Source organism: Chamaea fasciata, unplaced genomic scaffold (genome assembly GCF_029207755.1).
Source record: "Chamaea fasciata isolate MVZ Bird 193981 ecotype frontalis unplaced genomic scaffold, bChaFas1.0.hap1 SCAF_5, whole genome shotgun sequence".
NCBI classification, from domain to species: Eukaryota; Metazoa; Chordata; class Aves; order Passeriformes; family Sylviidae; genus Chamaea; species Chamaea fasciata.
Genome location: NW_027094090.1, coordinates 61,349,591 through 61,401,411, shown reverse-complemented (window position 1 = coordinate 61,401,411; position 51,821 = coordinate 61,349,591). Strand labels below are relative to the sequence as shown.

General features: G+C 43.5%; 2 protein-coding genes across 12 annotated transcripts; one reads left to right on the top strand and one right to left on the bottom strand.

Annotated features, from left to right (window-relative positions):
* Positions 1-296: 296 nt before the first annotated feature.
* On the bottom strand, positions 297-16,133 carry TCP11L2 (t-complex 11 like 2). 8 transcript variants are annotated; one of them, XM_066183968.1, is made up of 11 exons: positions 15,842-15,928; positions 14,565-15,034; positions 10,813-10,986; positions 9,394-9,529; positions 9,036-9,156; positions 8,129-8,349; positions 7,103-7,239; positions 5,910-6,097; positions 4,378-4,559; positions 3,453-3,625; positions 297-2,874 (listed from the first exon to the last, which is right to left on the bottom strand). In XM_066183968.1, the coding sequence occupies exons 3-11, from the start codon at positions 10,946-10,948 to the stop codon at positions 2,630-2,632; spliced, it is 1,539 nt and encodes a 512-aa protein (XP_066040065.1). In that variant the 5' UTR covers positions 10,949-10,986; positions 14,565-15,034; positions 15,842-15,928; the 3' UTR covers positions 297-2,629. The 8 variants fall into 8 exon arrangements, with proteins under 8 accessions (XP_066040065.1, XP_066040066.1, XP_066040063.1 ...); XM_066183969.1 differs by lacking the exons at positions 14,565-15,034; positions 15,842-15,928 and adding an exon at positions 16,027-16,133; XM_066183966.1 differs by lacking the exon at positions 14,565-15,034 and having other exon boundaries at positions 15,842-15,946.
* Positions 16,134-16,237: 104 nt separating this feature from the next.
* Positions 16,238-29,237, top strand: CKAP4 (cytoskeleton associated protein 4). 4 transcript variants are annotated; one of them, XM_066183962.1, is made up of 4 exons: positions 16,238-16,322; positions 16,705-18,392; positions 18,529-21,730; positions 26,172-29,237. In XM_066183962.1, the coding sequence occupies exons 3-4, from the start codon at positions 20,810-20,812 to the stop codon at positions 27,501-27,503; spliced, it is 2,253 nt and encodes a 750-aa protein (XP_066040059.1). In that variant the 5' UTR covers positions 16,238-16,322; positions 16,705-18,392; positions 18,529-20,809; the 3' UTR covers positions 27,504-29,237. The 4 variants fall into 4 exon arrangements, with proteins under 4 accessions (XP_066040059.1, XP_066040061.1, XP_066040060.1 ...); XM_066183964.1 differs by lacking the exon at positions 16,238-16,322 and having other exon boundaries at positions 16,665-16,871; positions 18,224-18,392; XM_066183963.1 differs by lacking the exon at positions 16,238-16,322 and having other exon boundaries at positions 16,665-16,884; positions 18,224-18,392.
* The last annotated feature ends 22,584 nt before the right edge of the window (positions 29,238-51,821 follow it).

Here is a 51,821-nt window from a genome sequence, read left to right as displayed (position 1 = left end):
CCGTCGGACACAGGGGGAAGCTTGGAGCAGCTTCTCACAGACGCCACCCCTGCAGTCCGCTCGCCCTCCAACTCTGCCATGCAAACCCAATACATCCTTCGTCCAAGTAGTCAGATTTAAGCAGGCACTGTGTGAGTATTATTTGTACAGCTGGGTTAAAGTCATTACTGCGCACTGGAGCTGCTCCCGAGAAGTAACAGAAAAACGGTCACAACAGAATATTAGTGGAGTCATCTTTGGCATTTAACAATCCGTTGCATTTAATAAAGTTTGTAAAAATGGCTTTTCACCACTGATGGTATCACAAACAAAATTTAATGCATACAAACCCTCAAATACTTGTTTTTTAACAAAGCTACTACAGAATGGCATCTTGTTTCACAAGGACAACTTTATAGAGTAGAGGCAAGTGCATTTCAGACTCAGTAGCACAAACAGCATGCAACACATGACATTAAACAGATGCAATGTCCATGTCTGAAACATTTAAACACATTAAACAATCACTTGAAACACAGGCCATGCTATAAAATGCCCTTTACAAGTCACCCTAATTACCAACCCTCCCAATAAATGCTTTCTTACTGGTGAAAACTAGTATGACAGTTTCCCCAGTTCATTAAAGAGCTATAGTTTGATATTTGCTTGTACAATCAAATGCATATAAAATATTAAAATAGTAAGTTCGTAATCATGTGAGCAATCACCTTCACATGTTCATAAAATCCTCTTTTGGCTGAAGCTCAAAATCATGTAGGTATTTCTAAAGTTGTAGCAAATCTTTACGATTCATTCCCCCTACCTGCTTTTGAAATGCATTCCTCTTAATGATTTTGAATTGCCTACCAAAATTTCATATTCATCTGAGCAAGCCTGGCTTAACTAGTGGCACAGTTATAGTCTAAGAGTTCCTTTCTCTCAGGTTTTCCAGGAAACAGTTCCCTTTAAAATATGTGTTCATCTTTATTTTGTGCAATGTTTTCACAAGGGATAGAACAGAAGTGCACTAGAGAAATTTCTCTAAAAAAGGCATTTGGAAGAAAGTAACATGTACATGTACCTTAACATGTACATGTGACCAAAGTCCTTGGACACTGAAGAACAACTGAATAGAAGTAATTTCCTTTGCTAGAAAGAGTACACATTCCTGTAGAAATGGACTACAAAACCACAGTGCTAATAAATGCCCAGTTTTTTCTAGACCTTTATGATAGACACAGTAATGTACATAATTTGTGTGATGCATGATACTTTTACAGGTTTTGTCTCTTCATAAAAAATAGATTGTAATATAAAATATTAAAAACAAGCTCTAACTTGTACCACGCTAGGGTTTTCTGTATATGACATCTTAAAAGAAGTATTATATGGTAATATATTAAAATATCATTTTCAAGTAAATTATTAAATTTCATAGACAAGAACATGTCTATAATATGTATTCCAGCACTATCTAATCCCAGTAATCTGATGCAAAATATAGCCTGTGTAAACTTAGGAATTTCACTTCCACATTTCTCAATTTCAATCCTATTCAATTCCTGTATGCAAGATTTCCAATGTCTTAAATGGGAACTAAGTATGGGAGCCCAGTCCAAAGAAATTTTAGGAAAACAGGAGCATTTCTCACACACTCCATAAAAAAGTGAATCTAATAATATTTTCAGAAATTACTAATTACTTGGGTTCTTGCTTTCAGGTCTAAGAGTATCTTGTGAGAAACTTACATTCTCTTGGATAAGGGGTAGTTCTTCTGTGCTACGCTGTAAGGTCAGTTTTAAGTGCTTTAGGGAATAAAGGTTAGAAAGACCTAACTTAAAAATACTTCATACCCATCCATTAGGCTCAAAGATCAATACATACATGTATTAAAAATCTGTCTGACCTCCACTGAATAAACAAAATGCTTATACACACTATATACAGAAATTTACTCCACCCCCCCAAAATCATGTTTCTTAGGTGTTTATTGTTAATCTCAATTAGAGTTGAGAAGTTCTGAATGATTCCTACTTGAAGTGGTGCATGCTGCTTCTGTAACTGCTATCCTGCAAACAGCTTGTAACACTTTCCTTAATGTAACAGAGGCAAAGTTCTGGGTCCAGTAATTGCAAGAGTACCTGAACTTGGCCGAGTACGAACCTGGGTTTGGTTACTCAAGCAGCTATGCTAACTTTCTTCTTCAAAGTATTTTCAGAAACATAATTGTTGTCTGAGATGTTACTCTACAAAAATACAGTGTAAGCAATAGGACATTTTATCTACAGTTGTTTTGTCATTTCCTAATATGCAGTGCTATGTATGTAAATATATTTGAGTTGAAAAATAACATTGTTTTGATGGTGGCAAAACAGTAAGTACATTGCCAGCTCTTTCCCACTGTGAGTCATAATAAATGTTTGCTATGGAAATTAATAATTCACTGGCCATTACAAGTGACAATCCATTAAACAAATATTTTTCTTTTAAAATATATATATGACCTTGACATTAATTTCTTTACAGTGAATTTCAGAAACTATCTGTATACATTTTACAAGACCTCTTCCCATCAACAGTCACTGGAGTAGGCTGTTCTTAGAGATGTGACTCCCCCACTGTCTTGGAAGATTAAAAAAAGGTACATTTTTTAATTGCTAGATGCTTCTGCTTCTGTTTTCTCCATTGCTGCCTCAGGAAAAAGCAGTTTTCTAAGTATGTTTGCATAGAATGGTCCATACACTTTTTTATTGAAGTTTACAATGCTTGCATACTGAGATCCCAGACACTCCATCTCTGCCTGAATCACAGAAAGGCCTCCTGGCATAGTAGGCATACACTTCTGAAAACTCGGAAGAGCAAGCAAGCTTCTCATGAAGAGCTGGATTCGTTTGTCTGAAATGGAATATAAAGTGTGCTCAGAATAAATGTAAACCAAGATGATGCCACAGTCACTTTGTAAGCACCCTGCACATCAGCACAGCAAAAAAATCCAACAATATAAGCAACAACTCTTTCCCAAGATTGTGTTGGGGTGGGAAACAATACTGTAAGCTTCTTAAATTTGGCTACTGCAAGGTGAACACAGCACAAACCCACTGCAACAAGTTACATTAACTAATATGAAATAGACTCAAAGGGAAAAAAACCAAACCCACTAGGTTTTAACCCAGAATGGACAGAAGACTAAATAACACTCATTTTTTTCTACATTCTTCTCCAAAATACTAGGCTGCCTAGGCTTGTCTCTACATGCATTTTTACAATTATTTCTAGCTGTGACTAACCACACTCTGCAGCATACCAAGAACACCATTTCTAAGCAAACGACATTTCCTTAGTCATAGTTGAGCCAGTATTTTACTGCAGTAAGAAAATGCTTTTGGAAGATAATTAGACAGTTGATTAAGCTTGTTGGAGTAAGTTTACAAACAGACACATACAATTTGACAATTGGGTAGTATCTTACTTACCAATCAAGGAACAGACAGGATTATTCTTCTCAACAATATGAGCGATTTGACCCATTAAATTACTCTGCATTTCTTCAGTAAGAGTGGGAACACCTCTTTCACTTAGAGACTTGTTCACTGTGCTGCAAATATGGATGCCAATAGCATTCAGAGCCTCCTTCAAGTCAAAACTTCTGCAAGAAACAGAAAAGCATTAAATTCTGCAGTTTCTGTAGCATAGGTTGTAAAGTGCCCTCACATATATCCCTTTTATTTTAAACCTGGTCTCTGCAATGAGAATTCTGAAAAGTTTTCATCTTTTGCTGCAGATTTATGTAAACCTACATACGCACGAAAATCTCTATGTGGAAGATAAAATAAGGATCTAGTTGTGATTCAAATGGGAAAGGTAATTTCAAGTGTGCAGCAGTGACAGCGTTCACGTCATCCTTGTGCCTAAGTGTTTTTCTGGGCCACGTGCATAGCATTTCCTGAGAAAAAACAGAGTGGAAAACTCTCCTAAAAGGCAGCCACATACATCAGATTTGCTTGTAATACAAGCAGACAAAGAAATAGGCAGCCAAGTAACTTGAACTACCAACAAGAAGTTTGACGCAACTCCCAAGAGGATTTAGTGAATGTATTGACACAGTCTCCCCAGTATTAGGAGTGTATGAATGAATTCTCCTACTAGGTTGCAAAATCTGTACATAAACATCAAGACTAAGATTTCATTAAAATCTACCTTTGAAAACACATCTAACATATAGTGGCCTTCTATCATAAAGGGAATATATGAATGATTAAAATTTGGTATCTTCCTATTAGTAACAAAGCACCAGCTATGCCACTAGAATTGTTTCCAATTGTTTCCTGTCAAAAAAAAAAAAAAAAAAAAAAAAAAAAAAAAAAAAGAAGTTAAAAAAGGAGTAAAAAAAGGCCTTACTTCTTGTTCATGCCTTCAAGAAGAGGAAGGGAGATCCTTTTCAGCTGGTCAGCAAAATCAGGCACATCTACAATTGCTGCACCCACCATGTTGTTTGTTATGAGAGAAACACAAGCTATGACTTTTAACTGATTGAGCTTTTCTCTCAGCTCCTGAAGACGAACTTCATCTGTTATTAGAGTCTAGAATTGAAACAATAATACTAATTTAGGAATATGGAGGGAGAGAGACAGGAAACGGAAGATCTAGGATGTAGTCATGAAGCACTACTAGTTTTAATCACAAATACACAAACCCAAAGGAAACAGCCACTCAAATACCCTAAATATGTAGTATAGCATGAAGTGGCATTATGTACAAGTACCAGAAGCAAACCTGTGATGGGAAGAAAAGTAATGAGGAAACTGAGGACATTGCACCTTATTCCTCATCACTGCTGACCAAACTGCAACCAACAATTCAGCCCACGACATGGAATGCTCTGAGGATCCAGAGGACATTGTAATGACCAAGTTACAGACAGAATAGTCTTCCGGATTTGGGTGTCTTGAAAAAATGCCAAGATTTGTAACTGATGGATAATAATGAACAACTGTGCTTGACAACCACCAAAGCAGGTTCTACAAGTGAAACATCACCTACTCCAGGCAAAAAGCCAGCTGATCATACCAGGAACATAAGTAATCCCCACAGCAAGACATAGCCGGAGTTAATTTTAGGTTACAAAGAGCTCATCCTGAGCAGCACTGGGGCATTAACATCCAACTGTAGTTGGTAGCAATTTCATAGTATGGCAAACTAGATCCACAAAAGGACATCTATATGTAGTTTTTAATCGAAACCATTCACAGAAAGGTAAGAAAATGTTTTCCCTTCTGTCCACTGGCTGAGAACACCAAGAGCATCCCTATGTATTTAGCAAATTCTCTGCCAGGCCACCCTACATGTAGCTAAGGCCCTCCCTGGCAACGCAAATTTTAGCCCCCACTGAAGGCAAATTTCACACTGGCTTTCTGGAAAGTTACAGAGGTCAGTAATCAGGAACTGGAGGGAAAAACTGACCACTGAGTCTTGAAGCAATAATTTACATGCACTGAGAAAGGGTAAATACCTACTTTGGCAGCCTTAGCTTTTTACTGATTCTGTTCCAAACAGTGATCCCACCAATTCCTGCTGCTGTTAGGAAAACAGGGTGCAACAGCCAGCTCTTTTAAAGACAGAGAAAGCCAAGTACTGTCAATACAAGGCCCAGCCTTTGACCACAGCCAAGACTGCTCTTAGGGTGGAGCTGGTGAGCTATGATTGGAAAGAGGGAGAACAACCTTTACCTTGTTCTTTTCTGGTTGTTGACTTGCCCATCTCAAATTTCAGAAACTGGACTAGAATATAATCTCCAAATTTCAAATTTACTGTGCAGGAATTTAAGGAGTGCAAGAGAATATTCACTTACTGTCATCAATAGCAGGATTATTATATCACACCAATGATTTCATATAGCTGGCAATCTGAGGACACCAAAATACGTTTCTTACCTCTGGAAATGTTTTGCAATAATCCCACTGTAACAGTTTCAAGTAGCCATTGTTTAGCACCAGTGTAGGACTAATAATTGGTTTTGAACTACTATCAGCACCAGGGGATGATGAAGACTCATCAGAAATAGATGACAATTCATCTTCTATCGATTCCTTTATCCATTCTGTTGTGAGATTCAGAGCACCTAAGTATTGCAAATAGCACAGATTTACTGCATGCCTTCATCAAAAGAAGCACTACCTCGAGAAAAAAACAGCTTCTGAAGAAGTAAAAAAATCAAACTTCTGAAGACTTAGAGTGGACAGCTGAGTCTTCACACACAGTAATTCTCTCACTCATTTTCTTCCACTGATGTTCTGGACACCTCTAAATTCTACATGGTTTGTGCAAACCCGGCCACAAATTGTTAAGACTTCAGACAAGATTTTTAGGTAATAGAAGTCTCAAAATTTGAGTTCACAAAGGATTGTTTTCCTTTTTCCGGAGAGGCCACTTATCAGACAGGGCATAAAACCAAAAAGTAGAGGCAAATGACAATTAAAACATTTGATTTGTTGTGGTACAGCTTTTCTCAGGCTGCATTATATGAACACTGCAGGCCCTATCAGTGGCTTAGAGCTCCCATTTTAGAAGCCACTGCTCCAGATGTTAGCAAGCTCACTATTTTTCTTGGAGGATGTATTTCTGAACACTGTTTAACCAAATTACACAAAGCGCGTAATAATGGTTTTAAGTTGACTTTGTATCATCTAAGAAATTTTGTTCAGAGCCTGACTTTTTATTAAAAAATTGATCTTACCCCTTCCAAGTTTCAGGCATACTAACTGGTTTTACATGTTTACTTCACAGTAACAACAGAACCGTTGTACACAGAAGAGAAAAGTCTCATCTTATGTAGAGCTTCTGCATCCAGACACCAAGAGTCACCTCTTGTTTGTTTTCCAGACACCAACCAGTTTGGCAAATATAAGTTTGTCTGAAAGTGCCCCAGATTAGAGACAAACTTGACAGCAAGTTAAGCCATCACCCAGTGATAGCTTGTCAAAAAATATTTCCATTACTTAGATACAGACAAGAAATTTAGGTTTTCCTCTAAGCTCCCTCTGGAACTTACAGAGTTTTCACAGCACATATTTAAACAGTCTTCTTTTCAAAGAAAGGTTTAAATTAAATATAGCACGGTACATACTTGGGGTTTCTTCAAGAATTTCCTGGAATTTTGTTCTTTCGTAATCCACCAAGTTATGCCAGAGGTATGGTCTAAGACTTTTAATTGTATAATTTGCCATATCCACTTTCATCAGGTCCAAAACATGGAATATTTGTCTGAAAAGAGGAATTTAAAATTTCAGAGTTTAATTTAGCCTATTGATTTTCACCAGGACACATGAAGCACATGTACATTATCACTTTAATTTCAATTCTGGGAGCAGTGAACTCCTTCACTGACATTTCAGAGTAAACAGATACGTTACCTATAATCTGGAATTCTTGAAGGAGTAGTATATATAAGGGTTGGTCTAAGTTAAAGAGAACAGGACTAATGTAGCATCACTAAATGCTACAGCCCTATAAGTTTTTCAAAAACTACATGGATCGGTATATTTCAGCCTAAATTAATAGCTTTTAACCTTTTGGTCACTGATTGCAGTATGAGAAACAATCCTGACCCAGTTGCTTTGATCCCTATATATACACAAGAGAACAACTACCACTTACTCTTAATATTTCAGTGTACCTAAGGACCACTGTTTTCGGCCCGGTAATGAAAATGTTTTACTCAAGTTCAAGCAGTAAGATCATAACTGAAGAGCTTTTAAATCTAAAGTTTGGCCTTCCACAAGAAGCAGGCAATTAACACTTCAGGAAGAAACCGTACAAGTGTGCTGTTTACATTCTGTAAGAATGAACAAGAGAGAAAAAAAGAGTTTCTGAAACAAAGATTATTGCAAGAGTTGTTGGCTTAGATGTTCAGAGCTGCCTGCTTTCATCTAGGTATCCTACCCATTTCATTACAAAGTAAGATACTCAATCTGGTCGGTGTGTCAGAGCTCTTGCCCTTTAATGCTTCAGGAAGTCTTCCTATAGTTTGAGAACAGGTGTTATGCAAACTGACCCAATTTTAGACTTCCTTTACCCAGCCCCCCACCTTCCACTGTCTACTACCCTTTCAGAGAGGAGTTCTTTTCTCCAAAAACCACATTCAAATACCAACCTCAGTAACTCTACAATATTGTCAGTTGCTTTTAACTGTTTTATGTCGTTGTCTCTTATTGGAGCGCATAACTTTCCCATAGTGTTGATGATATAGTTAGCTAGCCCAGGAATATCAACAGCATTGTGTTCTGCCTGCTGTCTTATAAGATCCGTATCTAGAACTTCACAAATTTGATTGTGAATCCTGTTTGCTCCAGGAGTCAGGAAGGAAAGAAGAATCTAAAGTAGAAGGGGAAAAAAGGAAAAGCTTATCAATAAAAACCAAGCCACTTAGGAAACACACTTGAGTGAAATTTTAGTATTCATGTCAGGTGTATATAGTTGACAGATTTTAAGACAGAACTTTATCAAAGGTAGTGGGGAAAAAAGTTTTGCAAAAATGCTCAAAGCCAACAAAGCAAAAAGCAAGTCAACAACTAGACTCCTTCAAAAGCTAGGAGGCTGCCCTGTAAAACAAACATTTACTAACTTAAAATTCTGAAAGACTTAGTATTGTGCCAGGATTTAAGGTTTGTATGCTCACCTGTACAATAATCAAACAATGAAGTCTAAGTGGGCAGGTGCAGTCATGTTTATATTCTTGTTCATGCCCTAAGCTCACAGTATGGTTCTGAAAACAGGCTAGTAGAGATGTGAAGCTTTGGGAAAAGAGATGACTTCCAACTGATCACTGTGCAGTGAAGGTTGAGTGAACATGCCACAGTTTGTTTGTGGCCATATTCCTGGTTAATATAAATATACTACAAATAGACATCTATTTTCAGCTCTGAATAATCATAGCTTCACATTATAAGAGGAAGAACTAGAAGGTGTCGGCTCAGCTAAGTTAGGGAGACCCTTCAGTGAACTAAACGGGTCCCTTAGAGCTAAGCTGACAAAACAATACAAAGAAAGAACAACATTACCTCCTTAATTTCCTCAAAGAGCTTGATAGCATGTTTGTATTCTGGAGGATCTTCATTCAGTTCTGATTCCAAATGATCCCAAAATGCCTTGTGTACAATTTGTTTCACTGTGCCTGCAAAGCTGTGCAGTAAATCAATTAGATATGGAAAAGACTCCCAACTAGTTTTTGTCCTTGTAACTATTTTAGATGAGACTGATCACTTGTGGGGAAACACACCTCCTTAGATATTATGCCCTGCAACCACATCTTTCTTGGGTGATGGATAATCAGCTCCCAAAACACAGTCTAGACTGCTCCATTCATTTCTCCGCTCCTTCCAGCACCAGCACTGCTTCTTGCAAAATTCAGGCTCTTACCTGTTTTGTGGGTAGTCTTCATGTTTTATGCAAAAATTTGCATTTACAGCAATTTCATGAGCTAGAGTCCAGTTTGACAGATTTCTTGTAGCTGCCATCAGTTCATCAAATGTGATAACCTTGGGAGGGCTTGCTGCTGGAACAAACAAGATCAATTCAAGCCAAATATCTGTAGCTGATAAGTACAACTGAATATACTAAAACCTAGAAATTTTACTGCCTGCTAATTGGACTTCAGTACTCTGGAAGAAGCAACCCAAGATTACCAAGTCTTTATATCTTCCTAAAACACTAACTCAGGAAACTCCCAGCTTATCAGGGGTGTGTGTGTCTGTGGGGAAGTACCACACAAGCCTCAAAACATTTTGAGGAGCATTTTCATATTTCTGCATCTGAACAAAGATATCTTTTTTCCTTTAAAATGGGATCTTGCGTTCCACAGATTTCCTACTAGCTGTTCTGCCAAAGCCACCCAACCCAAAAGCACAGGCAGTAAGAGACACTGGATGTCCTCTATAATTCTGAGCACATGATGGCTATCTTGCCTGTTGAAAAGGTTTGGAAGTTACTGACTTGAAAAGGTTTGGAAGTTACTGACTTGCAAACCCACCCACTTAAGATCAGCAGATCTTTTATCTGCTGTGGAATATAAGTCATACCCAATTTTTTAGGAGTTGGCAGCAATGACAAAACAAACTCTATATTGGAAAACAAGACCAAATTCCTAAAGTTTCTAAATCTTGAAATTCTGTACCTTAATTTAGCATTTGGAAGACTGGTAACAAAGAAGGACAAAGAGCCAGCTGCCTACGGCAGCTCCACTAACAAGGTTGTTTTAATGTAAGACTTCATTTACATAGATGTAAGAAGTAAGCATGGTCTGCAAATGCTTACAGACACACATGAACCACATCGTAACCAAGGTTTTATTTACCATTACTCAAATTATCTTCCTTGTGCAAATGTGCATTTTATATTTGATTCTAGTATTTATGAAAGAAAAATGCGAATTCAAGATTAATTACATGTAACTTGATACGGTATTACAAATACGTAAGTTACAGAATTAATTTTTAAGTGCAGGGATCAAACAGAAGAAACCTACCCTTTGTACAAAGGCATATCTGGTTGAGTGGCAGGCTGCTACCAATGTCAAGGTTAGGAAGACCATGGTGACACACTTTTCTTACACTTTTTGAAGGGAAAGAGTGCACAGGGAGAACCCCATGGATACAGCTGCTGCTGGTGTTCCACACACAGGAGATGTACTGCTTCGCAGCAGAGAGAAAGCCATGCCTCTCTCTTAATACTCCTAAACAGATTCAGAATCCCAGGTTCTACCCATGACAGCAAAGAGAAACAAGGAAAGTTAGCCTTATTGGTCCATGCACAATGCAGGTAAGGCTGAAACAGGCTTACATGCTGGGGAGCCGGGTTTGCTCGAAGAATCACTGTTAAAGCTCTGCCTGGAATATTCTGAATCACTGGAAGAAGCTGTGCTTTCCGAGAGGCGTGAAGACTCTGAGTCACTGTTCTGGTCATCATTGAGAGGCATTCTGATTCCCTTTACCTTGTTTACACAGTAAACAAGACCTGGAAAAACAAACACAATTTCCATAAAACCAACACTTACTTTTGTTTGTTTCTCAAAGTTAGCTACTGATCATTTTACTGTGAATGAAGATCAAGTAGTTGCCTTTCCTAAATGGGGAAAGCAAAGGAAAGGATCTGATTTGACATGCAGAATCATAGAGTTATCAACAAATTAACCTGTTCTGTAAGAAAGCTTTGTACCTTCAGCTGTTTTATACCCTATATATATGTTTATATATATGTTTTATATTAATGATTATACTGGAAACGATCCCTAAACTGATTATATTTTAAGAAATGAAAGACTACCCACAGGAACCCCTGAAACTGCTTGTTGCAAGACTTTTGGTAGTTTTCAAGGTCCACGAAGGCATCTCATGATGTTACCAGCCCACACCTGACTTCACAAAGAAGTGGTGTTTAGCAATGAGTTTCCTCCCACAAACAGGCTGCACCGAGGGTAAGGACTGTGAAGCAAACACAGAAGTTGCAGAGGGAGAACAGACAAGTAAATTCAGAATGTTACATTTCTGACAGGGTGCAGCTGAAAGTCTGGCCTGGTGCTTTAGGAGGGTCTGTGCTCAGAATCAGATCAACAATGGCACAGACTCAAACCCCACTCCTCCTGGCGGTGAAGGTGGATGGGTTTTCTGGTTTAAGCCGAATGGCAACTCTGAGCCTCTAACATTCCATTTAGCACAGACAACAACCTCCACTGGGAAGTACTGTGCTCCACAGTGTTTCTTACTATGTAAAGAAACTGCCTCCCAGGCAGATAATCCGCAATTGCAGAAAATGTGGACAGCTGCACAGTGTGATACAGATGATTAACAACTGCATGACAGGAAGCGAAAAATATGTTCATAATAATACTAAAATGAGAAGCTGGAAGTCAGCTGTAATTACTACCAAAGGAATTTGGCCCAGATACCAAAAGTAGCTGTCCATCTCTGACTATGGCCATGAAGCATTCTGTAGTGGACTTTATGACGAGACATAACCAGCAATGGTTTCCATCAGCAAATTTAACTAATATATAACTTCATTTATTATTAAACCACATCAACTTCAGTAGGCAGGGAATACCACACTTTGCAACTGCTGAGCTTGGAAAAAAAACACTTTTGGCAATAAAACAATAATCTTTGTCTGTACTTATATGAATCAACATTTTGTGGGGTCCTGGGTAAAAGGACCTCCTAGATAAAAGGTAGTGAAAATGACGATTTCTTTATGCTGGCACCTAGATACAGCTTGGGTACCAACTCAACTTGAATAGGCCTTTATAACTTGATGAGCTACTACACTGATGAGTGCTCCCCTGTTAATTGAGATGATTAACATTTCTTAAGTGTATGTTTACTCTTCCTCCTCTCCCAAGAGGAAAGAGGATGCACTTGAGCACCTTATTTATGTCATACTTTATGCTGGGTTTTTTTGTGAAAAGAATTGGTCCCATTAGCAAGAACACAGCTACCAGTTTATCACTATACTGGAGGAGCCACTAAGAGACACTTGACTAGAACATAGAGGGCATGCATTCAGAACTTGCAGCATCACCTGTGATCCTAAGCATCATAACTCTTATTAGAACAGCAATTTTATAATTTCTAACAAGCAATATTTAAAACAATATTGGCTAAACTAGACAGAGTTGCAAGAGAACCTAAAAATCCCAAAACGCAGAGATATTTCAGTTTGGAAATTGTATTTAAGTTACCATTACAAATGGGCCACTAATAAACGCTAGAGAAGAAACAAACTATTTCTTCAATTAAAGTCTGTGTTACAGATCTCAAAGTTAGTGCTGACCAGAAACTAGTTGTGACAAAACTAGTTATAGAACATACTTAAGGTTCCTCATGTTGAACTGCTCACTCAAATACAGTAACACCGTACAGAGCCTGCAAAGTTTTTATTACCCTCCAACTATTTTTTTTGCTCAATACAAGAATACTGTATTTCCAGGCTTTAATCCTGTGTAACACTCCTTTATTTCCATGCAAATAACTAAACTCCAGAAGATTAATGTTGAAAGATTTGATTAACGTCGTTCGCAGCATAGTGGCTCCAAGTATTGCAAATCCCTCGCGAGTATGAGCACTTCACGGCGTGTCCACTGCTTCAGTTCAGGTGTTAAGGACATGGAAGAAGGTAAATGATCATTAAAACCCCAAAAGCTCTCACACAATTTACACGTCACCACTTCATGAACTTCCTCTTACCTCGAGGTATGACAATGTTACTAAATATTCAGCTATGCAAGGTGCTGCTGAGAGAAGCACTAAACCAGCCATGAAGGTGAGCCAGCACTGCCATTTTCCACCCCATTCTGATTTCCAAGATGATCAAGTAGTTAAGGTAGAATTAGAACTCGATATCTACATTAAGTCCATAAGTACCAGCCCCAGCAAAGGATCTTTTAGCAACAAATAGCTGCATTTCAAAGAGGCCCAATGGTATTTTGATGTACCAAGACCATACCTGCTCCTACAATACATGCACACATACAGACAGCAGAGCTGTCAGTAGAGTGCTTCAGAAGGCTCAGTTTAAGAAGTTTCAACACTGCAACAGGAGATGACACAAAAAACCACTGCAATCTTTTGCCACACTAAATACATTTCCTGGTAGAATGCTTCAAACACAATGGGAAGCAAGAATGGGTGTACTCTGCAGATTCAGAACACTATTGCTAAATTCTAAGTTTAAAAGATAAACACATCAAACTAAACATATGTGAATATACAAGCAGAACCTGCAGGGGCCATCTAAAACACTTAGGCAAAAATAGTCATTGAGCTTATGAAAGGTAAGTGCAAACCAAAAATGGCACTTAATTAGTTACAACAGACAACTGAGCCACTTGGTCTTTGCTTTATAGCATACACTGGAAGAGCTGATTTTCCACACATATTTGTACACAGCACAGAAGTTCTCATTAATAACTAATGGCCAAGCTCATTTAGAACTTTAGGTTTAAATTAGTATAATGGTCACATAAAAATACTTCAAAAAGCCCTTCAGCCTTGCAAGACCTCTTTGTAACTCACCATCTTGGAAAAACAATACCATCGTGTTATTTATTTGTGCATTAATTATTACATATTAGCCTGTTGTTTTAATACACATATTAATATCCCACTTGTTCTATTAAAGGATCAGCCAGAGGTTACAACCTGCTTTACACTGCTGCATTAAAGACTACCCACATTTACACTTATATTACATTGGACACCATCACAGTGGGTATCATCACACCATTCGCTTTCTTTCAATCAGTACCATACTGTAGGGCTTTTTAAGAATAAACTCTTTCAGAGACCAAGCTAAAAGTATCTTCTACATGTACCAACCCCAAGATTCTAGCTAATTTAACAATGAAGAAAGGAATTCTAACATTTCTGCTATTTAAATTGGTGAGGATTGGTCTTTTTAGTTAAAAAAAATGAATACAAAACTGTAGATGCTTAAAGGCGTCTTGATTTTAACTGGTTACTGCATCACCTGACTTGATTCTTAATTTAGAACTTATCAAGACTGCAAGATAAGGTTAGTTTTAGAAAACACAAACACACTTTTGTTCCTGAAGGTTTGCTTTAGAAGTTATTTTATGAAGCACCCGGGGGGAGGAGGAAGGAAGACAGTTTCACAGTTTGTTGGATTTTTTTCTTCAGATACCATCTTCAAGGAAAGGTTTTCCACAGCCCTGCTTTGTTCAAAGGAAGTGTGCATGGACACAGAGACTTAGGAGTGCTCTGTCCAGTTTTACCACTGTGAAGGTCTCGACTTTGTTTATTCTGCCGGGCACACATTCTTACTATCTTCAAGCTGGCACCGACTGAATCTCATTTGGCCTCGAGTTTCCCTTTCAGTTACTCCACCTCTGTCAGCACTCACGACACGAGAACAGAAAAGAGCCTTTGTTAAGAAGTTACTTGCATTTCCTCCCGCCTCATTTTCCACAGCTTACAGCCGACATTTCTTCTCTTTAGCTTTCTAGTTCCACAGCTCTTCCCTTATGAAGTGACACTTCTGTTCGTGAAAGCTTAAAAAACGGTACCGGCGAGAGTGAGATGCGGCCGAACGCCCCGAGCGCTGCCCGCGGGTTGCCCTCCGCCCGGACGGGTCGGGGACGGGACGAGGGGCCGCGGCCCCCGAGGGGAGCCCGGGACGCCCTGCCCGCTCCCCTCCCCGCGGGGGGAGCGACACCGCGGGGAGCCGGCGGCTCCTCCTCTTCCTCCATCTGTTTCGCTGCCTGTCTCCTCCCCCGGCCCCATGTTTTTAACAGTTAGCAAAGGCAGGAGTTTGGCACTCGTTGACCAAAACAAACAGCGTTTCCAAGGACAGGTCCGGAGGGAGGGAGGGAGTCCGGGAGAGAAGCAAGGAGGGAAGGCTCCCGGTCAGCCCCAGAGAAGGCGAGCCCGGGCACGCTCCCCTAAGCGGCCGGGCCCCCATGCTCCAGGGAGACCTCGGGGTGCCCCTGCCCTGCTGACCGGGGCTGCACGGGGGACCCTGCGGCTGCGCCCGTCGGGGCGGATCGTCCCGGCGGGCACTAAGGAATGGCGAAAGCCCAGGACACACGGGGCAAGGGGAGAACTACGGACCCAGCGCAGGAACTGCGAAACCCACCTGCTGCAGCGGGTGCCCCACCGGGGCAGCAGAGCGACGGGCCAGTCCACCACCTCCCTGCCACCCACACCGCACAGGAGGGTGGCAGCCCCCGAGCCAGCGCAGACCCGGACTCGCCCCGCGGCTCATCGCCCAGCGTGCCCGGACACCCCGCCGCGTGTCAGCTCCGCCGACCGGCCGGAGCAGCCCTGCCCTGCCCCGCTGTCCCCAGCCGCTCACTCACCGCTGCCCCTCGCCGTCCTGCGCGGCGCTCACCGGGGCCGCACACAACCCCCCCGCAGATTTAAAGACCCAGCCCGGACTATTAGTGTCTTCCTCGGGCACGTCCATCTCTGACGGTGGAAGGGGGGAGGTACGTCATCTTTTCCTGCCTGCCAGCGGAGAGTTATCCGAGCCGCTTGGACCAACCTCCGCTTATGCCCGTAGAAACTGCTCGTATCTCCTCATTCGACCTGCGACCGGGCACTAAGCGTGGAGAAATATGAATCGAGACGGGAATGTGTTTTGGTGGACTCCCCCGCGCTGGCAATGGGCCGTGCCGGCGTGCGGGGGGTAGGCCGGGGGACGGGCCGGGTGGTGTTTACGGAAGGGCCCCGTCCGCGCCCCGCCCCCGGGCCGCCTCAGGGACGGGAGCACCGACCCCGCCGAGGCCGAGTGCTGGGGAGCGGCTGTGCTCTGCAGGGGTCGCGGCAGCTTCTCCGGCCGTATGTGCCTGCCTGTCTTTGTGCACTGCCCTGCAAAGGGAGCTTTAACTATGTTCCTGCCCTGGTTTCCTTACTCTGTCGATGGCGGGGGAGGGGGTAGTGAGGCGCCCCTCCACGCGCCATCTTGGCCCCCACTGCTATCCCTGCCACCGCAGCTTCAGGGGAGCCACTGGGGACCGTGCCGAGTATAGTCACCCGTCGCCCTCATGGCTGTGGTGTCCGGAGGCCTGCTGAGCGCCCACTGAGGAACGCAGCACGGGGCAGTGCAGCACTATCATTATACATGCTTTGCTTATTGCTGCATTGACCTCATGCACTGACAGCTTCGCGCACCCATTGGGCCAGCAGTACCTGTCAGGGTCATCACCTCTTCCTGTCACAGGAGCTACGTGCCACTACTGCCTCACCCACCAGGAAGCGCGGAGGGCAAAGCGCCGGCAGTCGTCTCTGAGGCAAAGAGCTCACTAATGCCAGCCTCGCCGATCGTGAAGACAGATCTCCCCTTCCTGCAGATAACCTTTAGCACACGTGGTGAACTACACAGAACAGGTGTTGTATTCAGGTAGACCAAAGCCCACTGTAGGTCCCTTTAACCTCTCCTATAAAATCAAGTGCTTGAAGCAGGGAACGGAATTTGGCCCAGGTGCCCAGCTGGAGAGAGAGCGCTTGCTTGCGGTGATGCAGAACACCTGTCAGCCCGGCCTTCAGAGACATTCAATGGGATTAAGTCCAACAGCCTAATCCAATAGCTTCTATAAAGAAGATGATGTTTTAAATAACTGTATTTGCACTACTTTACCTCACTTTGTGTATGTCACATGACAATGCCAAGTCTGAAAGAGGCTCAGAAGGGCTTGGAGAAGACTGTGATGGTATATCGATAGGCTGCTTTGTACAGACCTGCTATGACTTCCAAGGACATAATTTATTATTTTTTACATCCATTTTTGCTTAGACACCATGTGAAATGTGGGAAAAACATGAGCTTTTGCTGTGATGGCTCCTGACACTTTAATTAATTAACCAGCTACAACTGCACGAGGAGTACTTGCAAAAACACCGGGGCCAAGTGATTCAGGGTCCATTTTGTGTCTCTGTGGACTGGCAATTGTGGAAACCTGTGCTGCTCAGCGGCCTAGCTTGCACAGGGAGGGAAAGGGCTCAGCCTCACCAAGTGAAGTAGCTTCTAAATACTGATATGAAAGATAACTTCAAGGGGAAAAGTATGTCAGGAATACCACCTAAATTATGGAGAAAGAAATGGGATTCCAGTAAGGGACGGCTTTAAAGCATTTTTTTTTTCAGCTATAGCAGTGTCCTTCTCTCACAAGCACACCAGCTGTTTTGGAGCCATTCTTAAGTGCATATCTTGCTCTATCTATCTATCTATCTAGCTATTGTATCAGAGACGTATGTATAGCTGAGGCACCAAGGACATGCTTTGAGATTCTGGTCCAAAAGCTAAGAATGAGTTAGGCACTGCAGTACTCAGCACTTCACCTTCTTTTTGGTTACAATTCTTTCCTGATCCAGAGGCAATGAAGCAATAGGTTGCTCTATGGATCTTGAAGTAGATTACCTGCTGGAGAGATTTTCTCCACAGAGAAATGCCACTTATTTCTCATTTTCTGGTGTCCCCAATGTCAGCCAGAAAAATAATTGTACAGCCTTTAAATTTGTTCTGCTCAATTAACAAGATCAATGTCCTTGTGTCTTATATAGCAGATGCAGGTATGTCTGGATTTGGCTGGGATAGAGTTAATTTTCTTCCTAGTAGCTGGCAAGTGGTGTTTTGAATTTGTTTTGAAAACAGTGTTGATAACACAGAAATGCTTTAGTTAGCGGTGAGCTGTGCTTACACTGAGTCAAGGCCTTTTCTGCCTCTCACCCTACCTCGGCAGCCAAGAGGAAGGTGCACAAGAAGTTGGGAGAGGACAGCAGCCAGGACAGCTGACCCCACTGACCTGAGGGACATTCCAAACCATATGGCATCATGGTCAGCAATAAAACTGCAGGAAGCTTGGTGCAAGGGCACAGCTTGGGGACTGGCTGGCCATCAGTCAGTTGCTGGTGAGAAACTGTTTTCATTTGCATCACTTGTCTTTTTTGGCTTTTATTTACCTCTTTGTAATTTTAATGTTTTATTACAATTTAATATTATTTTATTTTTTTTCAATTATTAAACTGTTTTTTTCTCAACCCACAGGTTTTCTCACTTTTACGCTTCTGATTCTCTCCCTCATTCCACTGGGGACATGTAGGGTGAGAGAGAACAACTGTGGTGCTTGTTTCCTGGATGGAGCCAAACCACAACAAAGGTACACATTTGGAATTTTGACTAGTGTCTCAAGTCGACTTTAACTCTTGACCTTTCACTACAGAAGCGCTGTTAATTGAAATGAAGGACTAGTTTGTGCTCACTCCTTGCAGCAAGTTGGCTTGCAACCTTCCTTACTGTTACCAGTAAAACTGGCAAAGACAGTAATGCCTACAACTAATGCTCTGCTTTATCCAGCAAACAGCAAGGCAGCTACTGAATGGATAAGATGTGCAGGTGCATTTGGCCCTGTGGGTCAGAAATGTCCCAGTATGTGGCTAACTCATGGTTAGTGTGGGAGGAGAGGGAAAGGGCAGGGTATGCTATAGTTTATGCCAGGGCCCATGACAACTAAGTTGAGAACATAACTTAAAGTAACAAGACATTTTTCCCTAATCCTAATAACTGAGCCAGGCAGACTGGTGTTAGTGCCAACAGATGGACGTTAAGACTCTGGGTTGACTGACATCATCAGGCCCAGATTTGATAATAGGCTCAAGGTCAAAACGGAAAGACTACAAGGCAGGTATAAGGATGCTTTCTCAGCTTGTTCTTCTGTGGAGTTTCCTCTGTTCCAAGGAGAAATAAGTCTTGTGAGAGGCAAACAGGGTTGGTGCTTCTCCCAGCTGAAGCATTTGTCTTGAAATTCACACAAAGACAACGCAGAATATTGACACTTCTGAGAGAAAATGGTGCATCAGTAGCTTCCCCAACCACACCGGTCTGCAGTGCCTAGCAACTTTACCACCCCAGCAAACTCCTAATGCACACTCCCCTCAGCACTAGCAATTGGTTTTTCTGTACAAAGGAAACAGAATTTGACCCACAGTGTCAAATACAACAAAAAGCTATTTGTAGAATGGTACTCTTGGTCAAAAATAGCTTGAATTGGTTCCATGGTGAGAAAAATCTTTAGGTAGTACATTGCTAGCATTTTCTTGTCACTACCAAGCAACAGAGGGAGAAATAGTGACAGTTACCTATGCTGCCTTACTCCCTGAAACAGATTTACATCCCTTGATACTTAACATTGATGATCCTCTTGATTATTCTGTCTGGTGAAGTCCATATGGCTCACTTCTTACAGTAAACTCTAAAATAAATGGCTTCAGAGTTAAAATCCTGGGTCTTAGGGTACTGCTACAAATCCTAGCCTTTCTAGGCTCTTCTTAAATAGAAATCTGATATCCCCTCCTCATAAAGTGTGAGAAAACGATGGCTGTGGTTAGATGTTCCCGGTGGAAGCTGCTCTTGTAGCTTTCCAGGGTGCTTTGTTTGCTGCTGAAGATTTCTACTCTCATTGTTTTGAGGAAGACAGATTTTTATGAAGGTTCCTTACTTGCTTTAGTGCAAGCCCCCTCAGACCTCTGGGATATATTTAAGATAACCTCCTGACCCCATGCAAGCTTTCTGTTACTTTTTAGGGTCAGGGCAATAAGTTCTGTTGCAGTGCCCACGACCTGCCGTTATTCCAACATCCTGTGCATTTGACAGAACTGTGCTAACAAGCTGCCTGAAACAATTCACTATAAATTCTCCTCTTATCACCCATTCTAGTAGTTACTAGAACATCATGTATAGACTGAACAGTTCAGTTCATCCTAAGCCTTCACAGAGGTGGAACTGTCTTTGACAAGCTAACATCAGGGGCTGTGATCCTTCTGACTTTACAATTCCCTGTTTCTACATAATATTCAATATAAAATTTATTTTTATGTATATATATATATATGTGTGAAGGAAGAATATACTGTAATCAAAGGAAAGACCAAGAAAAGAAAACGTCTTCAAAGACAAAACTTGATTTCTTGCTGTAATCAGATAGAGAAATAGGTACATTCAGTGCCTCAAGCTCCAGCTGGAGCCCGCGGCATAGGGGAAGGCCTGCTCAGCCTCTTCTGTCCTGTCCTGTGCTGGGACTCAACTCCGTGGGGAAGATGATGGCATCGGGCTCGTGTCGGCGTGGGGAGGAAGAGAAGCATGCTTGGAGCGGAAAGGTTCTGCGGGCAGACTCAGTGCTGAGCTCCCGGTCTCTCCGTCTCGGACAAAGCCATCCGTGACCTGAGAGAGGCTTGCCTGGGGCCTGGAGCGCTCCTGCCAGCCAGGGCAGCAGCTGTTGGGTCCCCAGGGACCAGCCCGAAGCCAAGTCTCTGCCCCGCAGGCACTAGAAATGGGTTGGGGAGAGGGGTTGCGGATGGAGAAAATTACTTTCTCTCCACGCCTTTCTCTCAGTCATTCCGGAGCTTGCTGCAATTATTCCAGCCAAAATCACAACCAAGTAAAACAGAAGTTGCGTGAGGCAGAATCCAGCCGCGTTCTACCACCAAAACTACGCGCGGGGCCAAAAACTGGTAGAAGGACCGGTCTGCGTTGGGGGACGCCCGGCGCCGGAGGCTGCGAGGCTGGAGAGGGCTCCCCGCTCCGAGACCCCCCCCCCTCCAGTCCGGCTAGGGAGCGGGTTTGTCATCGCGGGGCTGGGCCGGGACTTCCTCTCCGCCCCGCCCGCCGCTTCCCGGTCCCCCTGGTCCCCTGGGGATGGGGATGGGCCCTGTGCGCCACGTCTGCCCCCCGGCAGGGACGCGGCCCATGCCCGTGTGCGTGGCGGCTCCCCGGGGCGGGGGCCGGGGCGGGGCGGGGAGCGTGGCGCGGCCCGGGCCGGCGCCTCCGCCTTCCCTCCATCCTCCCTCCCTCTCTTTCTCGCCCGCTCCTGCTGCTCCCGCGCTGCGTACGACGGCGGCGGCGTCCCGCCATGTCGGCCGCCAAGCACCGGGGCACTAAGGGGGGCAGCCCGCCCGCCGCCAACGAGAAGGGCGCGCAGCCCGGCGGCGGCGAGGAGCCGGCGGCGAAGAAGCCGGCGGCGGCGGGGCACGGCCGGGGCGGCAGGGCCGGTGGGGGGGGCCGCTCCGGCGCCGGCCCCCGCCGCGGCTGGGCGATGCTGCTGGGCGCCGCGGTGGTGCTGGGCGCCGCGCTGCCCGCCGGCTGGTACATGCTGCAACTGCAGGAGGAGGTCGGGCGGAGCGCCCGGGAGGTGGAGGCCTCCGGCCGGCAGCGGCAGGAGCTGGCCGCCACCCTGGACACCGTGGTGCAGAAGGTAGCGCGGCGCCGGGCACCGCCGGGGGCGGGCGGGCTGGGAACCGTCGGGGCGCTCGGTGCGGGGCGGGGGCAGCAGCCGCCCGTGCAGGGGGCGGACGCGGGGGTTCGCCCCTTTAATAAGGAGCTGTGCAGCTGTCGGATGGCCTGGCTTGGGGGAAAGCGAACGTGTCCCGTCGCCTTCCCCTCATCATCCGTGCTCCGTCCAAGAGGCTTTCATGGCATTAGAGGAGCAGACGGAGTCAGGGCCGCCGTGTTCCCCGTGCCTGCAAACGTGGCCCCAGAGCAGCGAGAAATCCCTGCCAGGCGGCGTAGAGCTGGGCGGGACGGGGCGGGACGGGACCCCGCGGCGGTGGCCGCAGCCCCCAGCTCGCTTTTCCAGGGCCTGTGCCTGAAGCCATTTTCTGGAATGCAGCCCGCACGCTGCGTTACGTGTTGGCAGCAGTGCGGACCTGTCGTTCCGAAGGAGCCTGCTGCCCGTAATTCTGTATCTTCGAGGCCCGCAAATCGCTTAACGTAGCTTAACGAGCTGCTGTCGAGTGGGCAGGTGCGGGGACACGGGGTGGCAGCGCTGTCAGAATGGGGCAGGATCCTGCCTCAGCGTCCCCACACTCTAGAAAACAAAACCCGTGTGAGCTTCAGCGAACAACAGAGCCTGTGCCAGAAACACTGCTGCAGTACCCTGCCTCCCACGTTTCTGCCGCAGTCTCTGGCCAAGGAAGTGATACTCGCAGTGTCCAAGGCAGTCCAGGACCATGGAAAAGCCGTGAAGTTGCTGGCACAGGATGTGGCTCAAGTGAAGTGAAATAAATGCTCATTTCCCTCACTTTTTTCACTCAGGCCCTTATCAGCCTTCCAGCTATAGTTTCACAAATAGCACTGTCCACTTGGATACGTCCTAGGGTGCCTAAAACCTTTAAAAATGGCATCTGTGATTGCATCTCATCAGCATACAATTGAACTAGTTTTCCGGGAGTAGGTTAATTGATTGGAAGACAGTATGTAAAGTTATGACTGAGTCAGATCAAAGAAAAGGAAATTCTTGTCTCAGCTTGACTGCTTTCTGCATGGCAGACCATTCAGATTCCCTGTATTCTCCGCGAGCTTGGGCATGGGCTGGCAATGGGGGGACAGGCACTGACAGAGATCTTCTGGCTGTTCAGGGGTGCTTTCAGAAACACAGTTCCTGCACATGTGGAGATTATATCAGCAATCTTGGTGTTTCCTGTCCCCCATACACCAAGAAGGAAAAGGAAAATTCATGTCAGCGGGGGAGAAGAGTTGTAAACTTCAGGGCTATAGGGCTGTGTCTGAAGCTGATTTTAAATCCTGGGTAGTTTACTCACTGATGACAGGAGAGTGATTTGAACTAATATGGGTTATTGCTTTTTACTGGTTTTTAAGCCATTTTTGTAGACTGTAAGAAGGAAGAAATTGCAATGGCAAGATCTAAAACTACAATACATGAGTGTAGAACTCAGATGTACAGGCAATGTATAAGCCCTTCTAATCAGAGGAATGAGGACAATTTGCTACCTTCCATCTCCAGTCATTGCAGAAAATCATAAATATGTGTTACATATTGTAGGAGAGGAGTATATAACAGAAGTTTATAACTAGCTGGTTTCAAAGACAACTGAAACTTACTTGCCTGTGTATAGCAGATGGCTGTTAAAGGTGGGGGAAAAGATCACAGGGTTTCGATGTAACCCTTGGAAGTTTCGGTTGCTGTGGTTTGGTGACCCAGTAATGTACTTAAGGGAGAGCAGAGCAGGCTGTATCTCATTGCTTTACAAAGGTGTAGAATCCTGCGTTGTACTTGCAGAGTGCCATCAGCAGAAGCTGCTGTGTTGCTTTGCCCTTAGTCTGACTGCAGAGATCTTCTGTCAGGAGTAAGCATTATATAAACTCACCTGCTTTACACATCGAGGAGAAAGGAAATGATGTGGAAGTTTAGTCTTTAACACAGCACCATTCTCAGAGAGGCCAAGGTCATTTGGTGTTTAAACACAGGACAGTATGATGAGTTAAGAGAAAACAGTAGTCATTGGCTGAAGATACATTTTTAAGTACTATTTGTGATGTTAAATTTTTCAAGGGCTATGGTTTCAAATCTTAAACCAGCCATGTATGCCAAAAAAAGCAAACTCACATGAAGGTTCACACACAGGCCAACTGCTTTGATGCCATGAGTTTTTCCCCCTCTTGTGCAAAGATATTGCTTTGAGTCCTGGTGGCTCTTTGGTTAGGACAAATCAGATTAGAAGCTGGTGTAATTTGAAGACCCCAGTCCATTTTAATATATCAGAGCTCTCGGATCTTCAAGTGGCTGGCCCAGATGGGGAAACGCTTCAGCTTACACCATGAGCATTGCCTGAATGCAGTGGAAGAGCAGGTATTAGGTACTTCCACTGTGTGAGGTGGTATCCATCTCTGTCAGTCATGTGGTCACAGAGACTCAGCCCTCTGGAGAGTTCTGGCTATTTGTGATTTCTTAGGCTAAAAAGATAGCTACTTGCAAATATGAATTTGGTGGTTGATTTGAAATATGTCACTGTAATAGGAGGGGGAGGAGAAGTTTCCTGTGTTATCCTGTTAGATTTCTGACCTCCATTTACTGTGATACAGAAAAAGCTCTCTGGTCTCTGTGGAAATGAGCAGAATGAATGACAGCTAAGATGTAATGAAAATGAGGTTGGTAAGTCAGTCTAATGAAGGGTGCTCAGCTGCAATGTGTATGGCAGAATTACCTTCTCCTTCTCCATCCCTTCCCCTTAGCTCATTTCTAATTTCCTATGGGAGCACTGCAGAATACAAGTGTAGGGAATGTAAAGGCATTAGAAACCTTTTTGCTGAAGAGGGAGAAAAGAAGTCATCTTAATGGGTTTTCTTCAAACTGCAGGGATCTTTCAAAGCAAGGGCAAGTCTCATGGCCAAACTCTACAATCCTTGCACAGTGCAGACTTTCATGAAAACTAAGGAGGATTTGGCCAGGGATTTGCAAAAATACATAGAAAGAATTTAATTTCTAATTGGGATGGCTGTTAGGTCTTTTGAAAATAGTGTCTAGGTTCAGAGTCAGTCAGGGAACTGCTGGAGCCTGCTTCAGTGGAAAAGAAAAAAAAAAAGAGCAGCTCTGTGTATTTCTTTCTGAAACCATATAAAATATACTTCTATTTATAGAATGAAACCACCCCTCCAGCTGTGTATCTAATCAAGTAAACATGGCAGCCCATGTGGCATGGCTGATTAATATACCCCTCAGACACAGGGAGTGGTGTGAGGCAATGCAACGTGCATTACTCAGCATTTGCCATCCTGCCAAAGCCTTGAGGTATTCTCTGTGTGATGGATTCTTCTTGCACCCAGTGGGAGTTCTGACATTGCTTTACTAAGTTTAAGAAAGTATGACCCACACATGCCCAAAAAGATTTCTCCACAGTCTTGAGACTGATGATCTGCTTTGCCTCAAAATTAAGTAATGCATGCTTCCCTGGCCCGGATCTTACCTTTGAATGTGAGAGTAAATTAACATGGCAGCCCCTCACCCCTTGACCTTTTCCCTCTGGCTGCTGCTAAAACTAGTTGTAAAGACAGTTTTTGTAACTGGGAAGTTTAATAGCATACCTGATGCAGTGGTAGGAACTTTCTGTTAACCTGAGCTAGATGCAAGGCAGGCCCCTGGCAGCTGCTGTGCTTTTTTTCTCTGTGTGTACATACATGGGCCCTGCTCACTGAGTGTGTGTGTGTATGCAGGAGTGGGGAAAACAAGCTGCTAACTATTTAGAACATTAAAGACTTCCTAATTATTTTCTAATCTTAAAAAATAGTTAATGAAAGAAAAAATCTCTTGTGTTTCCATTGGTATCTAGGAGTGGCAAAATGTCATGATTACTACTTCCATTCCTTGGCCCATCCCAGCTCCCTTCTCCCTCTAATTTTTTCCTGTCACTCTTTCTTGTCTACTGTGAAACTTGTTTTTCATGATCAGGAATTGGTCTATGGTGTTCTTGCCTGATAAAATCGAATCCCAGCTTTTCTGTATTCAGAAGCTGATGCCAGATATTCTTTTGGTTTGCCCCCCCTGCCTCTTCTAAAGACTTGTCATCTTTAGAACCAGGAATCCTATAGGAGAGGGATGGTTCAGGGGTCTGCATGCAGACTGTGGAGACCTGGGTTCCTTTTTCACTGCCACAGATTTCCTGGATCATGAATGGCAGGTCAGTGAGGCCAAGGACCCTTAACAGAAGGTGTATGTGCTGTAGAGCTGTAAGGCTCAGCTGGGGTTTCTGTGCCTCCCATATCTGATTGCCACTGGGTCACTTCAGGTAAGGGACATGAAGGATTGCAAGGTATTAATTTTGTCTGCTAACAAGGGCTATAAGGATCTTGGACAAAAAGAGTGAAATTACTGGTATTAACCGTGTGTATTTCTGACCTAGGTACGTTCTCTTCAAACCACATTTGGAGAATTTGAGTCCATGATGAAGATTGTTCAGCAGAAGCAGGAGGTGAGCGAGAAGGCTGTTAAACAAGGGGAGAGTGAAATAAACCGGATCAGTGAAGTGCTTCAGAAGCTGCAAAATGAAATTCTGAAAGACTTGTCTGATGGCATTCACATGGTGAAGGATGCAAGGGAACGAGACTTCACATCTCTGGAAAACACAGTGGAAGAGAGACTAACAGAGCTGACCAAGTCTATAAATGATAACATTGCTGTATTCACTGAAGTCCAGCAAAGGAGCCAAGATGAAATCAACAACATGAAAGCAAAAGTTGGTTCACTAGAACAGGCAGATGTGTATAAACATGAAATTAAGGTGCTAAAAGATGCTTTTGATGAAATGCAAGCATCCATGAAAATGAAAGAAAAGGACATAGAGACCTTGAAGAGTACAATAGACTCCATGGAGTCTGATGTGTACACTGAAGTGAAAGAGTTAGTCAACCTCAAACAAGAACATGAGAAGTTCAAAGAGGCTGCGGACACTGAACACCTTTCATTAAAAGCTTTACAAGAGAAAGTTCTGAGAGCTGAGGATTCTATTATGCAGCTCCCTAGTGACATTAAAAGACTCGATGAAGATTTACTGCAAGTTAAGGCCAACCTCAACAAATGGGAAGATAATGAGCTCTTCAGAAGAGCATTAGAAACTTCTGGGAAGAACAGTGAAGGACTGGAGACTCGATTGAGGCACATAGAAGACAGCCTAGAGTCTCTAGTGTCTGTTGCTGCTCAAAACAGTGAAAAGTTGGAATCTTTCCTTTCTAAGGAGGCAGAGTATGAGAATAAGCTCAATACCCTAGAAGAAAGCATTACCACTCTTCAGGGACTCACAAATACAGATGTAACTTCTGTCACAGATGCTCTGAAAAATCTTGGTGAAGCACAGACTTCACTGTACAATGACGTGGAAAACTTAAGGAGAAGCATCAGTGACTTGCCATCCTCTGGTGCTCTCCAAGATATCCAGAAGCAAATTAGTACTTTGTTGGATAAAGGCAATCTTCAGGCAGGTCAAGCACATTCTCAGGGCTACCTTGAAAAATTTTCTTCTATGGAAGGCTCTGTAGATGAACTGAGATCTTCTGTTAGCCAGGTTGATTCCGATTTGAAAATGATAAGAACTGCAGTGGATAGTTTAGTTGCCTATTCAGTGAAAATTGAAAATAACGAGAACAACTTGGAGTCTGTGAAGAGCTCAATAGATGACCTGAGGAATGATCTGGAAAGGTTGTTTGTGAAAGTAGAAAAAATACATGAAAAAGTTTAGACAGTGGTGCTCCTTGGGCAAATAATGGGTTAAGGAGAATAGCTTTTGTATGCCCCGTTTTTTACTCTTTTTAAAAGCAATTTGATACCTCCAAAGAGAAAAAGAATACTTTAATAATAGAGACAGTTCTGCTTATTTCCTTTATTTCTTTTTATGTAGTGTTTTTGGAGTTCTTTTGTTGTTTGGTTTTTTCTTTCCCCTGAATTTTGTTTTAAGAAAACACGAGTTTAATTGGGGGTTGAGTTTCTTAAGGGCTCATGTTCTCTATGAAGTTGTACCACTGTTAAGTGTAGTGGTGTAACTAAGGCACTACATCCTTGTTAGCATGGGCACATATTTAATGGCATGAAGGTGTTTCACACTGACACTAGATACCCCACACAGCAGGAGGGCTACAGCTGTTTTGGTACCCAAAGCATACTGCTGCACTCACTGAGGATTTTACTGGTATGTTTTGGTTTAAGAAATAAAACTACACGCTATCTTAAACTGTTTACTGTGGTGAACTTAAGAGTGGAGCAGGTGTGGTGCACTTCACCTGTTTCTGCAGTTTGGGACTCAGACATGTGGTCAGTTTACCAAAGGTCAGCTGAGCTGTAGTGTATTTCTGTGAGACCTTAATCTGTACCAAGGAACTAACAAGGTCTGAGGTAAGTGGCACTGCCTGGGGCTAAGGCCTAAGAGAGTCATTCTTTGTGATTGCAGGCTTCTTTGCCAGCATCTTCAGCTGCTGGTGCAGAAGATCAGTGCTTAGAAGGGACATCTGAAGGATGGGATTAATTTCAAGAGGGTACAATAATATTTTTGTCACATTTTTAGACTGTTTACGTGATTAGCCTGTGTCTTTCTTGGAAAGCTCTAATTTGGTCTTTGATAAGGGATTTTTCTGTAAAAATCATCACAAATTTGAGGAAAGAGAAGGACCAAAATTGTACCTGTTGTGTTCCATATATAACAAGCATGCCAACAACAGCAATAATACACTCCAAAACACACAAGAGGGAAAATCACCATGAAATTAGCAGAATTGCTTCTATGGCGTATACATTTCCAAGTTTTCACAAAGCTGACAGTGACCTGAACTCTTGTTACATATTCAGGACTTGGTGCCTGATCCTTGTCACTATTTTTGTCACCAGGTGTCTGGCTGGGGCATTGGTAGCAAAGGATCCTTCTAGGAGGCCTGCTCTAGGAGAGTGAGGAAAAAGTGTCATAATTGTGTCGATGGTCTTTTAAAAACCACTTTCTCGTGGAACTTCTTTGGTTTTCTGTCTTTTTGGAAAGGATTTCTAATGTCCCTACTTTTCAAGTTTACTTTTGAACTTTATCCAAATAATTGGTAAAGAAGTCTGCACACGGATAACTTGGAAATAGGCCATGGGCATCATGCCCACCTCAGCCTGGACCAGACAGATCCTCGACTGTGTTAGATGAAAAATTCCTAGAAATAGCATCTCCCAGAAATGGGAACAACACAGGTCAAAAGGAGTTCTCCTAGGTAAATAGGATACTGAACCTTATCCAGTGTTGTTCCCACTGTAAATGGGAAAGAATTGCTGTCAGAGAAAGAGGGAGCCATGGCATTAAGGTAACTGTTGTCACTGTTGGAACTGCACTGTTCTTTGTTGACTTCTCAAGTTCTTGAACAATGTTGTTTAGGTTACTGTGAAATGAACTGTATGGCTTATTTGCAGTATTTTTAATACATAATAAACATTTGGAATATTCTTTGCACCTTTTTTTTGATTGCTGCTTGCTTATTGTTGTGTTTCCCAGAGTGCTTCCAGTGGGGTACAGGGAAGGGCTTGGGGGAGCGTCAGATGTGCTGCAGCCCTGTACTTGTTCTCAGCTTCCATGGGGAAATGTCGAGGCACTTTTGCCTACTGTGGGTACAAGCCAACTCTTGGAAGCAGGGTTTGAGTCACATCAAGGTGTTGCTGTCGACCAGCAGACTCAGGAGCCTGAGAAGGTGATCATAAAGTGTGAAATACCTGATCTGTGCCACGAATGAGTTCTGTGCCAGATGCTGCCAGCAAGGCCTCTGTAAGACTTCTCAATGCCCAAAGCTTGTAGGACAGAAATAATGTGCAGAAAGAACCCGTGTGATATTTCCACAGTGGCTGCTCCTTTTGCTTAGTTTGGAATGCTGGATTGTAAGGCCCATCAACTGATTCTATTCTCATGGTGGATATCTGCCTTTCAAAAGTTTGGGAAAGGGTGATTTCAGGAGTATAGGCATCATCATATCCCGACAATTCTTGAGGCCAAAGTCACAGAAATAGGTAATAACTCTTTAATTAAACTATGTGTGCTTGATAAAGCAGCTGAGCACCCAAGCTCTTCTATCTGAAGATACTTGAGGTGACCTGGCTGGCAGCATGCAGTGATGTCATAGTAGCAGCATGATGTCGGAATTTAGGCTGTTAAAGCCAGCAGTGCAGCTAGGCTGTGTTTGCTCTCAAGGATTAAACAAAGAATTACTAATTATACTTCTAGTAACTGAATTTTTATGGCAAGCTATTGAAATTATTTATTTCCCTAAATGAGAATAATAATTCTCTCTAAATAATCACATGTCTGGAGGCAGGCACAGAGACAAGGATCCCTTGGCAGGCTGGTGGCTCAGCTTTTATGTCTGGTTTGACATTTTCATCCAATATAAACATTTTCTAATTTCCTCATAAATGCTCACAGACCACATACAGACCTAATGCTGCTCTTTACTGTCATTCTTCAACTTTGTAATAAAGCAGTGGAGAAGGTCTTAAGGAAGACAGACTGTGTTGCCAGTGTTCCTTTATACTACTGGGAGTTCATCAGTAACATGCTGTTACAGTAACAAATTCCAACATAAATTGTCTTCCCTGATTGATGGGGTATTGATCAGGCCTGTTCATTAACCCTTGCCTTCATTTTCAGCTCTCATAAATGGGGTAACCATTACACTGTGAACTTGATCACTCTTGAAAGGGCTTGCCCAAATAGCTACGCTGGCAAATGTGATGGAGATGAATCTTGGGTTGCTGCAGGGACTTCTCCCAGCAGAAATCCAGCAACTGCCTTGAGCTAAATTACTGAGAAGGACATCTAATGTGTGTGTTGGAAGTTTCATTAAAGCATGGATTAGTGATTTAGTGTTTTTACTACCTTTTTTGACATAGCTCAGCTGGTACTGTTAATAAAGCTGCAGAGGCGAAATGACAACGGGAGGAAAAGTCTGTCTGAGATGTACGAACACCCCTGCAGCCAAAAAACGTCCAGCGTGGACCTTCCGCTTGGCTGGGCACTGCCGAGGGTTCTCTGTCCCCTTTGGAGCAGCGCAGGAAAGGAGTGGCTGGGGCTGGAGCGACTCTCCAAGCAAACAGTGGCGATGATCGGAGGCGGGATGTTGCAGAAGAGACGGAACAAACGGGGCTGTTTAGCCGTTGCCAAGCGGAGGGGAAGGAAGGAAGGAGGGAAGGGGAAGGAGGAACGAAGGGAACAGCGAGCCCTCTCCGCTGCCCGCGGCTGAGGGCGCGGGCCGGCCGGTGGCGCCGGGCGCCCCCCGGTGGCGGCGGCGCGGTAGCGGCGCGGGCCGGGCTCTGCACCCGCCCGCCCGTCCGTCCGTCCGTCCGCCCGCCCGTCCGTCCGCCCGTCCGTCCGTCCGTCCGGGCCGTTGGAATTCCCTCCGGGGGCAGGGGCCGGAACGTATCCGGCCTGGCTCATCCAGCCGGCAAAGGAGAGGCGCCAGGTGCCCCCCGCCTCCCCTCCCCAGGTCCCGCCGCGGCACCGGCCCGTGTGCCCTGTTTAATGCTCTCCTGCACTACCATCGCCCCGAAAAATCCTTCATCCACTGCGGGGCTGATTCTAGAAGCAACTGCCACTCATTCTGCCCGGTTTTACCATTTTGCTCATAACTGGTCCCTGGCCCATTTGTCGTGCCATCACCTGCTTGGTTTATACATGTTTAGGGAGGGGAAAGCTGTGGCTCTTTCGGGTTTGGTATCAGCTTTGTGTGATGCTTAGCACTTTGACATGTTAATCCCTGTTGGCCCTCTACATGACGGCTACCCTGGCCTTCCTGCATGCATTTTAGTCTTTGTCATCCTCCACCAGCCAAGAGCAGATATTCACCAATGTCAGACATGCTGGCTCGGAATATTTACACTCAGGACTTCTTGAACGCCTATTTGTAAATTTTGGCATGAAGTCAAACAACAAACAAAGTGATTCCTTTGCCAAGAACCCACTTAGTCTAAAACTGACCAGGGATGCCCAAAGGGCAATTCTGTCTTGGACACCCAAACAAAAAGTGTATTTTGTCTTTTCTCACATAGGAAAACCACTCGAGTCTCTAGTATACAATCCACTGCAAGCTCCCAATATAATGTAATTTCTACAGAGTCAGTGCTTGCTCATGTACTTGGAAAGTGAAAGAACTTGGAAATCTCTTTATGTGAGCAGAGCTCGATAATTCCTGCATTTATAATGCAAATACTAAACCTCAGAGCTATTCAGAGTTAATACAGCATCACAGTTGTAGCCTGCTAGACCTCAGACAAAGAGAACCCTGAACTCTGCCTTTTTTTTTTTTTTTTTTTTTTTTTTTTTTTTTTTTTTTTTCTTATGGAGCAGGTGTTCCCTTGGCTGCCACAGTTCTGCAAATAGTACATCTCAAAATCTTTTCCAAGATGATGCTACTAGATGCTGTGCTTAGCATCAAGGGGACAAATCTTTTCTCAAGTGATTCCTATTTCGCCGTGAGAGGAATAAAAGTCAAAGTAGCAACTTCTCATTTTACTGCATATCCTGTTTAGAAAAAAAAAATAGTTTTGAGGAAACACTTACTACACAATTAACTCCTGTGCCTCACCCTGGTGTTCACTGGCAATTCTAGAAGAAGAAGCTAGTTCAAATAAGGGCGGCTTTGTTCCACTCAGAAAGACTTTGGTTTGGCACTCTCAAGATGTAAATATGTCAAATTCCAGTGGATAATCCTTTCCTGTCAATACTGCTTAGGTTGGGGTTGGGATAGAATCCTAGAGTTATGAGTAAGGATGGAAAACATAACAAGTGGAGAAAGAATCAGGGTTACCTTGAAAGTTTTGAATTTTTTTATTGCTCTGACTTTCAAAGTTCTGACAATTTTTTTCTTTTTCCCTCGTTTCTCCCTTTTCCCAAAACTTCTTAACTGTATAGTAGGGGAATACAGAATATTATGCTTAGATTTTAATTTATTTACAGTAAAAATCTGAAGTCACAAGCAAAACCATGCCTTAAGATGAGAGCCACTGAAGAGCTACTTGTTTAGAGAAAGTACTGCAAGAGATGTGATCTAAACATTGGAATTGATATCCTTGTCAGTGGCAGGTAAAACAAGCTTTGCAGTTCCCAGAGTGTGTTTGAATAGTTCACACTTTGGTGCCACTCAGGCCAAAAAAACCTTACTGACAAGTAGTTCTCTGCCCTGGAAACTCAAAATGCTTTTGCAAGGGATTGAGGTCCAACCTGCAAGGTGGTGTGCCTGTGAGCCAGAGACATGGGAAGGGCAGCAGACTAACTCTAGTCTGCCCAGCCTGAAAAGCTTTTCTTGGACAACCTCCGCCAAGTGTGCAAAGTCTGTAAATTGAAACAGTCTGGTCAAAAGAAATTTTCCACCCAGATGGGAAACTTATACAGGAGTGACAAGGGTCCTGATCCAGATCCCACTCGTCAGTAGCTATATTTCCCTTTTCTTTCCTGGTAGAAAACTAGGCCAAAGCACTTCACCCAAAGCCACATAGAAAATGTGTAATATATCCAGCAATGATTTCCAACACCTCAAGTTCAAAAAAATCCTCTCCTTTCCCATGAGTGCATCACAGTTGCTTAGCAGAATACCTAATAGCTAACAAATCTTCCCATCCTGAGCAAAGCTCTCCTTTTTCAAGATCCCTTCTCAGGGTCTGGACACAGCAGCATAAGAACATTATCAGAGGAGGTAGTACTGGCTTATATGGTTTATGGATTAAACAAATATGGTTTGTGGTGTTGGGAAAACAGGCTGGGCCCCAGGGCATGTTTATTAGCTATTTCTGTTCAAAAGATTAACAATGTAGATAGCCCAAGGGTCAACATTAGGCTCTTCACTGAGGGACAGCCTTCTCCATGCTGGTGTTTCCAGCTGCCTCGTGTTTCAGACAGGGCAGCTACATGTTCAGCTGATGCCTTCAGAGATGCCATCACAGCCCTCAGAGCTAGAAACAAAAGGGACATTGATTGATCTGAATGTGTGCCCTGAGTGAATGAAGCTGTTGTTATTCCTACATCATGCATATAACACCAGTGCCCAGAGGTTCAAACAGGTGCTGGATGAGAAGATTTATTTAGGCACCTGTCCACTGGAGTGCCCTGGGCACCAAACCACTCTCCCAAGGGCATATTTTTTAGGATTAAATGTGGGCTTCAAGCACCCCATTCTGATAATTTTTGCCTGATTCTCATAGCCATTTCTAACATCATACATTCATGTCTGAAGGTAGTATTGGTCTTAGCACATCCGATGAGGGTTCCACATTCTCCAGGTGGTTTTTCCATTCTGTCTAATGTGATTAGCATTTAAAAATGAGATATGCAAGAAAAAGAGCAGCTTTTCCATTCAGAAAGGAGATATTTGTATTGCTAGTAATAGCCCTACTAAGTTTTTGTGACCTTGAGATTGATGGATAGATAATGAAGGTTTGCCAGAGTCTGGATCCTTACATATAATTAACTGAGGTGCTAATAACTTCTTAGAGCCATGCAAAATACCTCTGTAGTTGAATGCATTCAGTGACCAAACTGCATTACAGCATCCCCAAAGAATGTCACAGCCTCTCAGTGACTGCAGTCTGGGGACACTACTGGGAAGAGCCCTGTACCCCCTAACCTAAGTCACTGTGCTTTTAAAGCCACAGCAGCTGTAGAGATGATCTGCAAGTACTTTTAGCAGAGAATTATGTGTCCCATATGACATCTTTGGGACCTGCCCCTTGCAGCACACGTGCTGACTCTCTTGCTTATCGTGGCTCATGAGCCAGGTATGCCCCAAACCTCAAACAGCTGGAGTAAAGGCTGAATCTATCCAAGAGCCCTACTACTTTGTCCTTTGTTCAGATCCTGATTTGCTTTCACTTGCCTTACAAAGCTCTTCAGTTTCCTTAGGTTTAGTGTTTCACATTCAGTAGAACTGGTATAATTTACTACTTTACCTATAAAATTAATTCAGTAACAAAGCTTCTGTTTCAAATGGTTGCAAAGAGCTAAATCCCTGTTTGTGAAAGTATTTGAACTATAAAAAGGAGCACATCTATTAAAAAAGAGTTTTTGGAGTGCTGTTTATTGTTGCTTTCAATTTTTTCATGTCACCTTAACAAAAAGTTGTTCTCCTGAAGAGCAATGAAATAAATCTAAGTTCTTACAGACCTCACAGCACAACCCATGTTCAGGACTAGATGTGCTTTCTTGCACTGGCAAAAGAGAATTGAGAAAAGATGTACTGTTGTGAGTGAAGTTCAGTTGTTTGCATTTTTGCCTGAACTATTTAGAGGCAGTCCTGATTTAAACATTTCCTACACAAAATCTGGAGATAAATTTGTATTGGGGTGACGGCTGGGTCTAGAGATCAGCACTTGTTTCCAGCAAAAAGGAGTCAAGAGCACAACATGGAAATGTCCATCACCAGGTGACTCCTGCTCACCTCAGTACTGCTGCCTGCAAAAGAGAAGAGAGTTTCAGAGGGTGCAGCTACACTGTACCTTGAGGGTGAGCCCAAACTTCCTTTACACCTAAAGCATCTGGGCAAAAGCCTGTGCTTTGGGACTGGGGTTAACTACAGATTTGGGCAGAGGGTCCCAGAGGAGCTTCTTTCTTTCCCTCTCTCCCGGTCTGCATTCCAGAAAGCAGTAGCAGGGAATTACTACGGGTTTATACAGGCAAAGAGAGAGAGGCTTGAGGGCTCAGGCTAGCAGCTAAGTCTCCCAGCAGCAAGTCAAAACTCCTAGCCAAAGTGCTGACTCCCAATTCAAAGTGCTAAGGTCCCTCTGAAGTTCGTACTGAGTAAAGGTAAACACATTCTGAAGTGCTTTGTTAATACCAGAGGGACAGGCTTGACACAGGGACCAGGTTTGAGAGAGGAGTTCTTCACTACAAATGAAAAAATCTAGTCACTGGGTGATTTATTAGTCTCTCTTCAATGATACTTTTGTTTTAAGAGGGCTTCAGTTACCCTCTGCTGACTGGAATTTTTCATTTATGTTGGAGAAGTATTGCTCCTTGACTTGAAAAATTACTTCCAGTGAGCAATAAATGCTGTGGGCCTCATCCTGTGGCTTTGGGCATGACAGCTCACCACCAGTCACTTTGCCACGGGATCCTTGCCATTCTTTCTCTGTTTTCTTTTTTCTTGCCTTATGCTTTACAGATGTTTGTAATTAACTTTTTTTTAAAAATTTTTAATTTATTTTTTTTTAAGTTGCCTTGTTACATCTCCCTCTGTTCAGGCTGTCAGCTATGGGTTTCCCTGTATTTAAATCCCAGACATTCCTCATCAACGTGCTTGCTGAAATGCTTTTACCGCTGGAAGAAATCCTTTTCTCACATTGTTTCCAGTACATGTGGTAGAGTGAGTCCTTGCAGTTAAAGAAAATTCCCTCCAGGGAAACATCCTAAGTGCAGTGAAAGGCTCAAGGCCACCAATTAACCTGCTTTCAAAAATAACAGCAACATTTTAGGTGTAGCTGAAATTCTTGTACATTTTGATCTTATTTGCACATTTCTGACGATGAAAACTCTGTCTGGCTGTATTTTTGAGTCTCCTTTTTGAGTTATCAAGGAAAAGGTTGGGTGATTTGGCAGATCTCTGATGTAGGTTCTATCAGTAAGTTTATTTCAAATGTTTTCTTTAATGAGTCCTGGACTTGCGGAGAATTTTAATATTTCTCTGCCTTATAATAACCATTGGTAGGGATCTGTGGGGTCTGCTTGTTCTTGTCCAGCCTCCTCCTGCTCCTTTCAATAGGAGCATTTGCCAAAAACAAATGCTGTGTTTCAAGGCAGTTCAACTCCACTTACTCTTTTCAAAGTCAAAATGAAGCCATTTTAAAGTAGAGTTTTTACTTATCAAAGCAACTCTTGTATACTTACAAACAAGAAAACAGCACATTGTTACGATGCTGTTATTGTGTCAGAATGTTAAATGTCTGTGAGTAAGCAGCTGTGTAGGACACCTTCCCAGGGCACTCGAGTACAGCAGAGTGCAGAGCTTCATCGCTGCCTGCTCACCATCCTGCACTGCCTTTGCAGGCAAAGGAAAACTGTGGCACCCTTAGGACAAGGTATATTGCTGAAGCCACTAATTCTGAAGCTTGTTTTCTTGAGATAAGAGCCCCCTCTCATCACTCTGACAGTGTAAATGGACTTTAAAGGTAAAACAATTCCACAATAAGTCAAGAACTATTGCTCAAGATGTTGGGTAGAACAGCTCTAGCAGTGCCTGTCTTTGAGCTAGACATGCTGAATCAGCTACCTCTTGCTTCCCAAATGCCATAGTGTTCTCAAAGTGGGGCTGAATTTCCCCTTTCCTGCCCTAGCAACACACAGGGAAGCCAGCTTGTCGATCAAGCTTTCTGTATAAAAATCTACAAGTTACATCCAAGCCCCCCCGTTACATTTCTAGCTGATTTGCCTGCACAGATTTGGACAGATGTTCAACACTTTGATAATATCTTCTGACAATGCCTAAAATTCTCCTAATTTTTCCTTATATTCCCTTATGTTCTTATATAGGATAACGAGAGTTGTGCCAATAGATCCTTCCACAGCATCCAGCTCAGCTACTGCAATAGCAATGAGCAGTACTCACTCCTGTGCGAGTAATTCTGTCTCTTGCTTCACGCAAGATTTAGGCTTCAGCTTTCTGCTGAGCCTTCTTCAAAGGCGGCCAGGAAGAGCAAGGTTGCCAAACCTCACTGCAAACCTTAATGAGATTCAGTCACCCAATTCCTCACAGCAGCTGTGAAATCCCACTCTCAGCTCTGCATCTTGTTCTTTCCATAATTTTCACACTCCCATGCTGCAGCTTGGCTAGTCAGTCCCAAGGCAGCACCTTGTCTTTGGGTGTCTTAAAGGGCTGCAATTTAGGTTGATGTGCCCAAAGGAAACACAGGAAGCACATCAGATTAAAGAAGGAAATCAAGAGAAAATCAGATAACAACACTCATCCTCATTACCTTGAAAGAAATGAGACACAGAGAACAGAAGGAAATGAGATGGAGAGAACAGAAGGAGCAGCCACCAACTAAATAGGTCAGGTTGCCAGCATGAGGCTATTTAGACAGAGGTAGCAGGAATGGTGATCAGATATGCAAAGCTTTTGAGATGTAGATTTAAATTCCCCTGGTCAATGGCTCCAGATGTTCTCTAGTGTAGCGGGGCAGCATTTTTTTCCGCAATAATCCCCCGCTTTCTCCTCCAGGTTTCACTGAACATAAACTTTTCATGAGTGCCCTTAACATGAATCACAGAAGTCTTCAAACTAACACCTGTTGCATCCATTTTTATAAGCTGTGAAACTGATCAGTTCTACAGGGGATTCAAGAATAAAACATATTTAGTAACCACAAAGGTTTTCTATTAACTTTATATTTCTTTTCCTTTCTGAACTTGGGACTATATAGCCTATATGTGTCACCTGCTTGACCTTGACAGGAACCTATATGTGTTCCTATTTGACTTAAACTTCTCTTTGTTTTGGTCCTTTAAACTCGATGCTGGATTCTGCTCATGTTTGTGCCCTTGTAGATCCAAAATAACTCCCTGGGCACTAATGGTGCAATTCCAGGTTCTCTCTAGGGTAAGTGAGAATAGGAGCTGGCCTTTGTCAATTCAAATTTACCCTTGATACAACTTCATTGAGGGTGAAGGAGCTGCCATGAGGGTATTTTGGCCTCACTGCTCCATGACACAGAGTGTTTCCTGCAGGCAGCAAACGCAGTGCTGTCCAGCCAAATGTGGTGAGTGCAGCAGGTCACATACCTCTCCTAAAGCTCTGGAGCTAAACTGGGTCAGTGGAGGCAATGACAGTCCACACCAGCTACAGAGGGGCCTGTGTTGTTTACGTGAAGCAAGAAAAACATGTGTGAACGCATCCATCCGGACCTGTAACTGGAACTGACAGAGGCGAAGGGAGTTCCCCGCTCCACTCTCTCATCAGAGATCCTCGATAATAACCCCTGACAGAGAAAGCCTCTTCCTGGGCAGCTGCGGATTTAATTTTGGTCTTTGTCCAGCCCAAGCAGCTCAGATCTAAAGGAGTGGATTTGCTATACAATAGGAGTGGGATGCACCGAAGCGTGAGGAGGAGGCGGGACACCAGGTGTCTATGAATGAGCTAACCAGGAGCCTGAAATGCCTCCGTAGCCCTCCCCTGCCCTTTGTTCTGCCCTTGCACTGTAACATGGGGCAGCACAATGAATCAGTATTAGCCCCGGCGCAGCTGCGAGAGGTCAGGCCCTGCACTTTTGTACTGGCATCTTTAATTTAGGCTCCTCAGGGACTCGTTTTTTAAACTGAGGAGAGGGCTAATGCTCGAGCTATCAGGGGAAATTACATCAGTTGGTGAGAGGACAGGCTTTTAGGAAAGGCAGCTTGTACTTTAACCTCTCCTACCACACCCTCGGTGTGATGCTTAGGTAGCCTTTTCTGCCCTGGTCTCTTTTAAGTAGCCTGTATAAAGTCAACAGTGCAGATCTGTTCACCTGTTCTGACATTGATCTTCAGGAATGCAAAAGCTAAAAAACTTAAGAAAAGGGAATTGCTTTTGGTGCACTTAGTGCAAAGTTAAGTCCAGAGACACAAAGCCTGAGAGCAAAAGAGGCAGGGATAGATGTGTACTTTTGCCAACGGCATCATATGGACAGTTCAGATTATCTTCATTCTGGTCTACACTCCTGATTGCTAAATATTAAGCCCTTTACTTTGACTCTGGTGCTCTACAGTGCTGCCTGCTATCTGCACTTTATTATTCGGTACCTAGTTTTATTGACATGGCCCATGTTATTAACTGCAAGCTGTTTTTCCAGGGAAAATCAGGTTATCTAGCCAACTCACAAGGAAGAGAGGGGGTGCCTCATGTGTGTGAAACCCCTCTGTCTCCAGTCTTCGGGCAATTAACAAGCCTGAATTAATGAACTTCTGGGGAGGCAGCTCTTCCTGTCTGGAATGGTGGTGGTTGTGACAATGCCAGGAGGGAAATGCTGGTGAAGGCAACATGACAATGTTGCATCAGGAATGGGACATGCACTGGGGAAAACCATTCACTCTTAGGAGTAGGTTCTGGATGTGGGCACTGAACACCTGGTTGCCTTCTGTTTGAGACTATGCAAATCTGAATTGCATGCAAAATATCAGAGGAACAGCACCTGCAGCAAAATTACAGTAGGTTAGAAAGGAAATAGGCTATGAAAGTTGTCATCTACCATCGGTGCTGAAAAGCAAAACTAAAAATTTTCACCACTTACATAAATTAGTATTATTCCTACCAAAGTGGAACTACACTGGCATAAAAACAAAGAAAAGTGAGGTCTCATAAAGAACAACAGTCCCTGGATTAAATCCATTACTGGTGTAAACAAATGCATTCCACAGACCTCAAAGGATCATGCCTGCTTGTACACACGGTGAATTTGGTTCATTTTTCCCAGAGGCCTTTTTCCATTTTAAGTGTAGTGTGCATGCAGATGGCCAGAGCTACAATGGAGTGTCCAGCTGTGTACTAAAACTGTCAGCTTGACTTCAGCTTGAACATAGTGCTGTGCTCTGCTGTGATTATATTTTTAAACTTATACGGGAACAGTATTTCAACTCCTTGTGAACTTTGACTTTTAGATCTTCAAGCATCAAGATAAACATAAAAGGGTTTTTAATATTGATGGCTGGTGTTGACAGGATCCCTACTATAGCTGTTAAAGCAATGTGTGCTTGCATATGTACATACAGACTGGTATGTAGATATTATTCGTTTTATATATTCAAATATGGATGCTGCTGTTTGGTATATCATGGACACACATGCACAAATGCAAAGAGTTATTAATGATTATAATAATCCCTCGGAAGTTAGACTCTGGCATGTGTTTTGCCTCAATTTATCTATCTTCCCTCAGCATCAATCTGCCCTTCTTCTCAGGAGTGCTGCTCCTGAACACTAGCAGCTATGCATAATCACCTCCTCTGAAAAGAGCTCACTCTGAGTTCTCACAAGCCTGCTTATGATGGGTCCTGGTCTGTTGGTGCTTCTCTTCAAATAAAAATATTCCCATTATTTGTCTGTGGTATTGTACTGGAGGATGAGTCCAATAACCATACCACTGGCAGCTGCTGTTTTTGAAATGGAGCTGTGCAAAGCTTCACCTCAGGTCCCTTCCTTCTTTGCCTGTCATGCTAAGAAATGTATTTTTGAAAACATCCCTGTCATTAAGAATGCTGAGTCCTTCTGCTGCTTTTCCAAACAGTGGCGCCTCAGGCATCTTTGGCTGTGTTGCAAGTTTGCAGGCAGGCAAACAGAATGGTCACTGAGCACCTGTTTTTTTAATTACAGAAGCATTAGCTGGTACAGAAGAAGGTGGCCTTTATTCCTCCTGGGGCTCTTTTCACTTGGGCAGCCCCCGTGAAGGGCAGGGATACCTTTGGTCCCTGCCATTCCTGGAGGTAGAAGGGAGCTAATGCTGCTGTGGCCCCGCAAAAGGTCAGTGATGAACACAAGCCTCAGTGTCCTGCTTTTTGGCCAGAAAATGAGTGGGAATCATTGGCTGAGACCTAATGATACCCACAACCGATGAACACAGCAATTCAATTAAAGGAGGACATGATGACTGAGAGGAGAATTACACCACGTGCCTTTCTAAGGCTAATCACCACAGACACAAAGGTTTTGCTCCTGCATTCAAACCAGCTGAAATCTGTTCTACACAGATGCAGCCTGATCATCTGGTCCCAGGAGCAGTACTTTTAGTCTTTCCATGAGTCAGATTTGGGGGTTCAAAAAAAACCCTGTGACCAGGACAGTGCCAGTGGCTTAGGCTCCTCTTGCAGATGCTTCTTTGCTCCTGAGGACCGTGTTGGGAGCCAGGTTTTACAAGGGACATCCCAGGCAATCCCTTTGCCTTCAAGGATTGAGAGATGGGGTAGTGGGGGTGAGCCTGTGCAACCAAGCTGTTACAGGCCTCTCACCATCACAAGAAGACTCAAGGCAAAGGAACTCTCCTTGAGTGGCAACCCTGAAGGTGGAGCAGCAACAACTTATGACATATGAAAAAGTTTCACTGATCACTTATCACTGGCAAAGGGCAATTTTACACCAGGAGTCTTTCATGGCACCATGAATCAGCCCCCATATTTACTTGTGATCATACACCCTTCATTGTTGTTCAAATCAGATTTATAAATTCACAGGGTGTTTTTTTTTGGTTGTTTGGGGTTTTTTTTGGTTTTGGGTTTGTTTTTTTTTCAGGAGAAGAAAAGTAAATTCTGCTAAAACAGGCATTACACGATCTTGCCTACCACTGATTCCTGAAACGTTTTCCAGTGAAAAAATCTCTAAAAGAAAGACCTGTCTCTCACTCTGTGCCTGTAGTACTCCTAATACATCCTGGTCCTGGTTTTCACAGCCCAAGACATCTGCTCACCCACACAAAAAACAGATAAGCATTAAGGTTTTGTCAGTCTTCTCCTGACAACTTTGAGTGCAATACACCTAATACTGTCTTCACCCACACTCTGGCCAGCTTCAATGGTGCCAATCCCAATTTACACCCAGGTTTACAGACAGAAAATCGTATTTACCACTTACAAGACTGCAAAGTAGTTGGAAAATGATGCTGAGGCACTGCTGAGGCTGGTTTTGCAGACAGATTTTTTTTCCAGCGATGCTCAACCACTTGGTGGTGCTACAGAAAGGGTCTGCTTCGCTTTCTAAAGCAAAACAGGTTTCTTTTCTTTCATCAGCAGTAACCAGAGATCACATGAGATAAAGCTGAGGCAAGAAGTGCCTCTCTTCCCCTCTCTCATTTGAGTATCGTCATTGCAATGGTCAGGTTGAAATCTTAGAAATCTAGCTATTGTATTTCTCCAGAGAATGTGTGTGTAAAGTTACAACCTCAGCCAATTCATTTCCCTCTGTTGGACATTTGATCTACATAGTTCCAATGGAGCTGAAAATTGGAGGAGAGATGGTGTCCTGGGAGAATTCACCCGTTCAAAAATGGATGTGTCCCACACTACGCTTGCTTCTCTTGATGATCCAGCTGTAATTTTTCTTTTTCTCTGTCAGTAACGCTGGCAGGAATCAAGCAGATTGCACGTCCAGGAGCTCACGCTACAGTGACCCAGAGCAGAGGATGTGTGTCACTTGGTGTAAAACCAGGGAGAACTGGGAAATGACACCCCTTCATCTCTTTGGAATACCCCAGGCATACTTGTAGCTGCCAGCTGGTACACAGAGATGAAAGGTGAAACCCTTCTTTTTTATCAAGCCAGGGCAGAAAGGTGATGAAAACCCTGATGGAACAAAGGTATTGAGCTTCATGTCTAGGTTCTAAGGGAGGAAGTGTCCTCAACAAGCCTGCTGCATCCATCCCAACAAGTGACCGTGGGCTGGGGACTGAGGGAAAGGAACAGAAGGATGAGACAGAAGACTTCAGACAGTATCATGATGAAGGGGGATGCACATGGAGAGAGAAGATAAGTAATTTCCAGCTGTTTTGCAGCAGCATCTGGTTTATTCTAGGTAGCGTAACTGTTCTCATCTTCATAAGCTTCAGTGATGGCAAAGGCTTCTGTGTGTGGAGCCCTCACAGAGATTAGCAAGAGCAGAGGTAAAGTGAGAAAGATTTGGTCTTGCTAAAGCAATGGTAAGTATGCAGAGGTCATGTTGCTTCTCTTATTAAATTTGAGTACTTTTTTCATCTTAGTAACAGACCTTCAAACATGCTCTTTAAAAATAACTGTCCTGTTCCATTAAAAATAATGTTTTTTAATGTTTAAACAAATCTGTTTCTTTCTTATAATACAATTAGTGTCAGCAAAGCATTCTGCAGATCCAAGAAGATTTATTTCTGCATAATTCTTGGGAGGCAGGAAAGAGTATTCTAGTTCTTTAGGAGAGATAAGAAGACACAAGTTTAAAAGTGTTTTTAGGCCCTGGGCCAGATTTTCTGATTGGCCATAGATCACGGGGGAGATGGAGGCATCTCCTCGAACCTCTGTGGACTTGCTGGGGAGAGTGGCTCTTTCCTACAGCTAACATTGGCCAAAATGTTGTGCACTTTGCATTGACACAGGCAAGCTGGTGGCATCAATGTGTTGCCTTGCTTCTCCCTGGGGGGTTGGGACTGAATCTTAAGATCTGTGTTGTCTTTTTGGGGTTGTTGAACTGTGAGTGTCTGTGGTTTCAATGCAGGCTGGAGAAACCTGGAGGTGGCTGTCACGTGGACCAGCTAGCATCAGCTCCAAAGAAAATGACCTGTCAGCATAGCAAAAACACGTCCTCCCACCCTTAAAGCCCTCCACCCCAGGGCTGACACTCACGCTGCTGTGGGCCCAGCAATAAGGACAGTGCTGGAGTCAGAGGGGCGGTTACTCTTGGATGACAAGACACGAGGGGCTGACATCCTCTGCTCCCCTATACCCACTACGGGGATTTTAGAAATTTGCAATTCCCTTTATGCTTCATGAGAAGCACAAAGGAAACACAGGGAGTCAAAAAACCTTCCCTCTCATGATTCCCTAGCCAGCAAAATGAAATTTTCATGCATAATGAGGCTTTGATCAAGTTTGTCACTTAGCCAATTTGCTATTGATGTAGAGTCCTCTCTGCTAGCAAACAGGCATAAAGAATGGGATTTGTAAAAGATCTAATAGAAAATTATATTTGGTTCTTGGGCATCTATACACAAACAGATTCATCTCCCATTGAAGATGAATCTGAAGTTTTGGTAACTAGGCTCTTGGTAGTTTGCTGCCTGAGAATTCTGGGTATGTCTTTTTCCTGTGTAAGTCATGCTGGATCGTTGGTACACATCCTAAAGCCATAATATTCTGTTTACATCTTTCTAATCACTTATCATAAAATTATTATGTTGCCATTAACATTTTTTTAAATTATTTGACCTATTTTTTTTACAAGTCATAGAAAACACTATTTTCTAAAGCCAGGAAGTGGCTGCAGACAAATGAAAAGTAAACAAAATAAAGCTAAAGGAAACTGGCAGTCTCTGTGCTGAATCTATTTTCTAATTTAGTATTGTTTTGACTTTGACAAATTAATGACGAGTGAAGGAAAAATACAGCCAGTCCTACAGCTATGAATTGAGTATTTCAGAGGGAATTTAAAGGGAGGTGGGGAGGATGAGATGATTTCTCCATGTCAGGTTGTATCCCTAGCATGGAGCCTGTGGCAAGGGCATGGAGTTGTCCATTGTGCCCTAGAACCTCTAGGAGGGGTAAGCACTGTCTTTTGAGAAGGTGTAATTCTGTCCTTTCTCCCCTTTGTCTGTGGAGGGCAAGGAGGTTACTAGCCAGCATGCAGCACCTGTGGGCAAAGAAGGACTAGAGAGTCATGTTGTCATCTATTCCCTACAGATTTGTCTCCCAACAGGAGTCAGGTGGCACACAGCGCCCATTTGCCCACTCGATTTGAACTGCATATCCACACTGCCAATGGAAGTGATGCATGTTATCAGTCAAAGGTAACAAGTGCTGTTCTGTCTGATGGGGTACATTGTATGTCATAACATGAATGTCATGGGGTCCATTTTTTGGTAGCTAGGCAGGATTTGCTGTCATTATCCCTGATATCTGCCAGTCAGTGACAGTCTTGCGGAAAGGTTTGTTCAGGTGTATCCAAAGGTATGAACGTCTGGTGACTCACTGGTGTCACAGGCAACATGACTTTTACAAAACATCTTGCATCTAATCTTCTTCACTCTAAAAATTATGTATATTTAAGAAAAAAAGAGATACTTTTATCTATGTCTTTTTTATTTCCTATATTATTAGAGCAGCTTTGACCTTATATTTCCAAGAAAACTGGTTATGCATGAAATAGTGGTATGAAAAGAGCATTACAATCTAGACACAGATCCACAGACCTGAACATCAAAACAAAAATCATGTGCAAAACATACTCTTGGTTTTCTACTCAAAAGCCACAACTAAGGCTAATAACTCTGTCCTTGTAGGATCTACCCAGTGGCTATGATATCTCCATTCAATCAGACTGGGCAGGAAATCCCAGAGTCCTGGAGGGATGTATCTGCCCCATCTCACCCATGAGTCATTCAGGATGAAGGGGTCACAATGGCAAAAGTTCATGCCTCCCCATTATGTTCCCACACAAATATCTGAGTGAAGGCCCTGAGGCACACAGCTCCCCAGCAGGATGACACCCGTTCCGTCACCACCTCGGCTGCATTTCCCTCCCCTTCCTCTGCCCCGGGTGGCTCCCGGCCCCAAACCATCTCAAACCAACCTGTGACTGGTGACTGCACAGCTCCACCCTTTTCCACCACAGCCCACAAGCGCCAGTGAACACCACCTCTGTTTACAGGATAAGGGCCTGTGGCTGCACCGCCAAAACCCAACAGGAAGACACCTCGCTTGCCTGCACCGTTTGCACCAGGCAAGCTGGGGCTGGAGGGACTGAGCAATGGTGGCTGGGGATGACTGTTGGGAAAACGGCTGATCCTACAGATGACCACTTGTGGTGATGCCTTGGAGGACCTGGTGTGTGAGAGCTATGCTCAGAGCAGTTGTTCCCGGTGTGGGAGCTGGCAGAGGGCAAAACAGCTGGGTGCAGCTCTGGATGCTGGCACATGGCCTGATGGGCTGACGGTGGAGAGATGCCCTCAGTCAGTCTCTTAAAGTAAGGGCAAAAAACCAGAAACAGCGGAAGTGACAGAACTGAGGGCAATGAAGGGAAGTGATGAGAGGAGGGGACCGTGCTGCTGAATGCCTCAGTTATGTTTTAAATATGTTTTTTTTTTTGCAGTTTGTGTTATTGGAATGTGCAATCCACTGACCGTTACCCAATGCAATTCTCTGCTGCTCACGGTGTTGCAACTCGTATGTGAATTTTAATCCTGAAAGGATTAATGTGCAGGGAGAGAGAGGGAGCTGGTAATTCGGATTGTATTGCTAATATATTTAATAAAATTGATATAAAGTAACACCAGAGTTTTACTGAAAGAGCATGTAAGCTGAATGAGAAATAGGAAAGCAACAGAGGAAGGAATTATGTGTGCTCAGTCCTTCTCAAAGCTCTGCAGCAGAAAAGACACTGAGCCTCAACCACTACATTTCAGTTTTGTCTTCTGTGCAGTTTGGGTTGTTTTTTTTCACTTCTCTGGTTTTGAGGGCCCCAGTTTAGCAATAACAGTGGGAGTTTTGAGGAAATGTTGACTGTAGAAAAGCAGATTTTTTTATGGATAAAATCATGTGGCATAAACATACAGACAATCATGTGCACATGTAAACAAATTTTCAGATCTGGAGATGTAAATTGAGTGGGCAACTGCTATCCTCTGTGCTATTGAAATCCCAATAAAATATATCAAGCAGCAGAAGAAATTAAACAGTATTACAGGTAAAAATTATAACACATTAATTGTCTGTATTCTCAGGGAAAGCCACAGAAGCAAAAGCTTGAGGCTTGGGAATGGAATTTTAGAAGGTATTTTACGGATATTCAGCTCTTCTATTTAAAGTCTTATAGTCTTATGAAGAACCCCAGTCTCAATTCCAGAGTCTTCTCCAAAAAGGTATTACAAGTATTCCCCAGTTTCTTCACTGCTCATAAAGTTCTATAATGGGTCCGGGATCCAGATTGAGAGGGCTTAATTTCACTTAAGTCTTTATTCTTCCTACTGCATGGACATCTCAAGAGTCCTGGCACCAATCAAAGAACAAGAGGAGACACATGAATTTAGATGGATGTTATAACCTCTGAATGTGGGCAGTGATCATTACTTGACTGAAGGATTGTTTTAATAGTGAATGGACATCACTGGATGCAAACAAGACACACCTCAAAAGACCATTACTTGCAAGGCAAGTTTTTTATATGGCTCACTACAGAGAAAATCAGCATTACAGTCTTAATCCTGAACTTTCTTGACTCCTGCAATTTTCATAAAGCATGCAATTACAAGGATTGGATGTGATCTGCCAGGGTAGATAATATACAGATACCTGCCACAGCAACCAGATAGATGGATGCCAGCTGTCTCTGCCACCACTGCTTTCCAAAGGATAATCCCTATCCTTGAGTGGAACACATTAACATGCTTTCACTTCATCAGATCAAAAAGCTGACTCTCAGCAGGTACTTAACACAGAAGAGACAGTTCCATTGAGAGAATGTCCTCCAGTTTTGCCTGCTGGTTACCTTCCAACGATTTGAAAGTCATGTCATCTTTAGATCTGCAGTCTGGACAGTGCTGAACACTAAAGCTTGGTCCATCAAATGCACACACCCACACTTGCCTTGATCATCAAACATGAGCAGTCAAAGCAAGTCAACTGACTTAACCATGGTTATGTTTTTCTCCATGTACAGATTACAGAGCTCAGCAGAGAGGACTGAAAACTAAGGGAGAAGCGTATTAGCATCCAAGAGCACATGGCCATTGCATCCAGGAATCCCTTTAGTACCCATTCCTCCTCTCTCCTCTATCTTACACTGTAGGGAACAGCCAAGAAATGTATTCCAGCTTTTTAACAGCCCCCAGAAGCTGATCTCTGTAAGGGAGGTAACAACACTGTTAAACAATTCACAAAAACTTGACAATGCTGAAGAGCAAAAGGTCTGAGTACAGATGATACCATCTCACCAAGTTCAGCTGCCATATGCATAATCCTTGCACAGAGAGTACCTGGCCTAAGCTGGTAAATTAAGTATTTTAGCAAATATCTTTGAAATCCTGTTTTGTTTTGCTTTTATTTAGCTCAATACATGGAATGAATTAACATCAGCTCTATGAAATTCATGTTGCATTACAGAAGTGGTCAATTTTTTGAGGAGCCCTAAACATTTGACTGAGTTCTATTTATCTATCCCAGATAGAAAATAAGTTGTGCTCTTTTGAAAGTTCATGGCAAAATTAATCCTAAAAATGCACTTAATTTTTAAATATTATTTTACTGCTTGTATGTTGCAATCTTTTAAGATCATTTTCCAACACACACTGACTTCAGGAAGGTAAGCCTACTGAAATCAATGGCTTTTTGTTATTATTGTGATAGTCTGTATCGTTTAGATTTGGTACAACATATCCTCCAATACTGTTTTGCAAATTAGAGCCTAATCCTTTTTCCTTTGAAGCTGGCTAGCAGAAGTCTGATGGCTTCAACGGGAGGATAACTCCTTTTGTGAATAAGGAAAAGCAGTTATGAAAAATAATATTGTCAGAAATGAAGAATTCCCTAGTGGCGTCTATAAACTCAAAGAACTGAAGTTCTCACCAAATGTTTATCTCAGAAACAATGAAACACTACATGTTTTACACAGACTTGCTAAAAATTGAAAGGAAACATCTCTGTATGTTGGTGATACATTCAAACATCTGTATACATCTATATTTATCATTATTTTCAATTATCATTGTTATTACACATAAGCACAGAAAGTTTCTTTTGTCCAGTTTTAATTTGCATATCTGATTTGCTCCATGTCCACTGGCTTCACATTTGAGAGCATATAAATTTAAAAGGAAAAGTGGTATTTCTAATGCCACATAGTACCTGTGTTTATTCCATTACAAAATCATCAGTTTTAATTTTGGAGTTTCTGGTAATTTATTATGCTATCTCTCCAATCACAATCCAATACATAGCAGTGATTTGTTACATATTTCCTTGAAACTGATTAGTTCCATGAAAATGATGATGTATGCTTCCAAGCAGCTAGAAGGGACCACTCTTGGGGATATTAACAATGCTCATGAGTACAACATAATGAAACCTGTTTTCATCATGAGCATTCATGCTTTTCTGCTATTCAATAGGTACAAAGCACCCGAATACAGGCTATGATGAGTTTCAGCCTGAAGGGAGCTTCCAGTCTGACAGCCACAGCTGGACACTTCCCTGCTGCCTCTGGGGGGCCCCAGCAAGTCCTGAGCTGCTCCTGCAGCACGGTCAGCTGGCACGGGTCAGAGCAGGACCCGGGCTGTTCTCCTTTTTGGTGGGACTAGCGCTTGCACTGGACATGCAAAACCACCAGGCAGTTGTCACTGTCATCTTGACAGACTGCTGCACCCCTGGCACCCAGCAAGACTGGGACTCTGATTTAATCTGCTTAAGTGAAGTTGCGCAGAGGTGAACACATGCCAGGACAATTTTTCATTTCTCCTGGCAGTCAAGGGCACCCTTCATGTTCCCTGTGTTGCCAGCCCCTCTCCTAGGTCCCTCCTGCCCCTCGCTGCTGCTGCATTCCCACCCCTGTGCCAGTCCTTACTTGCAGCAGGTCTGTCCCACATTCCTACACATGGATGTCTCTTGAGGCATCCCCTCAAATGTGAGAAGAGCTGTGTAAGTGGGTTTCAAACTGGGGGCATGGAAGTCAGCCAGGGCAGTAGCAGATGTCCCTCTGTCCCTCTCCTGCATGTTCAGGGAGCCCAGGCGTTGCTCTATTCTGTGCCAGCTGGGGGGAATGCAACAGCACTTCAGAGCATTAAAATAAAACAACAAAACCATGCAAGCTACAAATGTCATCTTGCTTCTTACAAAGAGAAGGCCACAGAATTCTTGTACTTTCCACATTTAAGAGAATGGAAGGGGCTTAGGAAGGGGCTACAGGAGGAAAATGTGTGCTTTGGTTTTTTTTTTTTTTCCTAATAGTAACAGAGTGAAGCTTTCCTTACCTTTCCTGCTTTAGAATAGCCAGTTTCTGGTGCATTGTGTGAAAGAGATGTTAAATGTCATGCTCCCAGACTTACAGCAATATCAGGCTTCCAAAGATCAAGAAGCCAGCTCAGGAGATGTTTCTTCTGACTGCAGCAGAAATTCTTTCTGACCTCTTCAACCCTTGTGGCATGGTGCTGGCTCCTGCCAGGAACAGGGTTCTGCACTAGGCAGACTTACCTTGAGCCAGCTGGACACTTTTGCTGATCCGAAAATGAAGCTGCAGTGATGTAATTACACAGAAACTTCTGTTTTCAAGTTCAAGTCAGAGAAGCTAAGGCTGCAACCCCAGGGCAGAGTATTCACAGTCTCAGGAAGAAACCTTGCAGAAGTCCAGCTTTACACACAGGCCCAGTGAGTTAGAGGAACCAAACAAGAATCCTCACCAAAGCTGGTGCCTGGGTATCACCCCATCACCTTGACACTCCAGAGTTAGTTACCTTTGCCAGACCTGAGCCTTTGCAGAAGCCAGCCAGTAAAACTGCCTCAGCACACAGATCAGTTTCTGTGTTAACACTCCCCCAGCGAACTGAAAGGGATGGGGCTATCGGCTCCTGAAATTCTGTGCCTTGACATTGCTGTGACCTCAAAGTGGAACCCAAGATTTCAAAAGGTCTGTGTGCTACCTTTGCAGAGCAGACAATCCCAGCTGTAATTTGCACCTTAAGAATAGTCAGTGGGGAAGAGACACTGAACCAGGGCTCTCCCTTGAAAGTCCTGGTGTTGGTTCAGAAAACTGGCCATAGTGGAGAATGCCACAATGGCTCCACTCCATGCAAATTTCCCAGTTCTGCTATAAGCGAGCATCTGCCTTCTCTGGCCATGCACTTGGGGGATGGCTTCTTTTCTAAAGAGAACATCTGATTCGTCTTAACCTTAGCAACAATTTGTATGTACTGGTTTAAGTTTTGAAGCTGTATTTGTGAAACAAATAACCCTTACTTTAAAACGAAGAAAGTGTAAACCCGATGCATTCTTTGTATATCAAAGATCCGGAAAGCAGACAATAGGTGTTCCTCAGCTCTTGGCGCAGATTTGCAAGTCACCCACAGCAGGACTGGGCCCAGGAAGGTTTCTCACCGGCAAAAACCTTGTGGAGCAGGCAAATAGTGCCTGCCCATGCCAAGCACGGGCGGCACCTGGGCGTGCCTGAGTTTTTCTGCCAGCTCCACCAACATGGAAACCCTACAGGAAGCCCTCGCCCGCTTGGTGAATGGGGAAAATTAGACGTTTTCTGGAAAAACTTTCCAGACCTTAATTCGGTGCAGGCTCGCTCGAGCCGCTGCCCGCCGCCCCTGCAGGTGCACACGCCAGACCCCCGGGGCCGGTGCTCCGCCTCAGCCCGGCCCCGCGGGGCCCAGGGGC

Excerpts from the sequence above, each read along its gene's own strand:
- TCP11L2 (XM_066183969.1), bottom strand. The coding sequence starts at position 10,948 with ATGCCTCTCAATGATGACCAGAACAGTGACTCAGAGTCTTCACGCCTC. Across the intron at positions 9,530-10,812 it reads CAAACCCGGCTCCCCAGCAT|CAGCAAGCCCTCCCAAGGTT; the intron begins GTAAGCCTGTTT and ends TGTTTGTTCCAG. Across the intron at positions 9,157-9,393 it reads GAAGACTACCCACAAAACAG|CTTTGCAGGCACAGTGAAAC; the intron begins GTAAGAGCCTGA and ends TTTACTGCACAG.
- CKAP4 (XM_066183962.1), top strand. The coding sequence starts at position 20,810 with ATGGGTTGGGGAGAGGGGTTGCGGATGGAGAAAATTACTTTCTCTCCA. Across the intron at positions 21,731-26,171 it reads TGGACACCGTGGTGCAGAAG|GTACGTTCTCTTCAAACCAC; the intron begins GTAGCGCGGCGC and ends TTTCTGACCTAG.